Source organism: Uranotaenia lowii, chromosome 2 (genome assembly GCF_029784155.1).
Source record: "Uranotaenia lowii strain MFRU-FL chromosome 2, ASM2978415v1, whole genome shotgun sequence".
Taxonomy (NCBI): Eukaryota; Metazoa; Arthropoda; class Insecta; order Diptera; family Culicidae; genus Uranotaenia; species Uranotaenia lowii.
The window spans coordinates 159414237-159486325 of NC_073692.1; the positions used below are offsets into that span (position 1 = coordinate 159414237).

Here is a 72089-nt window from a genome sequence, read left to right on the forward strand (position 1 = left end):
TGCCGTGGTACCACGTGTCTGGAACTTGGAGTTTCGCCGGGGATACCAATACCCTGGCGTGCTGTCAGGGCTTCTTTCTCGGCCTCGGATTCCCTCAGAAGGGCCAGTCAGACGCTCTTGACTTGCGTCGACCCAGGCCTATTTCCGAGAGGGAGATGGTGGATGAAAACCGCAGTTTTCACGGTTGGTCCTTGGCCGTATGTTGACGGACGGCCGGTGTCTTCAGCCGTATGTTGACGGACGGCTGTTCGACCCTCTTGGGACGCACTATAGGCACTCGATTATTCACCGTGCCTGTTGCAATTTTCACTTGCACTTGCACCACCAAGGTCTTTACTTTTCACGACGCTTGGATGGCGGAACTGGTTGGCGGATTAAAATAAGCGCGCACAACTGTCGAACGACTTGCGGACTCGCGTTCCCAAGGGATAAAAGAGGCCGGCCCATTGGTGCGTCGGTCTTTTATCACCTCCTCCGGTAGGACCAATCGGTGACGTCGACGCTTGTGATTGGACCACGAATTCTCCACAGTGTTTCCGCATGTGGCGCGGATTGTGTCTGGCGCGGTTTGTGTCTCGGCTACATCAATTTTCTAGCAGTTGAGTCAACCTACTCTGCTGCACTGAGAAAATCTGCTACCCTCCTATTCCTATCCTAATCTCAAATGGCCAAATTAAATTAAGATTTAAAATTAAATATAATCCAAAACATTTACTGCGTGTAAATTTACATTTATCTACATTTTATCATTTTCAGGGCAAAACTGCCACCGAAATGCATAAAATGCAGGTTGTAACCGAGTAGGAGGTTACAATATCCACCTCTCCGGGAGGAAAAGGGGCATAAATTATTATGAACCCTTTTTCTGTTCATCAGTGATTACACAAGAACTCAAAAATAATTCGTTTGTTTCCAAAGCCATAGATATCTGGAATTGCGAAACGTAGTTTTTCATTTATCCTGATTTTAAAGTTTGAAGCTCATGATGTGGCTACATCTTTGCCCTCTTTTATTTACTTTTCAAATACGCTCATTACTTTTCATTGGTGTAATTATTATTTTTTTTTTATCGTTGTTGTTTTTTTTTGTTGCTCTAGAACAAACAAGAGTTAGGCAAGACTTTAGTAGTTCGGGGTCATATATGTTCATCGTCATTTCTGACTCCATATCTATTTAGAGGGTCAAAACTATGTTTGATACCTTTACTGACCATCAGCGGCACTGGGCCTCCAGTCTCCAGCGAACACGTCCGTCAAGTCAACTTCATTTGTCTAGAGCTAAAATACTCAATGTGTGAATAAGAACTAGCGGCAAATTTAAAAGAGGAAAAACAGTTATAACCAGGATATGTGTGATGTGGAAGGCGGATAGTTTACTCCCTAATAATTACTCGAGTTACCCTTAAATCTACAAAGTGATCCTTATCCTATCCTACGACTATTTGTTTTTCTTATCCTATCAGTATTTTCAAAAGAAGATGCAGTATCGAATGAATTCAGCAACAAAATTCTTAATTATTATAAAAAAATACCCAAAAAAAATCATAAAGTAAAGTAATATGTACAATTTAAAATAAAATTATAGAAAATAATGAAAAATAAATGGTAGAAAAAATTAAAAAAAATGGAAATAATATTAAAGCTTCAAATTCAATCCAGCTTTAAATAAAATAAAAAAGAAAATGGATTTATTTACAAAGATATGTACAAAATTATTTTAACTCAATTTAATTCTCTAAGCTCAACCTGGCTTGAGGTGAGCTGCTGGCCACACCCCTAAGGACTTTCCCTGAGGGTCCTCAATTTCATACGAAGAGGATCCGACTTTGGAAAGGATTTTCGCGGGAAGATACATTGCTCCGTATTTCGCATTGTAATTCTGAGCTGCATTTGACTGTCTCATATTCCGATAATAGACCGCTTGTCCTACCTGAAACGCATTTGCGTGTACGCGATGACGAAGGTTATATTGGTTTTTGCGAACTTCATGTGCTGCTTTGAGATTTTTCTGTACTAATTCAAAGATACGATCGAACATTTCTTTTTGTTCGTTTGAACGAACCTCCTGTGGATTTTCGGATTCATCTAACCCTACCTTGTGATCTGACCCCGTAACGAACATTTCGTGACCGTGCGTGACGAGAAAGGGAGTGAATTTGGTAACTGTGTGAACGGAAGTGTTAATGATGGTTTCTATCTCTGCTAATTTGGTGTCCCAGAGTCTCTGGTCGTCTTTGACATAAGTCCTAATAGCCGCATTCACCGTGCGGTTCACTCGCTCGACAGGATTTGCCTGAGAGTGGTACTTGGCATTTAACCAGTGTCGTATTTTGAAGCGATCTAATAACGATTTGAATTCTTTCGATAAAAAGCATGAGCCGTTATCTGTGATGATAACCTCGGGAGTAGAATTTCGAAAGAACCATTGATTTCGAATGATCTCACAAAGTGAGCTACTGTCGGTTCTACGCATGGGGCTTAACATTATCCACTTGCTGAAAAGATCCAACACGACCAATATATATTGGTAACCCTTTTTACTACGAGGGAGTGGTCCTATAAAATCGATTGCTATAATCTGCCACGGATGCGTAGTGATCCTTTGCTCCCCCATCAGCGGAACTACCGGTACACATGCTGCCTTGACCTCTTTACAAGTGGTGCAGCGACTGACATAGTCTTTGACTTCGATTGCTAATCGTGGCCAGAAGTAACGTTGTTTGATGCGTTCCGTAGTTTTATCTACGCCTAAGTGCATCGCTTCGTCATGATTCTGACGAATAATGTGCTCACGATCATCAGGAGAGGGAACAAGTTTCCACTCGAATCGATGATCGAAGGGTAAATTAGGGGTGGATACAAATTTGAGAAGCTGACCGGTTTCTACGCGAAAGTCCATGTAGTCATCAGGTAACTCTGCAACCTTCTGCAACATGTCCGTGTACCACTGAGAAGTCTTTCGAGTAGACACTACTGCGACGCTTCTCGACAGAGCGTCGGCCACAACGTTCTCCTTTCCCTTTCGATGGCGTATGGTAACGTCGTATTGTTGTAGCGTCAAACACCAACGACTACAACGCGACGCAGTTTTCCACTTAGTGGTCATTATGTGTGAAAGGGCTGACGAGTCAGTTATTAAGGTGAAATGACTTCCCTCTACATAGCATCTAAATGCTTCTATTGCGAGAAGAGCAGCTAACGTCTCTTTCTCGCACGCGTGGTAGTTACGTTGAGGCGTAGTCAACTTATGGGAAAAGTAAGCCACGACGCGTTCTGTACCGTCGTGCTCTTGGGTGAGTATCCCTGCAACGGCGACGTCGCTAGCGTCGGTCTGTATGCAAAATTCTCGAGAGAAATCAGGACTGACAAGGATTGGGGCGGAAATGAGTTTCTCTTTGATTAAGCTGAAAGCTTCTTCTGCGCTTTCGTTCCACGCTAGTGTTTTACTTTTTGTTTTTAGCAGATCTGTGAGGGATGAAGTAATACCACTAAAATCGTCAATAAAACGACGATAATAGTTACACATGCCAAGAAAACGGCGCAATTTGGTAAGTGTGGTCGGTCTTTCATATTCTACGATCGCTCTAACCTTTTCGGGGTTGGGACGTAGACCATGAGTCGACAATAAATAACCAAGAAAAGGCAATTCTTGCACTCCGAACTTGGATTTTTGGATGTTGATGGCTAAATTTGCTGATGATAATCTGCGCGCTACTTCCTTGAGTAGCCTCACGTGCTCGTCGAAAGTCTCACTTACGATGACTATATCATCTAAGTAGACGAACACGTGAGGTTCTAACTCGCCGTGTCCTAGAATGGTGTCCATAAGATACGATAAAACCATGGGTGAATTTACTAAACCGTAAATAAGGCGTGTAAATCTAAACATTCCAAGACCCTGAACGCAAAACGCGGTATATCGGCGAGACTCGGGGTGCAGGGGTATTTGGAGGAAAGCTTCTGAGAGGTCGATGGTACTCAGAAATTGCGCTCGCGGCAATTGCCCTAATATTCGACCGGGATGCGGTAACGGATACGCGTCGCGAACTATTCTCTCGTTCAATTTTCGCGCGTCGAGACATAGGCGGACCTTACCGCTCGGCTTGATGACGGGGACAATATTTAGAGACCAATCTGAGTGACATCTCTCAATTATTCCGATTTGAAGTAACCGATTAACTTCGTCGTGCACTTTTTGCTGAACTTTCGGCGATAGGGGGTACGGATATTGGCGGATCGCGGGTTTATCCTTCCAAATTTCCTGAATCTCGATTTTATGCTCGAGTAAGTGTGTATGCGTAATTTCGTCAGGGACTGCAATTTTAAAATGAGATTTGACCGATTCTAATTCGTTTATTTCAGTTTCCGATAATGTAGACGGCATTTCATTCAACGACGCGGAGTTGAATTCGAGAGCAGCGCATTGATTCACGGTTGGGATAATATTGAACTTTTCCCAAAAGTCCATTCCTAAAATACAATCTAAACATAAATCTTCCACCACGAGCGTGGGTAAAATTTTCATTTTTCCGTCGAACGAATACGGTATGTAAACTTTTCCTAAAATAGTTAAAGGGGTTCCACCGGCGGTCTTTAATTGAATGGGAGTACTCAAAGGTTGGAGTTTAGGGTGATTCAATTTCTCGTAGATTTTCCTATTGATCAGGGACAAATTACTCCCTGAATCAAGTAAACCTTTGACCGGAAGGTCATAGAGTTTCACGTAACCGTAGGGGCGATTATCTTCGGGTTCGGATAACGAGATTTCTGAAACGTTTTCATTTATATACATTTGATCGCGAGTGGGTTCCCAAAATTCGAATGGGGTGGTTAATATTTCGGATGAAATTACGCGCGCGTCGACGATCTGCGGTTTTAAATCGTCTGCAACCCGTTTTTCCGACAGAAGGGACAGTTTTGTGTGTCGAATCCTTTAAATCCGCAAACACGACAAATTAAACCGCGACTCGAACGACACTCTTCTAGAGAATGATTTTTGCTTCGACAATAAAGACATTCATCGGAATCTGGGGGTTTGTGTGCGGAAATAAGGTGGGCGAAAGATCGTGGTTTCTTAGAAGAACCTTCGCGCGGGTTTTCCGAACCAGGGACGGTCTTGGATTGTTTTAGATTACCAGAGGTTTCGGTTTTAGGTTTAAAAGGGTTATTTCGATTTGGGTTGTTATTTACAGGTCTATTCACAAAATTGTTGTCCTTTTGTTGCCGTGGATTCTGATTGCTATTAACAGGAATATTCAATTTAGGATTTGATGTGGGTGGACTTTCCGAAATCGCATTGGTGAATTTTTCGGAACCAAACATTTTATTGTAAAGAGAGAAATTTGAAGCATCCATTTTTCTACCTGCTTCGACTAAATCTTCAATGGTATCGATAATTTGCCATAAAATTTGCTTTTTATAATCCCCTCGCATATTGTGTTTAATTACGTTTAATTTTTCTGGTTCACTCATTTGAAAAGACATAGACCTAAAAAGTTTTTCCATATCAAAAAAATAATCTTGAAACGTTTCGTTTCGCTGTTGACGTCTTAGATACACCCTAGAACGGACAAGAGAATCCAGTTCGGGGTGGACAAATGCTCTTCGCAATTCATTCACTAAATGTGACCAATCTCTGAGCTGACCTTTTGAGCTTAATGACATGAACCAATTTAATGCTGGGCCTGAAAAGAGGTGAAAAGCAGAGTCGAATAATTCCTGCTCGGAGATCCTCTCCGCAAGCGAAAGTTGCTGAACTAGCACCAAAAACTCATTCAAGTTGCTACCCTGATCGTTCCCTGAGTACTTGTTGATCTTCCATTTAGATACTGGGAGAGATTTGTGGCTATAAACCGGCCTCGGTACCTGCGATTGCTCCTGAAAGTTATTTGGGTTCAGAGCAGCAGACGGAAAGAACGATGGATACCCGGTGGGATAAACGGTCGAGGTAGTAGGGGGTAAAGATGAGATTTGCTGGTAGACTGAGTGAGCAGGTGCAAACGAATCATTAGGGTGTAAAATGTTCTGAACAGAACTGATGGGATAGACTTGACCATATGGTAGACTATGTGCTGGTAATGTGCCTGGATTATTAAAATGAGGTATTGGATATGTCGGGTTCGAATATGTTGATGAGGGCCATGCTCCAGTTGAAGTTCGAGTACACGCACTACAACTTGCTGGATAGTTATCTGGGAGAGTGGTCTGTCGTATAGGCAAAAACACACTAGATGTGGGGATAGGCAAAATAGAACTGACAGTGGTCACCACTCGGGGAACTGACACTGAGTTCGTAACCGAGGTAGGTGGATGGAAGTTTTCGCTTGAGCTACCAAAATACGGCATGCTTGCTGATGTTGATTGGGGTATGGGAACTCTGGGAACCAATTTCTGAGGATTATTCTCGACAGAACTCTTAAATTGTCTGAGAGCGTAAAGTTCATGTTCAAGAGTTAACATGGTTTCTCGAAGTTCTTGTTTGGGATTTTCAAAATACGCGCTAGTGTCACATCCTAATCTCGACAAACACTGAGTTATATCATTATCGATTTCTTCCTCTTCTTCTACTTTAGCTTTCTCGGTGTTTACGTTCAAAGTTAAATTTTCGAGTGAAGTTGTTGGCGTAGCAAAAAGTGAAGTCAGCGTGATTTTTCCCGGTTGTAGTTTCGTGACGTCGTGATCTTTATAAAAGTACGTGTTTAGGAGATCTATTACCTCCGTAAACAATCTTTTCGCGTCGGTTCGAATATGTTCTTCGGGTACTGGAAGTAATCGCGAAAATCTGACGGCCAAGTGGAGCAATGATGTTTGGTACCGAGCGAGTTGTGCTGGTTGGCAATTTTTGGATAAACTGTCTTTTAACAAGGTAAGTTTTTCTGAACATATCTGAAAATCAATTAGTGGATCGTAGTTATATTTGATCGTTACAAGTGTGTTTTGTGATTTTTCTCGTTTCAGGGTTTCTCGTAAGATAGTTTTCTTTCGAGAGGTTTGGGCGCCTTCTTCTATTTGGATTTCCCTAACGTCAAGCTCGTAGTCGAGCTCTTCGTCGCTGAGGAAGTCAACGCGAAGATCGTAGAATCGTTGATGAAGTGATTCCATCCTGGTTATTGCCTGTGTGTTGCTAGTGGTGCTCATTGTGAGAGCGATATAAGAGTGTTTTATCAATGAAGTTTCTTTGTTAAGACGAATAAAGAATGAGAAAAGTTTACACAATGAAAATAAATGAGCGTTTCAATTATTTAATTTTTTTCGAAAATCAATCACTTCAAACAGTAAAACCAAAATAAAAGAATTTTACTTCGAATTAAGAAATCGAATAGAGATAAATATCACATCCGTTTCTTTGATCACTAATTCGCAGAACAAACTATTAGCAGTGAAAGTTAGCGAATTATTCTCAAATTCAAGGATAATCACTGTAACGGAAGGAGATCAGTGAGTCTCCCCTAGCTACGAAGAAAATGTGAAGCTAGTTCGCATTTTCTTTTTACGAGTGGGCGCCAATTGAAACTAGGCCTTCGACTAGCTCAGGACTCCAGCCAATCTCAGGGTCGGCTCGTCGTAGTTAGGGAAATACTCACTCACCTGTTCGATGTCGTTACCTCCCACCCAGTTAGAACCCGTATTTAAGGCTTTTCGGTGCACGCAATAAAGTACCAAAATCTTTAAGGGGCAATTAAAAATTACTTGTATTGAATAAAAGCAAGAAAACTTAGGAAAAGACGAATCTAATTTATTATTTAAAAAACCTTTTCTTTGACTCACTGCTTATCTGCTTCTGGACCCGTCGGTGCTGCCGGACACCTGCTGGAACTCGCTGCCGTGGTACCACGTGTCTGGAACTTGGAGTTTCGCCGGGGATACCAATACCCTGGCGTGCTGTCAGGGCTTCTTTCTCGGCCTCGGATTCCCTCAGAAGGGCCAGTCAGACGCTCTTGACTTGCGTCGACCCAGGCCTATTTCCGAGAGGGAGATGGTGGATGAAAACCGCAGTTTTCACGGTTGGTCCTTGGCCGTATGTTGACGGACGGCCGGTGTCTTCAGCCGTATGTTGACGGACGGCTGTTCGACCCTCTTGGGACGCACTATAGGCACTCGATTATTCACCGTGCCTGTTGCAATTTTCACTTGCACTTGCACCACCAAGGTCTTTACTTTTCACGACGCTTGGATGGCGGAACTGGTTGGCGGATTAAAATAAGCGCGCACAACTGTCGAACGACTTGCGGACTCGCGTTCCCAAGGGATAAAAGAGGCCGGCCCATTGGTGCGTCGGTCTTTTATCACCTCCTCCGGTAGGACCAATCGGTGACGTCGACGCTTGTGATTGGACCACGAATTCTCCACAGTGTTTCCGCATGTGGCGCGGATTGTGTCTGGCGCGGTTTGTGTCTCGGCTACATCAATTTTCTAGCAGTTGAGTCAACCTACTCTGCTGCACTGAGAAAATCTGCTACCCTCCTATTCCTATCCTAATCTCAAATGCCCAAATTAAATTAAGATTTAAAATTAAATATAATCCAAAACATTTACTGCGTGTAAATTTACATTTATCTACATTTTATCATTTTCAGGGCAAAACTGCCACCGAAATGCATAAAATGCAGGTTGTAACCGAGTAGGAGGTTACAACTCACATTCAGGTACGCCTTTAGGTATCTATATTTCATCACAGAAAAAAAAAGTCAATTTAATTATGAATAAAGGAAAATGAGTTTTAGTTTGTTTGTTTAATTATAATTATCAGTAAGCACGGACCAAATAAAAATTCTGCTTTTGTAAATCAATGGGTTTAGAAAATTGGCGAAATTCGCAATATTACAAAAAATACGATTTTTTATGATATTCCATATCACCAAAAAGACCGAAACTAGAGGCAACAGATAAAATCTGACAAAAGAATACCCAATTTCAGAACGCCAAAGCCTTCCTAATAATATTTGAAACTAAAGGCCCCAAAAATACTATTACTTGCTGTTTCTTGGTATTTTTTGAATTGATTCTTTCCTTAATTTTATAACCAAATCAAATGACTGACACCTTAAACATTAGGAAGTTTTTTATCCTCTAACATATTAAAAATTTAATGATAGAAATAAATTTGCTAAAAAGAAGTCTGGGGCTTATTAGCAATGGGTGCGTTTGCGTTATTATGCCATACAATAATATTTAAAAGACTTCTCAAGATATGCTTGAAAATGTTCTTTTTTCCGTTGTTTTTCATATTGGCATTTTGATCTCGAGAATTAGCAAGCAGTATGTTTCAACATATTTTCTAAAAAATAACAAATGTTAACTTGTTATATTTTGGTACAAAATATTACTGGTCCAATTTTTGGTCATCCGTAGCAACGTAATCAAAGGCGACTAACTTGATATATTTTTTTAAAACTATGATAATGGGGATTTTTTTTTATTATCTGACGGGTTTGCGCCGGGGGTCTTCAGATTTTTCCCAAAATTGAAATTTTGATTCGTTTTTGCGATTTAAAAACATATGTATTTTTTCAGATTTCTAACATTTTTATTTTTTGAGTTAGCTTCGGTTAGATTTTTTTGTAAATAAAAAATAACCATTTTTCAAAGCTACATAACTCTGTTGTTTCTCAACGGAAATTATAAAATAGCACATCAAAATGCATTGAAATTTTATCAGCTTTCCAAATAGAATAGTTGAAAAAAATTAAATAATGACCTTCAACATGAAAAGTTGTAAATAAACTTTAAATGGCGTCTAAAAGTACCGTCTGCACCACCGAATATTTTGCAAAAAATACCATTGTGTAGCTCGATTCATGATGCAACTTTCATCTGAAGACATTAAAGTGGGCCAATAACACCTTGAAGAGTTATGGAAGAAATAATGACAATAAATCTTTTTTTTTGCATCGAAAACAAACAATGGTCGAACAACTGCACTCACATATGGAGATAGCAAGCACTACTAACAACATGGAAACAAAAGAACTTATCAAAGCTGGTAAAAAACACTATTTTTTCGTCCTTTTGAGACTGCCTCTAGTCGCATAACAGTCCCATATGAATTTTCGTCATTTTAGGTCAACATAAGGCTTCAACATAAGAGACTAAAAAAAAGAGGTTTTGTTCTAGAAATTTCGAAAAAAAATAACAATTCGTGGCTGTCCTATATGAAATATACCTGAATAACAGTCCCATATGTGAAATACCACGGATTTGGTTACTTTTCAATGTTTCTTTCGGCGAAATAGTCTTTGGTTTATTGCTTTGAATCATTTAAACATTTTTTTTAACTCACTTGATGTCGAATGATGCACACTAGTTTTCGAAGGCAGGTCTGACTTTCTTAGGAATGACTTCCTGAGCGAAAAACTATTGGATGCAATCAAAAATCGTAAAAAGACTCAACTTACAATGTGGAATTCATGATATTTTTTTTGCAAAAGTACGTTTCTTTTTCTGACAATTGCATTTAGAAGTTCAAAAATGATCAAATTTAAGTCTTAGAAAGTAGCTTGGTGAGAAAAATATATTTTGTATGGGACTGTTATGCTAGTAGATTCGAAAAAGGTTTCAAATATGGTCGATTAACAGTCCCATAATGAATAAAAATGGTGCTCTCGACCTTACCAATAACCCAATTTCGAAAATTTCAGGCCTAACGATTTATTATGACAACCTAGAAACGATTTTCGTTTATGCTGAAAGTGGTGGTCACAATTTCAAAATATATTCCAAAACAGAAAAAGCTGATTGTCTCGCTTGCTTATTTTCGTATATGGGACTGTTATGAAAGATGGGGCGGTAGATTGTTGCAATTTAACTGACTTCATGTTATATCCACAAATCTATTAACGTATTCGTTTATACCCAGTTTTGCACCAGGTCACAACAAGTTATGCACATTTTACTGTCATTTTTAGAAGTCTAAGCGCTGAAGATTCGTGTGTGAGCGATCGCGGTAGCAAAACACTGACGACGAATTATGTTCGTTCTAGTATGGTAAACCTTAAAACTGGGCGAATGTAGAAAACGAATACGGTAAAAGTATCATATTTTCATCATTTTACAGCCTGGGCTGGCTATACTGAGCTCTTTGATTATTTCTACAACATTTGTGCCACTTTCTCATACTTTTTTGATCAATGGGAAAGGATTTTGGTGTCCAGTGCTTAGCTCCCGATATAAAAAGTATGTAAAGCACGTCTATATTTCATTTTTTTAATCACATTTTTATGATCCCAAACACAGGGACTGGACCCTCTACTATTGGCATTGATTATGCTTCACAATGATCTTTGATCGAAAAATTAATAAGTTACATAGTATATGACCAGGTTGTAAAGCAACATTCCCATTATAAGTTATATCACTTAAACAATACGATACTCAGAATTTTAGTTAAAATTTAAAGTCAGTTTTGCTGCAAACACTCTACAAAGCATGAAAAAGTAGTGTTTTTTACCTGCTTTGGTAAGTTCTTTTGTTTCCATGTTGTTAGAAGTGCTTGCTATCTCCATATGTGGGTGCAGTTGTTCCACCATTGTTTGTTTTCGATGCAAAAAAAGAGATTTATTGTCATTACTTCTTTCATAACTCTTCAAGGTGTTAATGGCCCACTTTGGTGTCTTCAGATGAAAGTTGCATCATGAATCGAGCTACACAATGGTATTTTTTGCAAAATATTCGGTGGTGCAGACGGTACTTTTAGACGCCATTTAAAGTTTATTTACAACTTTTCATGTTGAAGGTCATTATTTAATTTTTTTCAACTATTCTATTTGGAAAGCTGATAAAATTTCAATGCATTTTGATGTGCTATTTTATAATTTCCGTTGAGAAACAACAGAGTTATGTAGCTTTGAAAAATGGTTATTTTTTATTTACAAAAAAATCTAACCGAAGCTAACTCAAAAAATAAAAATGTTAGAAATTTGAAAAAATACATGTGTTTTTAAGTCGCAAAAACGAACCAAAATTTCAATTTTGGGGAAAATCTGAAGACCCCCGGCGCAAATTGTCAGATAATAAAAAAAAATCCCCTAATGTCTGTTTGCTGATTGCTGCTTCAAAAATATCATCGGAAAATGAGAAAAACTGTGAGTCTGGCCGATACGATTCTGCAATGTAGTATTTACACTCAAAAGATTTGACACTTCTTTTGAATTTATTATGAAGAATTTCAATATAATACTTGATTGAAAGAGTTAAACTATGTTCATGAAAATTTTGATCAAAACATTTTTAAAGTCTTCTTCGAAAATAGAAAGCTAGGCTCCTTAGACTGAGAACATGTATGAGTCTTCGAAGCTGGTGGTGGTCAATCAAAGGCCTCTGTAATCCTGAAAATCAAACCTCGGCTGCCCCAGAAGCCAGAAGCTTTCGTGGTTAGTTATCTTATTAGGTTTTCCTGTTCCCAGGAGAAACATTTGAGGAGGAAAGTTTTCGCCTAATGGTAAGAGAACTCGGACCAGGCGGTAAAGTCGAGCTGTATCGGACCGGCATCAGACTTGCTTGCTGTATCAAGTATCGCTGTTGGACATTCCTATTAGCTGGAAAATGCAATGCACTTCGCCATTGTTGTCGGTTGTCGGTCGTCGTTTCGTTTCGTTCCGTTTCGTTCGGTGGGTTGTTGATTGTTGAGTGCTATAGTACTAGTTACCCGAGCACTACTGGAGCAATAACTTTTCCTCCAACTAACTAGCGAGTAAGCAAGCAAGTAGTACTCTTACAACTGCTGCTGGTGCTTCAGTCTAATAGCTCTTCACAAAACTGTTTGCCCTCTCTCTGACTGTTGGGCATTCGCACTTCCAGACGATATAATTGTAAGTATATTATCGAAAGGCAGTCAGGCAAGCAAGTAAGCAAGCAAGCTAGCCAGCAAACTATAACATCCAGTAAACTGCGAATCACAGGACCTGGACCGGTGCCAGTCCGACATAATTCCGCTTCCCGTCGAGAGTGTAAAATGGCTTCACAAGTCCCGGCAAAACCGGTGACCGAGGGGTTGTTCCACACTCCGTGGTGGCTCCAGAGAGCCAATTGAACAAACTTTTCCTCGTTCATTATCCAACTTTCAATGAGTGTGCGGCTAGAGGCAAACCGGACAAGTGGCAGGTGGTGGCGCAGGAAGAAAATTCCAATCTCTTGGAGGCGAATGGCCATTACGAGTTGGAAAAAGATTGACTTTCATTGTTAGATAAGAGTTTTGTAGAATGTTGTAACAAGACCGGCCAACAACATCGGGGAGTACTTTTTGGCGCTGCAAGGGCGTTAAAAGGTTTTGTGCAGCTGAGCTTTGTACGAAGTCCGATGTGCCAGTCAAGGCATTTTTGCAAGTTTAATTATTTTCTTGATTGAAGCTTCAAAGAGCTTAGTTTTCGATGAACTCTTCGGGTGAACAAAGCTTGAAACTTGACTCCCATGTCCAGGGCATACTATCCCTATGAGAATTTTGACTCGGTTTGTGCTACAGTGTTGAATTTATCCTGACCCACTTTTTTAAGTCAGAAGTTTCGGAAGGAAACATAATACTCGACCAACTTTCTAAAACATCCTGTAACATCTTGTGACATACCCGAGTCTGTGTAATTAACATCAAACCTTCGACTTACCAAATGCTCCTCCAATTTGGAGGGAATTGTAACAAAATGCAGAAATCTCATGAGTTTATTCAGGCTCTCGAAACCGATAAATCATGTTCACTCTGATACCAGCACTTGTACCTACCTACACAGTCAACAGCCGACATCAATAAACTTAAAGCGCGACTTATTCATGAAGTCTGATTTCCGGTTCCAAGATTCTGACGACTGATGGCGGCGTCGGCTTGTCCTGCATCGAAACCCCCGGAACAGTGTTAATATCCACAAATTTTATTCTGAATTTATTGACAGCCAATCTCCATGGATTATGGCACGTGTATTTAGGAACCGCTACAAGCAACTAGCAAGTATTTTGCTACCGCATAGCTTCTACCCGAAATAAATGCCAACCATTTGCAGCCAGCCATGTTGCTGCTGATTCTGTATGAGCCAAGGTGGGAGCGCATGGGATAAAATGTTAATATATAGTAAGGGGAATGTTATTTCAATATTTTTTTTCTTCTTTTAAAGTGAAGGTAATAAATTCGATTCAAGCTTTGTAAGAAAAATCCATAGTTGATTTGAAATGGCGACCAATAGCTAGATGAAAAATGTAAGTTTTTTTTGCGTTGAAGTCATTTTTTAGTCACATACTTATGTTCACACTGCAAGCTTCACTCTTTTCTGAAGCTCTTCAACAGTGTCAATCACTATTGTAGGACTAAACATCTTAAGCTTTATATAAGCTCCAAATGTCCCTAGATGTACCGTAAAACGAGGTAACATTGATTACCGGGGTAGCTTTGATCAACATGTATCTTTCCACATAATAATCAATACCTAAGTCTAAAGTTGAAATATCTTAGAACTGACTGTTTTCACGTTTGAAATCTTATAAGTTGAGTTTCAAACTGGGAAAAACTTGATTTATTTTTGAAAATTTGAAAACCACAAAAAACATAACCAAATTTTTTAAAAGTATCTGAAAGCTAACATTTGAACAATTTTGAAATGGTACAGTTTAAAAAAAAATCGGTTCAGTAGTTTTCATTTTACCTGAGCTGCAAATATCCCTTTTTTTGGTTGAATCTGGAACACCGATTTAAAAATCTAAAATGATAAATTGTTTAGCTTCTCATTTTAGAAAAAGTAAGAAAAATTCACACATCTAGCTCCAACCGTTTTTGAGATATTGCATCAAGAAGGTACAGTTCAGGTCATACAGACCCTAACTGCAAAAGAAGGTTGAAAGCTTTTACCATTTTTTGAGAAAATGATTTTATAACTCAAGTTGCTAGTTGAAATAGACGATTTCCGAAAGCGGCTTTAGCTATGTTTCAGTTACACTTGCCATATTTTCGTTTAATTGAATTGAAATTGCTAGTAACTGATGAAACGCATACGTCAAAGCTGAAATTTTGTCGAAATTTTAGATATCACTAGTTCTTTTGCATAAAATGTAGTTGAAGATGTCATTTCATGTTAATATTTCATTCATATGAACTTTTTTATAAAATCTATGTAAAATGAAATTTTGTCTGTCTATATGTTCCCTCAAAAACTCCCCTCATGTTAGACTCAAAAACTATTGAACCGATTTACGGTCAACCTTGAACGACACGAAGTAAGCATGCTGCTTAAGCGCCACCCTATAAGGGACAGCACACCACGATTGAACTGCCCGGCTGAGACTCACTTCAGGGCGAGTCCAGTAAATATTATACGATCTGCTGAAGGATCGGAAAAGGTTGACTTACGTATAAGCAAGCCAATAAAACTCGAGAAAATCTCGGACACACTTTCAACAATTCTCAGTAGCTAGAAATATATATATTTTTATAGTTGGTAACCACAGGTGGTAAATTCCGATTTATTAGTCCCTCCAGTTTTCTACTCTGGGGCCATGGGTACAATGAAAAGACTCATGATATACTCCGTGAATACCCCCTACTCCCTAAACTCCACCTGGTGCCGCAGACCTGATCCCTACCTCGAACTGTTTAGCACACTTTACTTCAATAGTGGGCGGTCTATTCGCGCTAGTGCGCTCCAAGGCAATACTCATTAACGAGACCACTTTCAGCAAAGCCTCTCATTTTTACGACTCGACGCCTGGACTCTGCTCTACCGACTTGAGTCACGACTTGAGAACCGACATCTCCTCGCAATGACTCGAGATTCCCACACAAACCTCTCCTCTTCGCGACTTGAGGCCTGCTCTCTCCTCTAACGATTCGAGATCCGACCCCTTCTCGCATCGACTCGAGGTTTACCTCTCCTCTGCAAGACTCAAGGCCCGATCTCTCCTCTAACGACTTGAGAACTGACCTCTCTTCATAACGACTCGAGGTGACCACTTGTACCCGTCCTCTTGTTAATACAGAGCCTGGTCCCTCCTCTTACGACCAGAGACCCGACCCCTTATCATAAAGACTCGGGGTTAGCCACACAAACCTCTTCGCCTGGAGGTTCGAAGCCTGACCTCTCCTCTAACGACTCGAAGCCCGACCTCTTCCAGGTGCCACCTTGCACGTCGTGTGCCAGATCGAGAGCAGCTTATCCTAGACTTGCGCCTGTAACGGCACACTCGGATGATTCCCGACGAAGACGTCATCCTACTCTGACTCGAATGGCTCACCCGGCGTCGAGAGCCACTCTACCCGTGGGTATTCCCCGATCGTGGAATAACCCTTTCTCAACGATTTCCACTGCGAAGAAGGTCAAGTCTTATCCCCGCAGCTTCTGTCGTTGGAAACCGCCCAACTCGGATACTCTCCGAAGGTGGAGCATCCTACGCATGAACGCGGCGCACCCACGGCATCCGCTATGCAGAAGATGTTGCCTAGAAATAATCCTAAAAATATTCGGTACGATACCACCCATGCCTGACAATCTCATCATTGGACTACCAAACTCTCATCACCAATAAGCGAACGGTCGTGGAAGGGCAAAAATCTAGGAACATTCAAATTTCAAATCTTGATCACGGAACGCCTTGTGATGGAATACAGAAATAATAGAATTCAAAACTCTTTGGCGAGATTTATAATCATTTGACTATATTAACTCCAGTTCGATAATGTATTCAACAATGCATGGTTGGGTATAAATAACTTAACTCATTTCAGGTACTATTAATTATTCAGGTAGGTAATAACATTTTAGGAAAGTAATAATATTTTAAATAAGTAATTCATTAATTTGCTCCTACAATATATGTACATTTTCCCGACTACTCTCTTTTCTAGTGCGTGCGTCTTCTCTCTACATTCTACTACCACGCACCGTGCAGTGCGATTCCGAAAATTCAGCGCTTACTGTACCGAACAGCTAAAATTTGTTTATGTTACGGTTGTCATCTATAACCGAAACATTTATGTTAACGTAAACGTTTTAGTGCTGTTTTCGATTCGGTGCGGTTGAAAAACGGTCAAAAGTTTTGGTAGTATTTTTCGGTTTCGTTTTATGGGAAAAATTATTAGTTTTTAGCCACTCTAACTTGGCTTTTACTACAGTGGCTATGCAGTGACTGCCACTACCCAGTAAGCGCGTCCTCTCAAAAATCGACAGAGAATTCAGAAAATTGAGTACTGGGTATCCCGACTTAGGAAAAAATGGTTATATTTCGGCGAAACTCGCGCACGCCGAGCCCGATATTTCTTCTTATTCGACTTGGGAGCTTTTTTCTGAAGAACTTAACTGGGCCGACTGCTGCTCGTTTGATATTATTAATATTATTACCTCACCGGTATACTCGTTTTGAATAAACTGTATGCAAGCAAAGCATTGTCAGTTCCAGACGTACCCTCGTGTGGTGCGGTGTGGTTTTCTTTAAACTACGGATTAGATCAGTAAATACATATCTAATTGTTTTTCCATATGTATCTGTTTTTGTACGCTGCCGGAAAAAAAATATGAAGCATACAAAAGAACAAAATGCGGGTAACGATTTCTGAAAGGGTTAATCCATAAAGCATTAATTTGGGAAATTAAGTTTTTTATGCCCTTAATCAAATCAACACCACTGTAACGGAAATCATTCGGCAAGCGTCGGCAGATCTGAGCCGAACACACACACCACGATAGAAACACACGTGCACAATTCGGATCGTGCTCTCTTGGGGCGGGTCTAAGCATTTCTACTCAGATCTCGTAGCACTCACCCGAGACACGCATATGGTGTGTTCCTCTCTGCCGATGTGATGATGCAAAATCGCCAGAGAGATCGTTACAATCCCTCTGGCGATTTGAGTTACCTCTCTGCCGATTCATGTTTACTGGGTAACGGTGCTGTGGGATGAAAGTGCGAAATAGGCAGGGTTGAGAACGACTCACCTAGTGTTTTGTGTGTTGACCAAACCTGTGTTTCCAGCTCGATCGCCTGGCTCACCTTTGTCGGAAGCCTATGTTGTTGCTGGCGATGTTTTGGGTAGCTGCTCTCGATGAAATGAAGTTGTCGAGTGGGCGGTTGAACAGCAACGAAAAATGTTGATGGGTGTGGGCGTTACTGTTGTTTTTCCGTGTGCTTCGTCCGGACTCCAGCGGATTCGACCGGAAATTGAAGCACCAGTCTGGATACCGGCAATGACGGGGTGCCCGGCGGGTTGTAGGTGACGGAAACCCGCTGCGGCGATCTTGTAACCTCCTTCTCGGTTACAACTGGCATTTTGGGTATTTCGGTGACAGTTTTGCCTGAATACAAAATGACAGTAAATGTAAATTTACAGGCAGTAAATACTTTATATTATATTAAATAAAATTAATATTTAAATAAATTGGCAGGCTAATTTAGAAAATAGGAGATTAGCAGATTTTTCTCAGTGCAGCAGAGTAGGTTGACTCAACTGATAGAAACTGATGTAGCCGAGATACAAACCGCGCCAGACGTAATCCGCGCCACATGCGGAAACAGTAGATTACGTGGCCCAATCACAGGCGTCGACGTCACCGATTAGTACTACCGGAGGAGGTGATAAAAGACCAACGCACCAATGGGCCGGTCTCTTATCCCCTTGGGAGCCGAGTGTCGTACGGAAGTTGTGCGCGCCAACACAGTTTCCGCCAACCAAGTGTCGGTTTCTTTTTTGGACCTTGGTTCTGGCGACAAGTACAAGTAGTGCTTGGCACCGTAGCCAAAATATGTGCCCGCGTCCTAAGAAGACCACCATACGGCTAAGGACATTTCCTGACCGTACTATAATTCGCGGTTCAGGAAATATCTGAAAACTGCGGTTTTCCATATTTACTAAACCCTCCATGAGCCGTCGCGTCGGTAGGAATCCGAGGCTAAATCAAAACTACCTTGAAGGCAAGCAAGGCCCAGCGCGACGCATCGAGGCTTCCGTCATCTCGGTCGAAACCCGGCCGACCCGGTTTATCTGGCCGATCGAGTCCACGTGGTGCCACGGCAGAGAGTTCCAGCATCGAAGTGTCCGGCAGCATCAACGGGTACCCCCAGCAGCAGCAGAATAGCAGTGAGTCATTTAGGCTGATGTCATACTGAAGCAACTAGCAACGCGACCTACAACGCAACGTTCACACGACTAACCAGCTCTCATTTGATCTCCATGGAAATCGCGCAGACCTGTCATACTGGTCGCTTTGTATAGCGCGACCAATCTGATGCCAATGTGTTTTGTAGCGCGACTAGTAGGAAATCCAATAGGAATATTGTTTTTTTCTCGATTTGAAGCAGTGATTCCGGGTTTTAAGCACAATAGTACGAAGATCTGTCCGAACTTGTGATAATAAACTAAAAAATATCTTAATCGGCGAGAAAATTTTCATGAATTCTTAGTTCCGGCAAAAAAAACAAGGAATTTTGTCGGTCCAAATTTTGGCATTCTTGTAATCCGGGTCGTGATTTGATAAGTTTTTGATGGCTCCCGAAAGAAAGGAGACGATTCAAAGCATTATCAGATGTAGAGAAGTGATGATTTGTAGGGAATTTCAAAGTCACAGGTCGCGCCAGCATGACATACCAATGCGTTGCAACGCAATCTTATTGGAACGTTGCGTTGCGTTGCGTTGCTAGTTGCTTCAGCATGACATCAGCCTTAGTGTTCTTTTCCACTTTAAATAAATATAGACTTCCTTTCCATTTCACTGAATTTCACTATATCTTGAGTGATTTAATACACAGTTTGCCCCTTGTGCAGTGCCTGATTATATAATCGACTATATACACGCACGCACACGCACAATGGCGCTAGATGATTTGAGAGAGCATTTATGATTGTGTGGTACCGGTTCGATCGGCATGTTGTAAATAGACGGAAACTACTGAGTGATGCGTCACGCACACTAGTTGCTTTCAGGCTCGTTCGTTGCACATGCGTCAGTGTCTCTGTCCTCAGTAGTGTGCCAGAGTTTGGCCGAATGAGTCAGTGTCTCGAACCCTGTGCTAAGGGTGACTTCCTACCATTAATATGCGATTGCACACCCCTCAATTTTGTGAGTCAGATTTTAACTGGCGTGCACCGAAATATTCAACATAACAGGGGCTGGGGGAAGCGAATATCGAACAGGTGAGTGAGTGATTTTCTAGTTACAACGAGCCGACCCTGAGATTGGCTGGAGTCCTGAGCTAGTCGAAGGCCTAGTTTCAATCTGTGGTGATTGGCTGCGGCCTTTCGAAGTGGCTGTCGGGCGAAATAAAAGTGTGGCCTGTACGGCAACGCATTTAGCACATGCTCGGGTACGGTAAGTAAACGCACGTCTTTACCTAGCTTAATTCTTGTACGCACATAACTATTTTGGCCCTAGCTCGCAAAATCTAGCCTAAAAGACGAGGCTACATAAAAGAAGTAAGATATATTTCTTATTTCCACACTACATCACATTTCTACCTTGAAATTTAATAAAACTCAAACGATTCGCGAACTAATTCCACTTCCACACGCGATCACTTATCAGACCAAAGTGATTGGCAGTGTGTTACCTCAGTTCAAGGAAAGTGGTATCGGGCGTTGACCCCAAGCGGAAATACGTTAATCCCGAAGTCTTTAGAATTACTTTGGGGTTCTGACGATTTAAGATCGTCGCTCGTTCACATGACTGGTGATTCGGGTCATGCTTTTCTTTCAAAAGCTTATCACATAACTTACTGCATCCGCCATGAAGCAAATAAGTCTGGCATTCAACCTTCGATGCAAATATCGAGAAAGGCATCGAATCGATCAATGTCGTTTTCTACTAAAAGGTGGACCCGATTCGATGATAAACATATTTGAAAAATCAAAAAAAATCAAAGGTGCGACCGCTACAACTTAACAGGTGGAAGCTTCTGAGAATTTATTTAGGCCAATGTAGCCAAATTTGGCATCAAAGGGTATTTAGTTCAAGAAATATTTTTATCAATATTAACACGTTGACGGACAGTTGCGTCTATAGCCGTCAAGTTCAAGTTCACTATGTGACATGATGGCAATAGCCGTCCAATACGAAACGGTCGTTTTTAGACACTGAGGCTGTAGCAGCACAAATGTGCATTTACCAGCGTACAAGTAGGAGCCCAGTGTCATGTTTTCGAAAAAAAAATTAGTAGGGTAGGTGAACCCTCCTCCGTCGTATCCCTAAACGACCGTTTCGTATTGGACGGCTATTGCCGTCATGTCACATAGTGAACTTGAACTTGACGGCTATAGACGCAACTGTCCGTCAGCGTGTTAAGTACTCTCTTCCAGGCTTCGCAAAAGTCATCGTCATGAAGCGTGAAGCTGTGACTGTGAAGCCTCTTGGTCCGTCAAACTCAATTGACTGTTCCTTAACGACCAGTCACTTCGTTTGCCAGTCATTCAACCCCCAGACGTTTGAAGCTAAAAAAATTTCATAGTCAGCATTCTCCAATCGTATTCGAACGAGTCGTCGAACGAACTGAAGACGAAAAAGAAACGCATTTATTATTATTGTTACTCCAACCAGCAAGCCGAAGACGATCGAAGACGAAAAAGAAACGCATTTATTATTATTGTTGCTCCTGCCAGCAAGCTCGTTTTCAGTTTTTTATTGCTATTGTTGCTCTCTGCCAGCAAGTCGTTCAATTAGTTGTACTTGTACCTGCCGTCAGCAGCCGATCGAAGTGTGAAGAGATTTGCCAGTCACTCTCAGGAGAAATTTTGACCATGTGTAGGCAATGTTCCGAAAATCAATCAAAATAAACACTCAGGATGCGTTCTGATTGTATAATGGGATAGCGCCTCTCGCAACTGCTTCGCCTGACTGGTATGCAATCTCGATCAGCGCTCCACTCAGCAACGCCAACCGAGTCGCATTATTTAGAACCATTGGTTTTGCAAACATCGAGTATCGGAGATGAGTTAGATACAAACTGATCCATTCTGAATGTCGCTCACTCAGTATCTTCCTGGTTTATTAGAAATTGAAAACACGGCGGAAGTGAACATCTTTCCCTCACAAACACAACTACAATTTGATTGTGTTCTTACTGATATAAAAAACGCTCTACAATCAAAAAAATTTATTAATTGGCTGTGTTTAAAATCAAACAACATTTGCAAATAATCGGTTACATGTATAACTCACTCACTGACTGAACCAATCACTCCTGATCCTAGACCAACATGATTCGCCGTATGCATCGCTCATTGGTGAGATTCCAATTTGATGATGGTGCTGCACTGTTATGACAGCAAGCATCGTGCGAGGTGATCTGTATTTAAGCGATGAATAGAACGAACGATGATCGGATAAGTTCAGTAGCAATCAATAACAAAACCCGATCGCTGAACGGTCAGTTGCGAAGTGCAATCAGGAACATTCATTGAAAATGAGTGATTTTCGGAACACTGTGTGTAGGAGCTTCGCCAGTCGATGATGGAGAAATGTTGATTGTTGTCGTGCTGTATCCGTCATGCGAGCAGGGTTGTCAACTATTGTTCAGAAAAGTCTGGAAGATTTTTAAAAAAAAATCTGGAAATGTGTGGAAATGTCTGAACACCTTAGCGTTGAAGGTGGCGATCTTTTTTTTTTGTCCCCAGATCTCAATGTTGCAATACTATTTTTCTGTCACCATATCAGTCACGTTGTAGGTAATCCCCAAACCATATCAGTCACGTATTATGTCTTAATCTCAATTTGACATACATCTTCAAAGCACACTTATGAATTCATAATTCATAAATTTTAATCCTTTCCTGCCATATTACACCATGACCAAATTGAATTTTCATAGTTTCTTAGTACAATTTATATCCAAACCCAAAAGTCTGGAATTGTCTGGAAGCATTGTCAAAATTCTGGAAGTCTGGAAACCTGAAAAAATGTCTGGCAAAAGTCCAAAAAGTCTGGAAGATCCAGACAAAATCTGGAAGGTTGGCATCACTGCATGCGAGTAGTGAGGCTTCGTCAATTGAGAACAGTGCCAGTCGTTTGATGAAACAAAACTAGTCGAGTCAAGCGTGACGGGCGAAATTTACCATCACTGCTCTCTTCATCAAATGGAGAAATAGAAAGAGGAAATGGGCCTCTATCACATGAATCCGCATAACTCGATTTACCAACATAAAAAATTTCCATGATTATTTGAAACCATTCCTTTCTTGCAGTAGGAGCATTTTATTGGCAATATAGGAAGGGAAGAGGACAATTTTACAATTTTTTGCTTAACCCGCTTTTGCTTAATTTATGTAACAAATGGACATAATTTGACATGGGAAATGATTTTGGTATGGCTCTTTGATTATTTGAGACACCACACTTCTTTCAAATGAGTAGGAACATAGGAAGAGGGGAGGATGGCCCAATACAATTTTATTTGCAAAAGTTTTCAATTTATGTTTTGACGAAACAAGCAAATGGAATCAAGTATAGCATGGAAAGGTATGCCTTCTTCCTTCTTAGTTTTTTTTGCATTAATCGGGAAGATACATATCAAGCAATGGGACCATATTTTATAAGATAGGTTGTTTACGTATCAACAATTTGAAACCTTCCCTTTTTATTCAGAATCGTCTTCAATGTTTCCTTATACCGGCCATATGGTATTTCTGGGCAGTCCACAATGGATTTTCCCGAGAAAAAAACTGTGCAGAATTTTTTCCCTTCTTCCGGCTTCCATGTTGATTGTTTGCAAAGTCCAGTCGATTTGCAGAATGTCAAAAATACATACGTGGAACTGTCTAAATTATCGACACGGTGTCAACAACATCCAAATCCGTTCACCAGGAGCGCCACAATTTGAGTAATTCTAACAGAAGAAAGCTTTATAAGATTGAATAAAAAAAAGATCCAACCACCTTTACACGTTTTTAATTAGGTTTTCCTGATATCAACATTTTTTTTGTTGATCTATTATTTCTAAAAACGATAATCACTGGGTTCACTGATGGCATGAGTTTGATTTCCATCTCGGAACTGGGTGTTAAATGTTCATCTTAAGTTTTCCACGTTTATTAATTCTATAAATCCTTAATTGGTTAATACGGTGAATGCCTTTTTTTCAATATCTATATATTTTAATTTAACTATTACATGAGACGGGTTAAAGTTTAATAAAAGCTGCCCTTGTCGAATGGTCCATCCTAATAAGCTTGATCGAAAACACCGCTTTCCCAAACTTTGGATTGCTCACCGACTAATGGCAGTCCATAGCTGGCATCAGAAATTTATAACTTCCGCAGCAAAAAAAACAGCATCAACAACAAGTACATGCCAGGCAGACAGCAGGAGTGGCAACATGTTAGCTTGTAGCAATCCGCACTCCGACCACACATACACACACACTCCCACGCCCACACAAATTTCTCCCAAACACACCTATTTATCCATCGACATCATCGGGTGCCCCATCATCCAGACCTCGTGTGTATATCTCGTCGATTGGTAGCCCGTATCATAAATATTTGATGAAAATCGTTTGTACTAGACACGAGGTTTTCGAGGCTGGTGTTGTTTGTAGTTAGATACATCGACGTTTTGCGACCTCTTCCGTCCCGTATCTCAGACGGAGGGCTCAGAAATCGATGACTTTGTACCTACTCCCACTTCAAGTCGATGTTTCGAACACTCTCTCCTGCCTGATTTTTGCGGAACGATCTGCCGTTGATTGAGAAGAGGCAGAGGCCAACAAGTGGGGAACAATTTTTCCGACCATTTTACCCTTTCCCGCACCAGAATTCAATTCCTCCTCTAGGGATGTTTTGCCTATCTTAGGAAAGCAAAGCAAGAAACCAACGATGAAAAATCTACATACGTGCCTTTCGTTGAAACAAGAAACCATGACGAAGGTGGAGCGTTCTTTATTTGGCAATTTCGGCTCGGCATTACACTCATAGAGCATTTTTCGTGTGTCCTGCCTGTGAATTGAGGATGAAATTGAAAGGACCGGAAGCGTCCATTAATCAATCTGAGAAATGGCTATAGGGAACGATTGAGGCCTTTTTGGGAAGGCTGTGCCATAACCGAAGTTATCGGTATGATGGAATGTTTTCTGCTTGTTTAAGCAAGTGGAAAAAATCTCAATGGTATCAAGGAATTTCACGAGGAAGTGAAATATTGTCATAAAAAAGTTTTGGTAAAATTTTCATAGAATCTATGTAAACTGAGATACTTAAGTTAGTTTGAAGAAGCTTAATCTTCGTATCAGGCCCGTGCGATGGAACCGTTCATGGGGGAGGTTTTCAAAATTCAAATTTAGCCAAAATAAATAAAAATTTTAAATATACATACATATATCTAGGAAATTGAAATCAAAACAATTGTCTTACTTCTGATTATCACACAAACTTAAAAATAAATAAAATTTATCTACTGATAAAAGATATCAAAATTTTCAAAACAAATCAGGATGAATGTTTCAAATCAATGCCATTTTCGGTAAGTCATTTATTTATCAAAATGATGTTCCTCATTCTGAACTAGAAATTTGATTGAAAATGAGTTCATAACAGTCAAATTTGCACATGCGAAATCAATATTTCTGAAACACAAGAAAAAGAATAAAAAATGAAAATTTCGAATAAAGCTTCAGGCACAAGAATTAATGCACAGAAAAAAAAATACATAAAATTTAACAGCAGATTTCAAACAAAAATCTGATTTCTCAAATAAATGTCAGTTCAGGTAAAAAATTAACCATGATGTAAAATTGGAAAAGGAAGAATAAAAAAAATCGCTGTAGTGTCTTGAATTTGAAAAAAATCACGATTTAAAATGTGAATTCTTCAAAACAAAATCCACTTTGACTTAGGAGAATTTGTTCAATAGTTGATAATTGAATTTTATTTGAAAAAAAAGAAAATATTCTATTTTATTTCAAGACTGCCAGCTATCAAAATCAAAGATAAAACTCTTTTCTGTAGTACAATTCTACTAGTTATTAAAATGAAAACTAGTAAAAGTTCTTAAGCTCAAAATAATAACTTGCAATATTTATAATTCAACTTGTTCAAATAAACTGACAAATTTCACAAGCACAAAGTTCATACAAATTTAGTTATCATTGTGCATTGAAATTTAACTTTAAAGTTGCTGCTTCAAATAATTTTTGAATTTAAAGAAAATAAATTCAAAATCATGATCGATTAAAAAAAATGATTTAATATAATGAAAATCAAAGAATACAATTTATAAATTTATAAATTAATAAGTTTATAAATTTTAAATCAAAGGTTTTAAACTTTAAAATTTCAAGCTCTGAATATTTTGTCAGTTTCAAATGGAATTTTGAGTCCTGGAAAGGACCACCTTCAATATTTTTCTTGTTTAAATTAAGTTTCACAGGCTTACAAGAAAATAATGTTTTAAACACAAAAAATTAAAATTTGAAATACAAAAACCAACTTATTAGAAATATTTCATATATGTACTTTAAATAGTTTAACTTTAAAATTCGGTAAATTTATTTGAAAATTGAAACAAAAAATATTACAGAAAATGATAAGATTTGAAACATTTTAGAAGTTTTTTTTATTAAACTCGCCAAACCTTTTTTTAAAACTTATGAATTGATAACTGTTTTGGTGGATATGGATATGGAGATTATGAGCTTTAAAATGTATTCAGTTTATCCCTATAGACTCGGAAACTACTGAACCCATCATCGTCAAAATTGGCATCTGAGAGTTTTTGGGACCAGAGATGGTTTCTATATAAGTTAAAAACCCCATCCGACTTAAGGGAGGAGGGGCTCCCATACAAAATTATGTAAAAATTTACACAATTCGAACAATTCTTAGGAGCTACTGAACCGGTCAACGTGAAACTTGGTGTGTAGCCGTTGTTAAGACTGAGAATGTTTTTCCAAGTGCTATCAAACCCATCCGAATACAAAAAGGGGGGCTCCTATACAAAATTAACAAAAGTTTTACATAATTTGGACAATTTTCCTAAACTACTGAACCTATCAACGTCAAATTTGATGTGTAGGCATTTTCAAGACCGGGGATAGTTTCTATGACACTTTAAAACCCCTCCAAATCCAAAGAAGGTGGGCTTCTTTTCAAAATTAACAATAATTTGACACAATTTGACCAATTATCGGAAACAACTAAACCAATCAACGTGAAATTTAGTGTGTAGCCATTTTCGAGGCTGGAAATGGTCTTTTAAACACTTTCAAACCCCTCCAAATCCAAAAAAATGTGGCTCCCATACAAAATTACCAGAAATTAAACACAAATCGAATAATTTTCGGAAACTTCTGAACCGATCTACGTGAAATTTTGTGTTTAGCCGTTTTCGAGACCAATAATGGTTTTAACAATCGTTTCAAAACCGTCCAGATCCAAAAAAGGGAAGCTCTAATACAAAATTAATTAAGAAAAATTGACAAAATTTTTAAAATTTTCCAAGGACTATTGTTAAAAATTGATAAACATAACTGTTTTGACTTATCGAGACAATCTTTTGAATTGACAAACAAGTTTTAACCAAATTGGATGATATATTGTATTGATAGACGCTTCCCATTTTAATGAAAGAAGACTGTTGTATTTAATAAATGTAAATGTATTTTTATCAAAAAATACTATGGCTTAGTGTATTAGTGTCTTAGAATTACAGTAAGGTTTTTTTTTACACTGATATACGTACCGCGTAAAAAAAACCGTGTAAAAAAAAACCGTGTTAATTCCCGAAAACCGTGTAAAAAAAAACCGTGCTAATTCCCGAAAACCGTGTAAAAAAAAACCGTGCTAATTCCCGAAAACCGTGTAAAAAAAGACCATTCGAATTTTGCAGCTTTGAAGTTCTGACACTTAAGACCTGAGACCTGAGACTTGAGACATAAGAACTGGACTTGAAAATGTAGACTTGAGACATGAGACCTGAGACTTTAGACATGACACCTGAGACCTAAGTCCAGGGACCTGAGATCTGAGACATGAAACCTGAGACTTGAAGAATGAGACCAAAGACATGGGACATTAGACCTGAGACCTGAGACTAGAAACCTAAGACATAAAACACGAGGACCTGAGACCTGAGACATGGGACATGAGACCTGAGACATGAGACTTGAGACTTAAGACATGACACCTGAGACCTGAGACCTGAGACATGAGACATGAGACAAGAGGCATGAGACATGAGATATGAGACCTGAGACCTGAGACATGAGACATGAGACATAAGACATGAGGTATGAGACAAGAGCCATGAAAGATTAGACCTGAGACATGAGACTTTAGACCTGAGACAAGCTACTAGTGTTATAACCGCGAAAAATTATAGCTTCGATTACAACTTGCGACCCCTCTAGTGAAAGGGTTTGACATGTAGGTGACGAAAAGCAGTGTCGCGAAATCGCTAGTCCAAGCTACTAGTGTTAGTACCGCGAAAAATTAGTTTAGCTCCGATTTCAACTTTTGACCAGTCAAGTGAAAGGGTTTGACTTGTAGTTGACGAAAAATAGTGTCGCGTCTGCGCTAGTACAAGCTACTAGTGTTAGTACCGCGAGAAATTAGTTAAGCTCCGATTTAGACTTGCGATCCCTCTAGTAAAAGGGTTTGACTTGTAGGTGACGAAAAACAGTGTCGCGAAATTGCTAGTACAAGCTACTAGTGTTAGTACCGCGAAAAATCAGTTTAGCTCCGATTTCAACTTTCGACCGGTCAAGTGAAAGGGTTTGACTTGTAGTTGACGAAAAATAGTGTCGCGACTTCGCTAGTACAAGCTACTAGTGTTAGTACCGCGAGAAATTAGTTAAGCTCCGATTTAGACTTGCGATCCCTCTAGTAAAAGGGTTTGGCTTGTAGGTGACGAAAAACAGTGTCGCGAAATCGCTAGTACAAGCTACTAGTGTTAGTACCGCGAGAAATTAGTTTAGCTCCGATTTCAACTTTCGACCAGTCAAGTGAAAGGGTTTGACTTGTAGGTAACGAAAAATAGTGTCGCGAGTTAGCTAGTACAAGCTACTAGGATTAGTACCGCGAGAAATTAGTTAAGCTCCGATTTAGACTTGCGACCCCTCTAGTGAAAGGGTTTGACTTGTAGATGATGAAAAATAGAGTTGCGAGTTCGCTAGTACAAGCTACTAGTGTTAGTACCGCGAGAAATTAGTTAAGCTTCGATTTCAACTTTCGACCCGTCAAGTGAAAGGGATTGACTTCTTGGTGATATTGATTACAGGGGGTAATCTTGAGAATCCGGGGAATTGAATAGTATTTAAAGTGTATTTTTTATATTTTGTATCACGTTTTGTTTTAATAACTGGCAAAATAAATCAAAACGCGCAAGCAGAAGCTGCAGCACCCAGCTGAAAATTGAGTAAAATCATCATTCTAGAGAGCTCTGAGATCTCTGAGCCCTTGCGTTTTTTGATTGTTTGAAAACTTGAACAAGATGCTACAAATTTTCGAAAATTTTTATCAAACATCGCATTCTTTGAAAAATTTGCAGTTAATGAAAATATAACTTCAAAATTTGTATCCATCCAATCATGAATTTATATGATTTCAGCTAGTAGAATTTGTTACAGTGTTTTTCACCCCTAAATGTTTGTTGAACCCTCATGCTTTTTCTATAAAAACATTTATGGTTCAAAAAATATAAAATTTAATTCAAACAAAGCCAAAAACTACTGCAATTGGTGCTTCATGCATTACGACATTACAAATACATCACAACTGGTGGAACCAATAATTATTCAGGCTACCTCAATTTTATGTACAATCAACTTTAAAACTTTTTTGTACAAACGGTATGATTATCTGCGAAAATAATGTTTTTAAAGGCCATTGAAGTTGAAAACTGCTGCATGATGCACCAGATGTACCAGACGGTATCTCTGTTTAAAAGACATACGTCGTCTACGCCGATTTAGGCTTTGTAGACTGAATTAATTAGGTTGAAATTTTAAGATTAACATTTAACTCCAATACCGAGATGGGAATCGAACCCATGCCATCAGTGGACCAGCGATTACCGTCTTACCACGCTAACCACTCGACCAGCGAGACGTATCTCACAACTAACCTTGAGTTCTGTTTGCTTCAAACACTTTAACTTGATTGGTCGCAGATTGAAATCGGAAATGAAACTTCTTTCTACCGGTAATATCACTAGTAGCTTGTACTAGCGAACTCGCGACACTATTTTTCATCACCTAAATGTCATACCCTTTCATTTGACCGGTCGAAAGTTGAAATCGGAGCTAAACTAATTTCTCGTGGTACTAACACTAGTAGCTTGTACTAGCGAAGTCACGACACTATTTTTTGTCATTTACAAGTCAAACCCTTTTACTAGAGGGGTCGCAAGTTGAAATCGGAGCTTAACTAATTTCTCGCGGTTCTAATCCTAGTAGCTTGTACTAGCGAAGTCGCGACACTATTTTTCGTCAACTTCAAGTCAAACCCTTTCATTTGACCGGTCGAAAGTTGAAATCGGAGCTTAACTAATTTCTCGCGGTACTAACACTAGTAGCTTGTACTAGCGAAGTCGCGACACTATTTTTCGTCACCTACAAGTCAAACCATTTCACTAGAGGGGTCGAAAGTTGAAATCGGAGCTAAACTAATTTTTCGCGGTACTAACACTAGTAGCTTGTACTAGCGAAGTCGCGACACTATTTTTCATCACCTACGAGTCAAACCCTTCTACTAGAGGGGTCGCAAGTTGAAATCGGAGCTTAACTAATTTCTCGCGGTACTAATCCTAGTAGCTTGTACTAGCGAAGTCACGACACTATTTTTCGTCAACTTCAAGTCAAACCCTTTCATTTGACCGGTCGAAAGTTGAAATCGGAGCTAAACTAATTTCTCGCGGTACTAACACTAGTAGCTTGTACTAGCGAAGTCGCGGCATTGTTTTTCGTCATCTACAAGTCAAAACCTTTCATTAGAGGGGTCGCAAGTCTAAATCGGAGCTTAACTAATTTCTCGCGGTACTAATCCTAGTAGCTTGTACTAGCAAAGTCGCGACACTATTTTTCGTCATCTACAAGTCAAAACCTTTCATTAGAGGGGTCGCATGTAGAAATCGGAGCTAAACTTGTTTCTCGCGGTACTAATTCTAGTAGCTTGTCTCTGGTCTCAGGTCCAAAGTCTCATGTCTCAGGTCTCAGGTCTCATGTTTCATGGCCCTTGTCTCTTGCCTCAGGTCTCATGTCTTATGTCTCATGCCTCATGTCTCATGTCCCATGTCTCAGGTCTAAAGTCTCATGTTTCATGGCTCTTGTCTCATGCCTCAGGTCTCAGGTCTCAGGTCTCATGTCTCATGCTGAGGTCTCAAGTCTAATATCCCTTGTTTCAGCTTCCAGGTCTCAGGTCTCATGTCTAATTTCTAATGTTTCATGTCTCAGGTCTCATGTCTCATGTCTCATGTCTCAGGTCTCAGGTCTCAGGTCTCAGGTCTCAGGTCTCAGGTCTCAAGTCTCAGGTTTCAGGTCTCAGGTCCCAGGTCTTTGGTCTCATGTATCATGTTCTTAGTCTAAGAGATAAGATTTTCTCAACTTCAAAAAGATTCTAAGTGTTTTCCTTTGAAAAGGACTTAGAATATTTTCTCTCAAAAACCGTGTTAATTCGCGAAAACCGTGTAAAAAAAAACCGTGTTAATTCCCGAAAACCGTGTAAAAAAAGCCGTGTAAAAAAAAACCGCGTAAAAAAAAACCGTGTAAAAAAAACCTAGGTGTATTATGTTGTAGATCCCTCCGAATTTTTCTTAAGGATGAATCCTTTAACCTTCAAACTAATAAATTATGTTCAGACTCAAAACAATCTAGAAGTTCAGACGCCATGATGAATTTTATTGAAATGGAAGCATAACTAAATTATTATAACTTTAACCCACCTAAATTTACCACGAGGGGAAATTGAATTCATTCAATAAAACTTGTTCAAACCTGCAAAACGATAAGTTTTTTGCTTTAAAAGTACAGTACCGTTCCTAATTGTATAGAAATTGGAAGCACGCGCATTGTCACTTCGACTTTTAACTTTCATAACTTTTTACTCTGATGAGAGTTTTTAATCAAATTTTTTTGCGTTAGATAAAACAACTATCACACTATTATATCACAAAATTTGAGCTTTCTGGAGTTTGTGTAGCTTGAGAAACAGTAATTCTAAGAAAATCGGACTTTTTAAACTTTTTTCATTCAAACTGCAATATCTCAAAAACTACGCTACATTTTTTATAGAAATTCTGCAGAGTGACTGTTGAAACATAAAGCAAGCATTTCTGAAGTTTTCGAAAAATTCTATCGATGAGACCAAAAGTTACGCGAGGTGAATATTTCAGGCATGAACCTAGAAATGTGATTTCTATAGAATTTTGGACAAATGTTTCCATAGGAAAATCATATTCTCTGTTTAACAACCAGTAAATCTATTTCAACCAAAAAATCAAAACAAAATCGTGAGATTCTGATTTCAAAACACAAATGGATCATTTATTCCATTTTTACTTTTCTTCATTGCTGTTGCCAGACATTTTATGTCTGATTGTTGGATGCAAACAATATTGATCTCATGAATCGTCCAAAATTCTATAGAAATCGCATTTCTAGGTTCATGCCTGAAATATTGCACCTCTCGTAACTTTTGATCTCATTGATAGAACTTTTCGAAAACTTCAGACAAGCTAGCTTTATATTTCAACAATCACTCTGCAAAATTTCACTCTGCAAAATATCATCAGAGTAAAAAAGTATGGAAGTTCAAAGTCAAAGTGACAGTTTGCGTGCTTCCAATTTCTATACAATTATGAACGGTACTGTATCTAAAACAAAATTGAATCTAAAACTTCGTTCATCGCTTTTGAATGTGTTGTTGAACACTTAGAAGAAAAAGAAACAAAAAATAAAATTTAAACTGAAATTGGTTTCTTGAAGAAAATTTTATATCAACACGATGTTTTGGAAATCAAAATTTTATTAATTAAGTAGAGGATACTAGGTTAAAGATTTTGTTTTGCTGATTGTCATGCTGACTATCATGGCTCCCAACATGTTAATGTATAAAATTAGTATTCGATGGATTAATTTTTATGTTTAAATGGTTGGTTTTAAACTCTGAATTTGTTCCGTTACACTTCTTAATGAAACCCTTTTTTAATGACGAGGTAGTTTTTTTTGAATGTCAAGTTTAGAGTTTGAATGCAAAATGATGATGTAATGTTGATTGAATTGTAAATCGAAATTTACAATTGAAAATTTGTTTAAAATCGCGAACGGCATATATATAATTTCGTGAAATGAAATGTCTCAAGTCCAGAGTGAATAAAGAAAAATTTCTGACTTTCTTGTTAACATTTATTTAACACCTTTTAAGATCAAGTAATTTCCTTTTGCATTGAAAATTTAACTTGGAAAAAATCTCCTCAGGAGGGGAGGGGGGTTAACCCCTACACCCCCTCCGCTTCCCCCGTGCGCATGAACTTGCTTCGTATTAAAATCTCCCAGAAAACGCTGATTGACCCTTATCAACCTATTCGAAAATAAGAAACATAACCAATATCGAAAACTGCTGGAATTTCCCGTGTATAGAAAGACACTTATTGAAATGTAAGTTTAAAAGAATTTTGCTAAAAATATTTTTGTCAAATTAAATAAAAATCTATGTTTTAGCTTTGAAGCAGCTTGCTTTCAAAATAAGCGTTACCGTAAAATGGGGAAACCTTGATCACCGGGGTAAGTTTGATCAACATGAAATTTTTGCAGATAATCATCTTTAACTAAGTCTGAAGTCAAAATATCTGAAAACTGTTTTCTACGTTTGAAAGCTAATAAATTGAATTTCAAATAGGCTAAATTTGGTTTGTAGTTGCAAATTTTTTATATAACCTAAAATCTAATTTAAAAGTTAGTTAACGACCATTTAGATCACCGCTGGATGTAATTTTTTGGAGTTTGTTTTGAAGATTTAGTTTGGTGATGTTTTTTTTTAAATTCGCTAGTTTTACGTTTCAGTCTACTTTTATCAAATCATCCTCAGGAAAAAAAGCATTTTTTTCGCCTGTTAGGGCCGTCTCTCGTTAGACCCAAAAAACAAACCCCAAAAAATTTTCAAGTTTAAAAAAAACTCACAAACAAATGCCTCTCCTGATAAAATGATAGCATTTAGAAGCAAATGGGTTGTTTTATATGAAAGTTTAATTTTTTTACTTTGTATAGGTTGTACCGTCTCGATTTTCTTCTCACACCTCAATGTAAACAAACTGCACAGAAACGAAACTCTGCCACTTTGGGCAGCAAAGTTAGACCTTTCATTTGACATAAAGATGACACCAAAAAGATGCAACGTGTAGGCTACAGGCGACCCCAAAAAAAGTGTGACCGGACTTTTTTGTCACCCTGTAAAATTCAACTTACCGGTAAAATCGCCCTTACACTTGCACACAAGCTACCACCAGAGAACATCCCGGACTGAAGTTGGCTGCCGGAACGATGAGCCATTCCGTTCACTATCGAGATCGTCGTAGATTGGAATCCCTAGTTGCGCGGCGTGTACTACTCGGTACGACAGATAAAATTTTTGAAGACAGTATAAACACCGCTCAATGAAAGGACGTCTTCCCAACTACCAGATGGCTAAGCGACCCGTTTTCTTGTTTTTGGTTCCTAGAAAACTCCATTTTCCAACTTCATAAAGGAAAGTCTCCATTGGTAACTCATGATGTTTGTCAGAATAACGGTAAGTTATTCTGTATTCCTTATGGGTGGAATTTCTATTTTACCGAAAATTTTCACTTCAGCACCCAGTGATCCATTCTCGGTAAGACTGACATGATACATGTTCTTATTATGGTTTGAAAATACTACGGATATTACCACTTTTCCTACTACGGCACGTTACAAGGTATAGTATTAGAGTTATTTTTATGGTCATTCTTCGACAATTCTTGGATATTTGATTATAACGTTTAATATTAAGATTTTTCTTGACTATCAAAATTCCTTAGATGGGTATTGTAAGTTTCAGTTAAGATTTCGTCTTGGGATCAGAAACTAACGAAAACACACTTTCTTTGTTGTACACATAAGTATATAATAAGATTTTATAATGTTAGCAAGTATATTTACATATTTATATTAGGTTGGATTTTTCTCCAAAAACTGAACATTTTTTAGAAAAATATTCCGGCATTTTTCCTCAACCATCCCACAATCGAAACTATGATTCAACGCAATGGAATTCAAGCAAACATTCCTCTCCTGTGAGGTAGCGGAAGAATTTTCCCTTACCCTGTAGGATTTATTTCACTGTTCCGGTTGATTCCGAAGTTTGCGGTGATGGAAAACGTTTCAGCGGTAAATTGAGCGGAATTCATTTATCGGTTAGCCTCGAGAGCCGAAATTGATGAAGATGATGATGATCGACTGTTTGCTTGCTGCTGTTGATGGAGTTCTAGGTTCGTGTGCTTTTGGTATGATATGTATGAACCTGGAGTGGATGTTAGCATACATTGTGTTGCGTCAAGTAGTAGTGCTCAACATTCCACGTTTCTACATATGAGCTGATAGTGATGTTTCGCATGCCAGGCTAACGTTTGGAGGGATGTTTCCACTCTCATTGAATGGTTCTTTTCCGATTGGCTCTGGTAGTGGAAGATAAATTTGAAAGTTTATTACGAATAATCAGTAGCTTCAGAGAGTTATTGTATGAACCGTGTTTACAGCTGAAGGATACATAATTTTGGAGGTTATTTATTAACTCACAGCAGTTGATGGAGTACCATTTTATGAACTGTATACATCAATCATCACAACAAAAATGTGTAGTTCCTACAGCAAATAGATAGAGCAAGGTACAAAATAGCTTTTGGGATGAATTAAACTCAGCTCACAGATAATTTACTCCTTCTTAATCATACAGCTGTGTTTATACATTGCGAGCCAAAATCGAGATCTCGTTTTATCGATTGACATGAGTGCGTTTCACTGAGAAGCAAAACTCAAATGTTATACATGCTATAAAGGAACTTTTCTACATAGGGTAAATGAGCCTAATTTCACTATAGTTTGTCAGAGGTTTTTAGATTTGATATTATTGTGCCGAATCTTTAATACTTAGATATACAATTTTTTGGTAACTAAGTTCCAATTTTTTTTCTGAACTCTGTTTTGGTTTGAAATAATCATTTCAAGCCTTAATTTACGAAAAATATCATGTTTTATAACGTATGTCGGTGTTCCTAATTTGGCACTAATTGTTCCTAATGTTAACAAATGGGTGTTCCTTATGTTAACATATGAGGAAAAATGTATCAGCGTACCCAATATTACACTGTTTTTTTCCTGATTTTGCATATGGGTCTGTTTTTTTAATACTTTAATGAAAATAATCTCAAAACCCACCTTTTTTATAAATTTTACAACGTTTTTGGAATATGAATGGGGAAATAAGGACTATTTAAATCCTACACAATAACTCTTTACACTAGTTTTGAAGAAAGTTGTGGACGTTGAGCTTATTAAAAATCAAACTTTTACTTTTTCAATGGATGAATTTATTATATTTCACAAATAGAAAATTCATTGTAATGGATACAAATAAGTACATTCAAACAGAGCATCATTCAACAGCATGGTTCGATGTAACATTTGTGTACCACAACACTTATTTAACTTTTATTTTAATACTAGCTGACCCGGTGTGCTTTGCTACACCTTTCAAAATCGAAAGATATTTTCAGAATTTATTCAAATTTTTATTGTTTTATTAGCATTATTTTAAATCAAAATATAACATAATTCATAAGCAACCGCTATAAAATGAGAGCTGCAGGTGGAGTTTCGAATGCTACACAGAAATAACTTAAACTAATATTCTCAATCTTGATTTGTGTTAAAGATCTGTTAATTTTAATCTGTTGCTTTAAGCTCCGCCCTAAAAAAGGAGGGTTCCAAAAAAATCGTACGCAAACAATCCAACTAATAGAATATGGTTGTTTTTGCTTAATATGTTCTGAATTTATGCTAAAAAACTGATAAGAGAGACCACCCTCCCCCCCTGTCTTTCCCTTCCCCCTGCTGAATGGAGATCGTGATTTTTAATAATCATACCCATTTTTTTCGTTCCCAAAAACCTTCTTGTATCAAATATTGTTCCATTGGTTGATAATTTTTTAAGCTTTGCAACAAAATTTATATGGAACCTCCTCCTTTCTTCTCCTCTTACTTTTTTATGCCATATTTGTTTCCATTTGTTGGCTTCGTTAGCATAAACTGAGAACTTATGCTTAAAAAATTGTATTGGGTTCAACCCCCTCCTCCTATTTTCCCCTCCCTTTACATGTTAAGTTTTGTCCGTTTCTCGGATTTTGTGAAAAATCCACAGCAAGAAAGGAATTGTTTGACATTAAAAAAATTCTCGTATGGAAATACCATCCCTTGCTAAATTTGGTTTTATTTGCGATTTAAATTCTTGAGTTATGCATTAACATGAAAGGAAGTACCAACCCCCTTCCATTCGCCCCATTGAATGGAGGGGTGAGAATTTAGTATTCATAAAAGTATTTTTTGTACTCACAAAATTTTTGATACCAAGTTTAATTTCATTTGCTCTATTAATTCTCAAGTTATGCAAAAAAAAAGTATGGTAGCCCCCCCTTTCCCCTTTATAATAGAAACATTTCTCGTATCCAAATACCCTCACATACCAAATATGGTTCAAATTTACTCGATCAGATCTCCAGTTAAACTGAAAATTGTAAGGGAGACCTCTTCTCCCCCTTTTCATCCACCTTTTTGAAGGATTGAGGGATACCAAATATTCAAAGAAGCATTTCTCGTACAAAATATCGTTCCATGCCAAATTTGGTTCCATTTGCTGTTGTAGTTCTTGAACTATGCAATAGAAATTGTATGGAACTTCCCTCCCTCTTTCCTTTCTTCCCGCTGGAAGAAGGAAGGGGTCTCAAACAATTAGAATATGTCATGTTCCCAAATATCCGCCCATGCCAAATTTGGTCCCATTTGCTTGATTTCTATTTGAGTTATGTAAAAATTAAAAAGAGGGGCCCTCCCCCCTTTATATCTCCCTACTGGAAAGAGGGTGGGGTTTCAAATAATCATAGAAATATTTTTCGTATCCAAATACCTTCCCATGACAAATTTGGTTCCATTTGCTTTATAAGTTTTTTGAGTTATGTAAAAAAATATGAAAGAAGCCCCTCCCTCTTTCATCTGCAAAAAGGGAGAGGTCTCAAATAATCATTGAAATATTTTTCGTATCCCAATACCATCCCGTGCCAAATTTGGTTCCAATATCTTGAATAGTTTTCGAGTTATATGAAAAATTGTAATGTAGCCCCCCTCCCCCCTTTCTATCACCCCACTGCGAGGAGGGAGGGGTACTTAATATTCATAGAAATATTCTCCGTTCCCAAATACCACCCCATGCCAAATTTGATACCATTTGCTTGATGGGTTTTCGAGTTATGCGAAAAATTGTCTTTTGTTTGGGAGGCCCCTCCCTCCCTTCATGAGAGAGGGAGGGGTCTCAAACCATCATAGGAACCTTCCCCAGCCTCCAATACCCCCACCTACCAAGTTTCACGCAAATCGGTTCAGTAGTTTCCGAGTCTATAGGGAACAGACAGACAGACAGACAGACAGACAGACAGACAGACAGACAGAAATTCATTTTTATATATATAGATAATTTAATAAAATCATTTAATTGACATTATCATTTAAAGATAACAAAACGATGATACCATAGTTTCCCACATAGTGAGAGTGTTTTATGAAGTTATTAATTCTCATAGAAAATTCGAAAAATCGAAATTTTGACATTTTTGGTGTCGTAAAAAACTTTACACGATGTGACGGATTGACTTAGGCCGGAACAAATTTCAAATCCTTCTTTTGTCACTCGGAGTTGGAACATCGCGAGGGGGGGGGGGACAATAAAAAATAATGCGAAAAACAAATAAATTGGAATAAATTTCACGAATGCTTGTATGCAACAAAATTGCATACTATATCATTGCACAAAACCTATAAATAAAGAAATTTTTCAACGAAAAATTCAATAAAATCAAGAATCCAAAAAGGTGAAATAACTTCCAACTTCTAAACTTTGTATTTTCGTCTTGTTATCTTTCGGATACTTGAATTTTTTGTCGAAATTTACATAAAATACTTCAAACTTTATTTATTTCCCCTTTCGGATTTTTGGAAATTTCGAAGGGGGGGGGTGACAAAAGAAGAAATTGATATTTGTTCCAGCCTTAGTAATATTACCTACAAACTTTATATGGAACTTATTATTCTACATCAACACTGTTGGTGTATGAATATTTTTCGGGCAATCATTTATTTTTTTTAAAATAAATATTTTTAAAATTCCATTACCAGTCTGTTTCAATCTTGTTTCCATATGCTGGAATATGACTTTTAATTTTATTGTAGTATTTTTTACCCCTAAATGTATACAGCACCTTTATGCTTTCTCTTTAAAAAAATCATTAACAAAAAAAAAATATAAATTTTAATTCTGTTCACGTCTCACATATCATAGCTGTTATACTAAAATAGTAGATTTGAACATCCCTTCGTTTTATAGTAGATAGGTACAAACTCTCTCACTCATAGCAACTACCTAGAGATAAGTGATAGCACAAAAAAGATCAGAAACCTATTCAAATAAAACCGGCAGGTCAGTGCCCTCCGAACTAGCATCGATATCAGTTCTTCAGAATAAATTGTTTTTGTTTACTAGAAGAATAAAGTTTATCTTGTTTGTGACTTCAAAGTACCTACTGTTTCAATAAAGTTATTAAGTAAAACCTCTAGACTAAGTGTGATCAATTTACAAACCGTGAAACAGTTTGATCGTTTATATGAAGAACATCGTCAGTTGCATGCATAAATACAAAAAATATCGTGGTTATCCAATATCATAAAAGGGAAAATTAGTCGCTGGAAGACAGAAGTGCATGAACCAATATTGGCCGTGATCATAATTGCATGCGGATAATTCGGAACGGATTTAGGACCGATCTAGAACCAGTCGGCGAACCCGGTAAGAACATTGGTGCCGTGACCAGGATTCGCGGCTGGCTTGGTGGACCATTGTTTGCTCGAACAATTGAGGCAAGTTTGCATCTGGCGCCAGAATTCCTCATTTTGCTGGCAGTTGAAATATCCCGCCAAAGCGTTTGATTGGCGGTTGATTGGAAGTTGTTGCGCTACATTTTGAGTGATCATCGTAGTCATCGTAGAAAGTTTACAAGGCCTAAAAAGCACAGGCCACAGGTGAGTGGCTTTCCAATCTGTTAATATTCTCTCTGTGGTGCTTCTTGTGTTTTTTTTTAACTTTCATGCTACGAGACATCGACATTGTTCTGGAACAATTCGTCGGCTCAACATAACTGCTCGAATTGCTTGAACAACTGCCTAACACATAGCGATCGATCGCTTGCTGCAACTGAGTCAAAGGAACAGTGACTGTGGATCCAATTCTCGCATATTTTACTCACGCTACAAATTTATGCTCTGATTGGATCGAAGATACAACGGTTTGAAGGTTTGGGTGTGAATCGAATTTCCTCAAACTTTTGGAAGTGGATGAAACGATAAAATAAGACACAAGGCCTTGAAAGTACAGGCCACAGGTGAGTGGCCTTCCAATTTTTTACAATTTTCTCTGTGGTGCTTCTTGTGTCTTTTTATCTTTCATGTCACGAGTCTTGTCGTCGATCTGAAGAAATTATTGTTGCTCAACATAACTGCTCGAATTTCTTGAGCAACGGTCGAACATACATCGAATGCAGCTGTGTCAATCGGAGGTGGATTCTAGACGCATGGTTTGCATCGTTTGATGCCCTTAGACCAAGCCCACCGCAAGTTGCTATCGGTATTTTAGATGTTTTGGTTGGTTGCGTTTTTATCTACTTACTTATTTTCGCACCCATTGTTGCGATCCAGGTTGCTATTTGTGTTTGTTTATTTTCTGATAGCCACTACCGGCTGCGTTGCTACCGGGTTGCTACATAAACGCATCCTGTAACAACCTACTGCTCGAATGCTATTTCTCGAATCAAGTTAGCAACTATTGATGCGATGATGGGTTGATAAATATGTTGCTGAATGTACTCGATTCAAGTTTTAGCAACCATTGGTGGGCCTGGTCTTAGGCCGAATATTGGATCTGTTTGGTCGAAAAATCTTCGATCTTATTTGTTGGTGTATTGCTATTTGGATGGACTTTAAACGAAGCAGATTTCTTCGAATTATTGAAGGTGGTTTCAGCGATAGAAAAATATTACAAGGCCTTTGAAAAAGAGGCCACAGGTGAGTGGCTCTCCAATCGCTTTTATCCGTATTATTGGTGCTCCTCGATTTTCTTTCTTTATTTCTTGCACGTACCATATCTGCTCGAACTGCGATTCGAGTCGTCATCGAAAAGCATTACCATTGGAAGTATTTGGGGAACAGTAAGCTGGAATCTCGATTTATGGAACGGAACCGAACATAACTGATCGAATTGGTGGAGTAAGAATTGGAACCGAGCACTTAGTGAAATCTCTGGGGGTCCCGAGTCACATCAGTTACTTTGCATGCTACAAATTAACGCGCTGGAATTGGAAGTCACTAAAATCGATATTTTGGAATAAAATACAAGGCCTTGTAGTAACAGGCCTCAGGTGAGTGCCTGTCCAACGAATTATAACATCTGGTGGTGCTGCAAAAGATTTTTTTTCGTGCTCTTTTCATTTGTCTGAGGTAAATACAACGTTGGTGAGGCGTGTTGCGTGCTTTGGCTTGGTGCGTAGTCAACACCAGACGAAGGTTCAACGACATTCGGCGAGCGTATAGGCTTATACTGGTGGCCCATCGGAGGAACGCATCAACGGTGCAAATTATCAAACGATTTGAGTGAGCAACTCAAGAACGAAAAACGATACTGAGACTGCATGCTCCACTAAGTGGGTCGAGACGCTATTGCATGTTGTTCGGTTGCGTACGAAGCTTGGATTGAAGGTCGACAATCCAGATTGCGTCCTACTACGGAGGCCGGAAGGAGTAAATATATTATTTGAAATACAAGGCCTATTGTGAACAGGCCTCAGGTGAGTGCCTGTCCAAATAAATATTTCAGCTTGAGAGGTACTTCCTGGTCTCTTTTGATCTCTTTTTCGGCTCATCCCTGGTTTCATCATACGCTTGGGCTGGTACGCTTGGGCTGGTACGCTTGGGCTGGTAGTGGTTGTGGAACATGCCTGGGGAAAAACTGAACGAGTTTTTGCGGAAGAGGGAGTATCTGTTTGCGTCTTTGACGAGGTTGGGGCATTTTCTGGTAAATTTCGATCCATTAAATCATGGCGGGCAAATACAATCTCGATTGGAAAAATTGGATGCGATGTGGAATGAATTTTTGGCACTTCAAATCGAAATACAAATACTGGACAAAAATAACGATTTGGCTAGGGATAGTTTTGAAACATCGGAGAGGTTTGAGAATCAATATTTTGAATTTCGGGCTGCGCTTCTGGCAAATCTTCCAGTCCCACCTCGACATGTTTCGAATGCGGATCACACTTTGGCACGGAATAACACGACTTTGGGAATGCATAGTGGGGTGCGACTGCCACAGATTTCGATCCCGAGTTTTGATGGAGATTACCGGAACTGGTTGGCTTTCAAGGCTACGTTTGAGTCACTCATTCATGAGGTGGATGATTTGAGTGAGGTTCAAAAATTCCACTATCTTAAATCGGCGTTGAAGGGTGAGGCGGCAAAACTTACTGAATCTCTGACCGTCACTAACGAGAACTATCTGATTGCATGGGAAACTATTTCGAAAAGGTACTCGAACGAGAAGTTACTGAAGAAGCGTCATCTACAGGCGTTGATGGAATATCCGCGGATCGACAAACCAACCGCTTCAGCAATTCACGGCTTGGTTGATGAATTCGAGCAGAGGTTAAAAATTCTGAAGCAGCTAGGCGAAAAGGTGGACGATTGGGGGGCGATGATAGTTTTCTGGATGTGCAACAAGTTGGATGTGAGTACGCTGCAATTGTGGGAGGATCACTCTGCCCTGTTGGAGAACCCTTCGTTCAAGGATTTGGTCAATTTTCTAGAGAGAAGAACACGTGTGCTAGAAGCAGTATCATCCAACTCTTCTGATTTTTCTTCAGTTCAGCATCGATCGAGTTTTAAGAGAAATCCGGTTGGCGTCCATGTTGGTGCAGAAGATGCTAAGCATCAGTTGACATGTGTTTGCTGCGGACAATCGCATTACATGTCACAATGCGAAAGATTTATCAAAATGTCGTTGAAGGAGAAGCTAGATTTCGTCAACACTAAGCGGCTTTGTAGTAGTTGCCTCAAAAGTGGACATTGGGCACGGAATTGCAATTCAAAGTTTCGATGCAGGACTTGCAATCAAAAGCATCACACTTTTATTCACCCTGGTTTTGCAAATGTCGAGGAAAGGTCAACGGTAAACAGTGTAATGGCTCCTTGTCCCAGTCCCTCCCTTGAGAATGATCAGCAAAATGCGGAGAATCCAGTTGAAGCGGAAGAACAGGTTGGTTCATTCAGCGTCGGGGTGAAAGCAGGATCTTCTTGTATATTTTTATCAACGGTTATGCTAACGGTGAAAGATTACAGCGGAGCCAAGCATATGGTTAAAGCGTTATTGGATAACGGTTCTCAAGCGAACATTATTAGTGAAAGGTTATGTCAAATTTTGAAACTGAAACGAAGGGCGATAAATGTTCCGATTTGTGGAGTTGGGCAGGCTGAAACGAGGGCTCGGCATTCGGTTAGAGCAACGATTGGATCTCGTGTTAAAGATTTCTCGATAAGCATGGATTTCTTGGTTCTTCAGCGGGTGACTACAAATTTGCCTTCACGTACGGTATCAGTTGATCATTGGAAAATACCAGAGAGATACAATCTCGCAGATCCAGAATTTAATGTCAGTCATCGAATCGATTTGCTGGTTGGTGCAGAGAACTTTTACGAATTTTTATACCAGAACGAATTGAAGCGAGTTCCTCTGGGCCCAGGTTTGCCTTTCTTGGTGGATACGGTGTTCGGATGGGTGGTGTCAGGAAAGGCAATGGTTACATCCGAAACGCCGGTTGTTTGCAACGTAGTTATGGCTTCCGATTGTTTGGAACGTCAGCTCGAGCGATTTTGGATGGTGGAAAGCAACGATGAAAAACCCGTGTGGACTTTGGAGGAAATAAACACCGAGGAAAATTTCGTAAAACACCACTCTCGAGATCAAACTGGAAGATACATTGTAAGATTACCCAAGCAGTTTAATTTCGAACGTATGCTTGGAAGGTCAGAGGTTTCGGCGTTGGATAGATTTCGTAAATTGGAAAGACGCTTAGAACGTGATCTGGAATTGAAACGACAATATCACGATTTCATGAAGGAGTATTTAGAATTGAATCATATGCGAAAAATTTCGGAAGATGAGTTGGCGACTATTAGCAGTGGAAATAATAAACGGAAGGTTTACTACTTACCACACCACCCGGTCGTCAAGGAATCCAGTACAACAACGAAAGTGCGTGTAGTTTTTGATGGCTCTGCGCGCACTGATAGCGGTTATTCACTAAATGATTGCTTGATGAAGGGCCCAGCTATTCAAGATGATCTTCTCAGCCTTTTACTCCGATTTCGGAAACACGAAATCGCGCTCGTAGGAGATGTGGAGAAGATGTACAGGCAGGTGCTTCTTCACAGTGATGATACTCCGCTACAACGCATCTTCTGGAGATTTTCGGAAACTGAACCCATCGACGTCTACGAATTACTCACCGTTACCTATGGGTTAACATCGTCGTCCTTTTTGGCTACAAGATGCCTTACTCAGCTGGCTGCAGATGAAGGATCCCGCTACACGAGGGCTCAGAAAGCTCTTGTAAACGATTTTTACGTAGATGATTGCATCTCTGGAGCCACTACAATCGATGAGGCAATTTTACTTCGCGACGAATTGATAGCAGTAATGAATCAAGGGGGATTTTCTCTTCGAAAAATCTGCTCAAATCGACCCGAGGTTATGGCTGGTCTACCCGAAGATCAACTAGGAACCAACCTGACGATCACATTTGATTTTAGCCCCGGAGAGGAAATTAAAACATTAGGAATCACTTGGGATCCTAATGCTGATGATTTACGTTTTGTCTATAATATTTCCCCTGAACACACCACGTGGACCAGAAGGCAGATTCTTTCGGCGATCGCAAAACTATTTGACCCTCTCGGTCTGATTGCTCCAGTAGTTGTTTCGGCCAAAATTATCATGCAAGAATTGGCTTTATTGCAGACAAAATGGGACGAGCCTGTTTCCAAAACCATTGATCAAAAATGGAAAATTTATTACGATCAGATCCCTAAACTTTCTGAATTTAGAATCAGCAGATTTGCATTCACTCCCGCATATACAGACGTTCAACTCCACTGTTTCGCCGATGCGTCAGAACGAGCATACGGCGCATGTATTTACGTACGATCTACCGACGCCCATGGTGTTGTGCGCGTAGAAATACTCTCAGCTAAGTCACGTGTCGCCCCTCTAAAGCGCTTAACATTGCCGAGGCTAGAACTTTGTGCTGCTAAGGAAGCCGCGAATCTTTACTCTCGGGTTGTTAAAAGCCTATCTCTCGACACTGTCAAAGCTCACTTTTGGTCAGACTCTACGGTGGTGCTGCACTGGTTGAAGGCGCAACCCAACACTTGGAACACGTTTGTGGCAAACCGTGTTTCATCCATCCAAACTCGAACCTACGGACATCAATGGCATCACATCGCCGGCAAGGAAAATCCAGCCGATTTGGTTTCCCGCGGACTTTCCGTGGCAGATTTTCTCGAAAGCGAAATGTGGAGAATGGGACCAAAATGGTTACAGGAAGCAGAAGATGTTTGGCCAACGGCAACGGAAGAAATTACAATCGATGACGAGGACCTAGAAATGCGGAAAACGGTTTGTTCTGTTTCTACAGCACCAGAACCCCATCGCCTCTTTTCGCTGAGTTCATCGTTCACAACTACGATAAGAATCGTTGCATTTTGCTTTAGATTTGTTCACTACTTGAAGCACCGCAATCAACCACATCCCACTGCTTTACTGACGGTAGAAGAGTTTCGCAAAGCTAAAATAGCTTTGACCAGGTTAGCTCAATCGGAATTTTACTCTGACGAGATGAAACAACTTCGCAAAAATCACCAGGTGTCCAGCACCTCACCGCTTAAGTTATTGAACCCATTTTTGGATCAAGAAGGAGTCATTCGAGTAGGTGGTCGTTTACGCAACTCCATTGAGCAGTACGATGTCAAGCACCCAGCTGTAATTCCCCCCTCACATCCATTCACAAACATGGCCATCGATTATTTTCACCAGAAGACGATTCACGGTAGTCATAAGTTGACTCTTTCTGCCTTACGTCAGGAATTTTGGCCAGTACACGGAAAACGAGCCATTAAACAAGTTCTACGCAAATGCCACTTCTGTTTTCGTGTGAATCCCAAACCATATCATCAACCAATGGGTCAACTACCCTCCACCAGAGTCCGCCCTAGTAGACCATTTCACATTACCGGTGTGGATTATTGCGGCCCGTTCTATTTGAAACCGCCACACAGGCGGGCGTCGCCCCAGAAATGTTTTATTGCTGTGTTTATTTGCTTCTCTACGAAAGCACTTCACCTCGAGCTCGTCGGAGTCCTCACCACCAGTAGCTTCATCTCCGCTTTGAGAAGATTCGTTGGACATCACGGTGTGCCAGCCGAAATTCATTCGGACAATGCCAAAAATTTCGTTGGGGCAAAGCACGAGCTTAGAAAGCTTTACGACATCCTCCATCAGCGCCAAAGTCACGAAGCAATCACCAATGAACTTTCGCAGCAGAGAATTGAATGGCGTTTTATTCCCCCCAGAGCTCCCAATTTCGGTGGCCTATGGGAGGCCGCAGTACGCAATGTAAAAACATCGTTAAAAAGATCCATCGGTTTGAACCAGCTATCACATGAAGATTTCCATACTCTATTGGTCCAAATTACCTCAGCCCTCAATTCTCGACCATTATCCCCCCTTACTGATGACCCGTCAGACGTAGATGCTCTTACCCCCTCTCATTTTTTAATTGGATGCCCCATGACCGACCTGCCAGACAAAGATTTTCGAAGCGTTCCCACAAACCGCCTGACCCACTACCAGCAGCGTCAACAACTGTTCCAGCGCTATTGGCATCGATGGAGTCGCGAATACCTCACCGAGCTTCAAACGTCCAACGCGTCGTGTCATCGGAGCGCTATTCGTGTCGGGAGCATCGTCGTGCTACGAGAGGATAACGTCCCGCCACTTTGCTGGCCCTTGGCCCGGATCATCGCAGTGCACCCAGGCCAGGACAACATCGTTCGAGTAGTAACTATAAAGACTTCAACTGGAATCTACAAACGGTCGGTTTATCGACTGTGTCCCCTGCCGTCCGAAGAAGATGATACGAATGATAAAATGTTAGATATAAATGCAGCTTGAAATTATAATGTTAAGATTAGTAAATTAGTTAGGAATTCTATATTGAAACAAGTTCAAGGAGGCCGGAAATGTTCACGTCTCACATATCATAGCTGTTATACTAAAATAGTAGATTTGAACATCCCTTCGTTTTATGGTAGATAGGTACAAACTCTCTCACTCATAGCAACTACCTAGAGATAAGTGATAGCACAAAAAAGATCAGAAACCTATTCAAATAAAACCGGCAGGTCAGTGCCCTCCGAACTAGCATCGATATCAGTTCTTCAGAATAAATTGTTTTTGTTTACTAGAAGAATAAAGTTTATCTTGGTATAATGGAATCGTGGTGAGTTTGATAGATGAAAAAAGAATACCTAGCCAGAAAAAAAAGAAATTGAGCACATCATGACATTGATGCGGTGTGAAAAAAACCTGTTGGCCCGGAAGCAGGTGTACTTACAGCTAAGTTAATTTGTTGAATGAGCGGCTAAATAGTTTTTTAAATAACGCTGTGGTGGTTTTATAAATCATAAATTGTGATGCACTGAAAATCGAAAATACCCAAACTTGAGAACTGCCAACCGCCAAACCTAAGTTCAAGATTGACAACTTAAGTTTGTGAAAAAATCACAGCTTGCCAATACGCCAAACTTGTCCTTCAAGCGGAGAACTGTTTTTTTGGGGGGTTTTTGTTGTAAGCGCATCTTATTCTGTTACCTCCATCGGGGCAGATTTAGGTTTGGGGGGTAAGTTCAAAGCGAAGAACTGTTTTTTTTGGGGGATAACTTTTATTCCCGCTTCATTCGCAGAAAGTTTCGCATATACGATGATGTAGCTGCCTCTCTCAACAACTCTTCGGTGGTCGTGCGGTTAGCATCCTGAGATGGTAATCGCAGAGCCATTGCAGGTATGGGTGTGATTCCCGTACCTGCAGTATTTTTTTTTATTTTGATTTCCATTTTATTGCGGTATCAGATTTTGGGGGATGAGTTCTCCTTTAAAGCTTAACTTTGGTTTATGCCACCAATAGCCAAACCTGTAGGGAGGGAGTTTCATTCGGGTTGGCGGGGAAAGTTCTCAAGTTTGGGTATTTTTGAGGTTCAGTGTGTGACTCGGTTAGGGTTGGGCGCGCGTATCACGGTCGCTGTACGATTTAAACTAGGAACGGATTGGAAGACTTCTGCTTAGTATCGGCGGGGAGGTGTTGTAGTTTGCAACAAAGGCGATGGCTTTTAAAATTGTGTTAACGTTGTGGGGTTCTTTGATCAGATTCGTACACGGGGTTGAAGTTCAACTGTATGCTTCCTAGCTGGTAATAAATTCAGTGGAAGAAAACTTAATGGTGGGAAGCAATCAATGCGTGTGCGTGTGCGTTTACTTTCAATCGCACAACAGAATGGGAACGTAAATCTTTATCTTGAATCGAAACATATGAGGTGATACGTAAGTATGAGTGTTTGAAAGTAGAGTCTGCTGAAGGTGGTGAATGTGGCGAATGTCATTCCTGACAGCTTTGCACAATGAATACGTTTGACAAAAATGACTTTAAATTTTTAATTGTTTAATTTTTGATCACTACACATAGCCTAAATAATTTCAGTTTTTTTCGTTTATGTCATATAATGTCAAACTTTAATGAAGACAAGTATCTATTGCAGTTTTCGGTGAATCAGCTCTATAAAAAAACATCTTGAGTTCGTTACCCAACTTTTTTTTATATTAATCATAATTTCTTTTCAGGATCTCATTGATCATCATTATTCAAATTTTCTTTCTTTTTTATTGTATCAAAATATATCTTTCAATATGATATAGTAAAATTTAAATTTCAGGAGCTTTTGTAAGAAATTTGGCAGATTTTGTGAAAGATCGAAGTAACAGTGTAAGTCCAATGTCCAACAGTTAGAAGCTGAAACCGGTTTCGCTTTTCTGGTTGCGGCTTTCCTTTCTAAACAAGAGTCCCGAGTAGTTGTTCCGGTAGGCGTTATTCATAATCTGTAGCATAATTAACGGTACGTTTTCATGTTACTAAAGTTTTTAACGTTAATTGATTTTTTAGACAATTTCAACTTATACGATCTAAGCAAGAGGTACAGCGTGGTAGAAAGTATCGATAAAACCGATCCTTGGGAATGTTTTCAATATTCTGTTTTTTTTTTCCTTCTCTTTTATACGTGAATACATTATCGGTTGGACTAAATGATCGTTGAGTATAATTTTTTTTCCTAAAAATTGGAATCTACATATCACTATAAGATCACTCGGGAAAAACATTTTTAATATGGAATTGTTATGCTTTATGAGTGTTTTTATTAGATAATGATCGACGTTGAAATTTTGTTCTCTGATTTAGATTTGAAAAATCGGTTCTAGTTTTCCATTTTTTTTTTCTATTAAATTTACATATTTAAAATAAGCTAGCATAATATGATCCAATTTTATTATAATCTCATCCTCTTTCAGATAAGCATTCTTCATACAGAGTTTGATAATTAAAATTCATTTCTCTAAGTTTAATTTAATCCTCATATTTCATTTTCAGCCAATTATGAATCACCGAAATTACATAAAATTTTTTATCAAATCACTGTGCATTTTACTAATACAGTTTATTTTCAGCACCATTGATAGATTCCAGTTAATCTGTTTGTTAAACAAGTTACATATGTTGTTGTAGGTTTCAATATAAAACATTAAAGTTACAAAATGTATCATTACAAATATTCAAATGATACATTTTGTAATTTAAATATTTTGTGTTTGAACAAGGTTTGATAGAAAGCATCCTCCTATACAAAAATGTGCAGAATACCACGGTAAACACTTCAAACTATTTTTTTATCGTAATAGTCTTATAACTTTTCAGAATAAGCAGACTCAATAACGGGAAATATATCATCGCGCACATTTTCCTCTTCTTTTAATTCTTATTTTAATTTTAGCCGTATATTTATATTTATCGATACACCAAATAACTTGTATTATGGATTTGTATTATTTTAAATCATATTAAACCATTATAGTGTACTATATATTATACCATATCATACCATTATACTGTATTATATTATATTATAAAACATCATATTATATCATATTACATTATATTACATTACATGATATTACATTACATTATATAAAATTTTATGTAACAACATATAGGGTGGGGGCATCTGGGTATCCTCGTTTTGCAAAGAGAGCGGGTTACCGTGTATGCTAGTACCGTTTCAGATACTGGACGTTCCTCAATTTATGTCAAGGGAATTTGGCATGGTTGATGAAAAGATAGTGTTTGCTTACTTTTTGTAAAATAAGGACGCATCCTCTTTTCGGAAGCCTTGAGGGCGGGATTATAATTTGCATGCTATCTTGGTTAGTCAACAATATGGTTATAGCTGCTCGGGACTTTGTCCCTTTAAACCCTGGATACCGTAAGTGCCTCTGCTTACGATTCTGCTCCCTTGAAAGTCTCATTGAGTTGTTATGACTGTATTGCGTGGTAACCGAGATAGACGCGCGGGTTATTTTCTTTGCCACAACCGCGGCGCTGCCGTAAACTCAAGGTGGATACATACATACATACATACATACTAGAAGAATAAAGTTTATCTTGTTTGTGACTTCAAAGTACCTACTGTTTCAATAAAGTTATTAAGTAAAACCTCTAGACTAAGTGTGATCAATTTACAAACCGTGAAACAGTTTGATCGTTTATATGAAGAACATCGTCAGTTGCATGCATAAATACAAAAAATATCGTGGTTATCCAATATCATAAAAGGGAAAATTAGTCGCTGGAAGACAGAAGTGCATGAACCAATATTGGCCGTGATCATAATTGCATGCGGATAGTTCGGAACGGATTTAGGACCGATCTAGAACCAGTCGGCGAACCCGGTAAGAACAAATTCAAACAAAATCAAAAATAGCTGAAGATCATGCTTTATGCGTAACAAAATCACAAATATATCAAAAACTATATCTTTTCAAACTTTTTCATTTGATTTTTCATTAAAAACAAAGGTTGTTGCAATAAACCCCATTTTCTAAGTAGGGTGAAAATCGCATAGTTTGTAAATTTAAAATTAACTGGTGAAACCAATTATTTTTCTGACTACGTTAAAGTCCCATTAAACTTAAAACTTTTGATGTACAAACGGTAGGATTGGACATCTTTGGACATTAGGTTTTTGGAAGCCATTGAAGTTGAAAAGTGTTGCATGATGCCCCAAAAGACGGTATACAACGTATTTTATTGAGTTTTTTTTTAAATTTTCCTCTCGATTTTGTTCTCGTTAAGAAGCTCTCTGTAACTTGATGGTTTCCTTCTCTGTCGCGAAGGGTGCGTTCCTTACAACCTGGCGAAAATAATTTTTAAACATTTTTAGCTTTGAGATATACTGATGTAGAAAAAAACCATGTTTTATTAGCTCAAAACAGTTTATTTTAACAGATCGTTGAAAATTATGTTAAAACACAATTCTATCAATAAAATTTATTTCAAATACATTCTATGACTTTGATATAGTTTGGAAAACATTGATTATGTCCATAATTAGGAACACATTGAAAATAGTGTTCCTAATTGTGGACATATGCTTTTTTCAGTTTTTACACGAAAAAAACATGGTTCTAACATACTTATTACCTAAATCGTGATAAAATACAATCCGACAAAAAATTTCAAAAAAATCGGATGAAAAATTCAGCTTTAAACTTCTATTTCTGAAAAGGTGTTTTTTAAGAAATTTGCTAACAATTCCATTCAATTTGGACATACTTTGAAACAATCCAGATTTTACGAAAAATCCTGTGAGTTAGAAAACTAATTTGTTTGTAAAATGAAAGTTCACATGATCCTTTACATTATCAATTTTTTGATAATTGTGATAAGTGAAAAATAACGTCAAAAACAGGCAAAATCGGACAGTATGTTAACATTAGGTACACATGCCACATTAGGAACACTTACCCTAACTATGTTTTCGTTGTTTTGTTTGTTTGCTTTGATTCAGTAGAATTATTTAACCAAGTAGGCTCACAACACATATTAGAGCTAGGTTTATAGAATTCTGTTACAGTTTTTCATATTTTTTTTAACTTGTTGATAGAAATTCATTTCTGAATAATAAATTTTGAATGAGATGAAATAGAATTCCGAGGTTCTTGTTTCATACAATCATTATCCAAAAAGAATTTCTGTTTTCATATTACGGATTCTGCAGGCGCAGGCGCGATCCTAGGGGAAGGGGTGATCGGTTGATCACCCCTCCTCCCTCTAAAGCGGAAAAAACCCGTTAAAAATATACGACAATGCTCGAACTTCATAAAAATTTATAGCTTTTCCTAGTGGGAGCGTTACTCAAACAAATTGCAGTCAAATTTTTCATTGGGGTAATCAATTTTCCAATAGGCACTTCAGAAACGTACACAGCAAAAAAATTGAGACGATGGACGATGTAATTTCTGGGGATTTTGGATTTCTATTGCAATAATTACATCTAAATAAGTATTCACAACGTGAATACGTCGTGAAGTGTAATATCACAACCTTCTATGTAATATTGCATCAAGTAGTCAATGTTTTTCTCAGTTGACGTTCAAATTGGATTTCATTTCAAAAATTAAGAAATGGATTACGGACCTCAACTGTACTTGTTTGGCTTGTAAGTACTACAAAAATAAATTAAAAATATAAGCAACCCACAGCTTCAAAAACAAAATTTCATTATATTTCCTTTTTTAAGAAATTTGGCCTGATACATATGTCAGCGGTACGAAACATATTCTTTGTCTCCGAACAGCCGGGTACATCAAGACAATGTAAAATAAGGTACCTTTTCCGACTCAAGTTATGTGCAGGTATTTGATGTAATATCGCAATACTTTTTTTTGTTGTGTAGGACTTCTACTGGCAGCCTTACTTTCATATCTTTCTTTGAACATTGTAACTATTATTTAATGTTAAAAATCTTAACCTAAATTTGTTTCGCAGAAAAAATCTAAAAAGTTTAGTTATTTAGTTATGATTACGTACAACTTTAGATCTACGAATAACTTTATTGTTTAGGAAGAAAAATTACATTTACTCCAAAAATTACACTTGATGACGTAATTTCAGTATCTACTTTTTTGGATGCAACCATTTAACATAGTTGTTGATTTAATGTCGTTTTTTTATTCGAACCTCGCCTTAAGACGTGTATTATATTTCTCTTTTTCAAGGTCCATTTCCAGTTTTCTCATGTTAAGGGCGTCTTAGATGTAGCTTTTGGCAACTGCTAGATTAACACATTTTGAATAATTCTGCGCAAAAGGTAAATTAAAATTAGTAGGGGAGAGTGGGGATACTTGATTACCTTTTCTTATTTTCACCATATATTTTTGGAAAATTTAGCAACTTTAGTAACTTCAAGTTTCTATGCTCTAAAAATTAGAACGATACTTGAACCCGTTGATGAACTAGAAGCATTTTCGTGGGAGTAAAAAAATTGCGATTTTTCTGAAGTTAGGGGAGACTTGATCCCCTATTGAAGGAGACTTGATCTTTTATTCAGGAAGCCCTAATCCTTGTATAAAAATCAAATAAAACCCCAAGATAGAATGTTAATTTACTATTTTGGTCATGTTTGTTCTCATTTCACAATTTATAGCAGACATAAGAAGAAAATTCTATAACTTTGTCTCAACGCTTACAACATTGCATACTTAAAGGCGCTATTTTTTATAATTAAGTGAAAATTAAATATTTTTGGTCTTTTCTTCAGACAATTGTTTGATAAATATTAGTTTTTGGATAAATATTAGTAATTTCGTGATCAGCAATCATAACGATCAATTCAGAAGAAGAATCTGCCGTTTGGAAGGGGGATCAATTGTACCCAACTCTAGGGGATCAATTATACCCATAATCAACATTTTAGAAAACTTTTTTCTGAAAAAAGTTGAGAATTTTCCATTGCTTTGAAAATATGGCATTATGAAGTTCATTCTACGCTCGAACGATTGATTTATACCGATATTTTTTTCATAATTTTCCCATGTAAGGAACATTTCAAAGTGATGATAAAAGATCTTCAAGTTACATTTTGTGAAATTTTTCAAACAAAGTTCAATTACTCAAACAATTATTTTGTTAAAAAATTTTAAACTACAAGCATTGTTATTTTGCTCATTTTGGCACATTTTTCTAGAACATTTGATCTTTGTAAGACATTCCAGTTTCGAGATATAGCTAAGGAATCAAGTATCCCCAGGGATCAAGTATCCTCATTGTCCCCTATAGGCTTGGCTTTAATGACGATTGTAGTAAACTCCGTGTACAAGTGGGTTTAGAGGGTTGTTAAAATTCAATTTTAGATATTTTTTCATTAAGTTACAATTCGAAAACAGACATGTAATCCATAGAAAGGCAACAATTTCTTATGCTATTATTTTACCGTTGGCTGCGAAACATGTTATAAATAAAAAAATAAAAACTTTGAAATAAAGTGTATCAATTTGTTTTTTTTCTTCTTTGATTACCTTTTAATAAATTTCTTCAAAATCATTGAAAAACACTTTTAACACACAAGAAGTTTCAATATGTCCACGACACAAAAGTCTCAGCTCACATTTTACACTAACTCTTCGATTGCTTTCCTCCTTCCATTTACATCTATATCTAAGACCCATTCCACGGTTACGTTTAGGTGAAATTTGTTTGAGCACACGCTCATGTTTTTAGAACCATTTATGATTCTTAAATAACCATTTTACTGATTTTGCTTCAAAACCGCCAATTAGGTTATTTTTCAATTATATTTCTAGAAAGAATTTTAACCATTTCGGCAGTTCTCGAGCGTTAACCACAAAATGGTTGATAAAATTGGTATTTCTTCATCGCCATTTTGGAAATTATTGGCTTTTTGCATCAGGGTGTGGATAATCTGATGTGAAAATGGAATTATACGGCAAACATTCTCTGCTGAAGGTAAGTATTCAATAAATATAATATGCTAGATACTGGAAATTGAATTTGTGAATTGTTTCTTCCCCAATAGGATGCTGAAATTGAGGGTCCTACGATCATCCGGAATTTAAAGAAGTTGGTATGGCCATTTTCCTTCCGGAAAACTGAATCGGAACGAACTGTCGTTAAAACACCGGCCGTTGAGGAACCAGTGGATTCGTTCGTTTGCTGTCGGTAGGTAAAAAAAGCTGTCTTTGAATATCGGCGGGGCCCGCACTAACAACACAACCAATCTCCAAACCAACAGCAGCAGCAGCAACAAAGTCCCGGATGATGCGACGGCAGCCTGCAGCTGGTGGTTGCTTTAAAAATGTTCAACCAGATGCTAGCGAGTCGCAGGGAATGCGGGACGCGAATATTCAAATGATGGGTCAATTATTGCCACAGGGCCATCAGCAGAATAAGATGATCAGATCGCATCAAGACCAGCAGCAGCAGAAGCCCTATTCCAGGGGGGATTGTAACACAGGAGACGATGGGGGATCGAGGATGAAGTGGCCCGAATCGGGGAGGAGGAGGTGGTTTAGCTAATCATCGGAGGAATGACTGTCGTGGCCAGAGATACATGGGACTTCTACAAAATGTGCCATAAAAATTAATTTTAAACATTTTCACACTTATAAAACACAATCTGGTTAAAAATATAAATTACTGGATGTTAAAAAACCATGATTTTTCAATTTCAGATGCAACTGAATCGAAAAATAACTATTTTGGTAAAAATTCGAATTTAGTTTGAAAAATAACCATTTTTCAACTTCTCTGCTCTTGTTTCTTACGTTTAAAAAATAACCATATTCCTACTTCTCCCCGAAAAGTCATTTTATGGGTTCTCATGGAGAACTCATAAAATGGCATTTCCCGGGAAAAGGTCAAAAATGGTTATTTTTGAATAATAAATGGTTTAATTGTTTCTAGCGTGCAATGTTCCAGTAAAACGTGTCTAAAAGATAATCTAAATAGCGTATAAATCTTAATGGTATATCAATTGATTCAGAATTTAAAGCATTTGTTTGAGTGTAAACTAGGGTTACCATACGTACTCTTTTAAGAGTACATGTACTCTTTTTCGATCGAAAAATGAGCGTACTCTTCTTTTTGTAAAATTTTACGAAATGTACTCTTTTTTTATAAAAGGAATTAAATAAAAAAATTCTCATATGAACTAACTTATTTCTTCCGATACATGAAGCTTGTATTCTTATGAATACAAGAGATTCAACTTTTTATGCATTCGTTGCACAACACTTCAGTTTTGCTTCTTTTGTTGAATGTTTCAAAGGATGGTTACCAATAAAGGAATCACGAGTACAGTCACGATCTCAAACGGGATTTTTCGTTTAAAATTGGCGCCTTTGAGTATGCCATGAACTCCCGGACAGTAGACAATATGCATAACTACAATTTTCTTAAAAGCATAGTGCACAAATCGAAAGCGCACGAATCAGCAATAATGTTTAACGAATAAAAAAAGCCTCTATAAAAAACTATCAAAAATGCAGGTTTTTTTTATCAAACTTTGAGTAAACCAATTCGAAATACTGTGCATTAGACCGCTGCAAGCTTTGTATGAAAATTTCAAATTCTTAAATTTTTACACCTCCCATAACTTTTTTTGGTTGTTTTTGCTGCCAGAAATAGCAATGAAATTTTTGGAAGCGATCCATCCAGTCCTGAATTAGCGCAACGAGTTTCAATTTTGTATGGAAATTTGTATGGGAAAACAAAATTTTTCATTCAAAAATCGCCAGAGATGTTCTGAAAGTTCCAAAAAATAAAACTCTGGATGAAAAATGTTCCTTGATTCTTGCAGTACATTTCATGTGAACAAAGCACAAACCTAAATTGTACCCCAGGAAAGATATTCAATGTTTTATAAAATTTTTTTTTTCAAAATTCATTTTTTTAATTATATCGTTTTCACTGCATGTTTGAAAGCTGTATAACAGTATGACGGAAATAAAAAATCTCAAAAAACTGCTTTGCATTGCCAGAGAATTTATTGACATATAAAGCCTTTGCAAAATCATTTCATGCAATTATTAACAGCTCTAGCAAGCAAAGTCTGCCATTTTTGAATACTTTTCAATGAATTCAGATTTTTTATTTTGAAATGGTTATAACTTTTTTCATGAAATTCTTAGCTGCTTGTCATGTAAGCAAAAAATGAAGCTTAAGAATAGTCAAAACTAAAAATTAAAGACCGACTTCATTTCAAGCTTATTTGAATTTTCTGGATGATTTAATGTGCAAAAATTTCTTCTTCCATACAAATTTCCATACAAAATTGAATCACGTTGCGCTAACTCAGGAATCAACCAAATCATCTTAAATTTTACACTGATGCTTGGTGACCCAAAAGGCATCGAAAAAACATATGGGAGCAAAAAGTCATTTTTTGCAGCGGTCTACTGTGCATTTGTCATGTAGGTCACATATCTTGCAACAAATTGGCGGAATTTGAATGATCTAAAACATCATGGTTTTTGAATAAATGGTGTTAGTCTTTATAATTTTGAATGTTTTCTAAATGTTCTCTTTTTGGCGTAGCAGCATATGGTAACCCTAGTGTAAACTCGCCGCTCAGTTGTGGTAGTAAGAGAGAGAGCTGACACTAACCGACGGGAATTCAGACTCACCCGAAACAGACCTAAAAGAGCTTTCGGGAGAAATAAGCTCTGTTCAGTATAGGGAAAATACACTCAGAGTAACAGCACTGTAAAAGTTATGCTAATTTCCTCTCCGTATAAATTACCACTACCAAGAATTGCTTTACAAGTGTAGAATAAAAAGGAAGGTTTTTTTTTATACTTGATTTGCAGCTGTTAGCTAGGTCCAAACCAATCCGTCGCCTTTTATACACCGCAAAATAAACCGCTAATCAAACGTTCGGAAATAAAGTTGTTTCGTGTTGAGTAAAACTTAAACTAGTTTTCCGGGTTTCTTATCGCGTCCGAAAGTGTTCCGGTGCCTAAACAGCATTAAATTTTGATATTGTAAGTTTATTTCTCGATAAAATTGTAAATGAAGTCATTACGCGTACACCACAACTTGCCCATTTTTGATTTTCTGAATTTTCACATTCCCTATTTATGATTGAAAGTTATGCTTGCAAAAATTACTTTTAAAAGAGTGAATTTTGTAGAATATTCTGAAAAATAAGAACTACCGAGATGCTGAGTGGTCACCTGGAATGGGTTTTAACAAGAACTATTCGATCTTTAGGGAAAAATCGACCTCCAAAATTGATTCAGATGGGCAGTCGTAGGATCGATTCACCTTAAAATCGAAGCTTGAGGATCGATCTCTAATAGATCGATCTTATCCACTTTGAACAACAAAGAGAACATTTTGTTAAAATAAGGATAAAAAAGAACACGAAGTTTCAAAGATGCGTTAAACTTCTATTTTTGGTTGAAATAAATGCATAAAAACGCATTAATTTAAGTACCGTAAAACGGGGTAACATTGATCACCTGGGTAAATTTGACCAACAATAAACTTTTCCACGTTATCATCAATAACTCAGTCGATAGTTTGAATTTTTGAAATCTGTTTTCTACGTTTGAAAGCCTATGAATTTAGTATCAAATAGGCATAATTTGGTATGTATTTGAATTTTTTTTTCTGTTAGTAAAATATCTAATTTCAAAATTTTAAAATATCTATTTTTCCAAGGCTCGCAAACAAACAGGTCTCCTGATGATCCAAAAATGCATTTAGAAGCAAACGGGTGGTTTGATGTGAAAGAACAACTTTTCTTCTTTGTATATGAACAGTAAGAGTGCTATTTTTATGATCATTTAATAATAAATTTTTGATATTTAAAAAGTAAGGACATTTCCAAGAGTAAGCCCGTATTGGACAAATGGATAGGAACCCTATCAAATCGTTAACTTTGAAGAAAAAATTAAAATGGAAATAGTGGGAGGGCCTAGGGGAATGTGTGAAGGTAAAATTTCGTTAGTATTTTGAAGCTCAAACTATTTAGCAATTATAATTATTTTTGCCCCTAAATGTAGGCAGCATCGTAGTTCTTTTTTCGATTTTGAATATTTTTAAAATAAAACGTTAAAATTAAAGGTTAAATTGATAAACTAGCATTTTTAAATTTTATTAAGGTGTTTTGTATCCTTTATGTTCAAGAAAACTCGTTAAAACCGGCAAAATAGAGACTAATCAATGTCACCCCAAAACATCATATTCTGAACAGAGACGAAAACGATTTTTAAATCAAATTAAAAGAGGTCTAATAAATTTCTGCATCCGTGTTTTACGTTCAGAGGAGTCCAGTACTGGTTTTAAAAATAAAGAACATGCCACCTTTCCCTTAACAGAAAAAATAATCGAAATACATTGAAAAAAGTGATCAATATTACCCCGGATTACGGTAGCCAATATGTTGATAAATTCCTAACGATTACTCTGGTATACACAAATTTGAGGCCAGTAAAATTAAACAATAAAAAAAATTATCATTGTTGTTCATTTTTATCAAACGTTGCCTATTAGGTTTTTTTTAGTTCTAAATATTTTCAAGATCGAAGAAAAATCATTATTCCAAAATGAAAATGAAAATATTGTAACAAAATTTTGATTTCAGAAGCGAGTATATGAATTTGAAAAAAAATAGAATTCTGATTTAAGTATCATACCTCGGATTTTGAATTCAGAAACTCAACTCAAAAATGATTAATGTCATAAATTTATATGTGTGTATTCGTTTATAATTCAAATTTCATAATGCCATCTAATAAACCAAAATTAAACAGTCATATTTTGAATTTTGTTTCCGAACTCGGCTGAATTTTGAGATCCATACCAATCATCAATCCAAATCATTCACACAATGATAATTCAAATTGAAAGTTATAATGCAGTTTCAGATTTGACAAAAAAAAGTTTAATTATTGGAAAAATGAACAGATATTTCAGTGCATATGTTTCAATAACTGTTTTGAAAGGTTTTGGCATCATGAAATATTCCGTCAGATTTTGTCAATCACCTCTAGTTTTGGTTCTATGGCTCGTAGAATTCTAAAACTTAGCAGTTTTTACTCAGTTGCCGCTCAATCGAATAAAAAACCTACATAAAAACTAGAAACCGATTAAAAATATTTTTAGTATCCTAAATTTTATGAAGGATCAAGACTTTGCCTAGATTTTTGAATTTCAGAGATACATACAATGCTTTAGTAAGAAGAAATAAAATAATTTGACAATTTTAAGAAAATTCAATTGAAAATAATTTAATTATTTCATTTCTGGCATCACATATGGGCGTTTTAAATTGTTTAAAATAAATGTTTTTTTTTTATTTACTTAACATCTATGTAGAAGACTGTTAAACCTATTTTTTTTTTCAATAAAATCTGCGATTCATTTTGGGTTAAAATTTCTTTGAGTTTTGATCAATTTTTTTATGATTATTTCTAAAACATCGAAAAAAAAAGGAAAATTAAAAAAAAGTAAAAAAAAAATTATTTACCCTCTTTGTTGGAAAATGGTTACTATTCCAAACAAATGATTCAAATTTCAATTCATTCTATTCAGATTTAAGGAAGTTCTAAAATAAAGATAGAATAGAATAAAATTTAGCTTTAGACATGAAATTCTTGAACTATAATTCACAGTGAGAAATAAATTTAAGAATTGATTATAAACAACATGATATTTTCGAATCATCATTCTGAAAAAATATAACAGGATAAACAAGTGTTTTTAAATTCGGTTTAAGTTTATTACAATTATAATCCAAATATAATCTCAAATATTTGTTTCTTGAACGTTTAGTTGCGAAATTAAAATCATTCAAATTTCTTTTTGATTAACTTTCATTGATATGAAGAAGCTCATGGAAAACAAATAATTGAAAAGTTTCTTAAAAATTGTAAAATGGCATTTATGACAAGAGATTTCTTCACGTTTATTTACGAGATATTAAAGTTTTTTTTTTATTGGTCGATTTTTGAAAGTTTGAAAAATGATGTCAAATGATTTGTTTTTATTTTAGAAAATTGAACTCATTGAAAAATTTCATAAAAAATATTAATGCAATTTATTTGAACATAACGAACTTAAGATGCTTTTTTCTCGAAATCAGCTTTTATGCACTTATTTCACATTCAGAAACCGTATTGATATTCGGAAACAGATATTAAATTAAATTTTATATTTAAAATTTTTAAACCAAAGCCAGAAAGCTTATATGTAAAAACCTAAATGTTAGTTTTAAAAAACGAGTTTCGAAGTTGTCAATTTGCTCGATTTTTCATATCCTTTTTTTAAGTATAAGAGGAATATATTTAATTAAAAAAATCATCTACAGGATTTCAATTGATCGATTGATTGATTTATTTAATTTGGGACACTCGGATTTCAATTATTTGTATTGATTTCTATTGAAACACATTTGCTGATAAAGAAACATATTATCTCCAAATAAAAATCATAAAAAATCACAAGAGGGATGGAGCATGTTTCGGGATGAAAATTCCGATTAAAAATGGGAATCACATATTTTTGTTATTTTTTTTAACATAACTGAAATAGCAGTTTTTTAAGAGCTAAATTACAAACTTTAATTTAAATTAAGAGTGAGTTTGCAAAAATAAGATTTGATTAACTTTCAGGCGTTGTAACAATCTTGAATTTTCTTAAGAATTTGCTTATTTGATTTAAACATAGAATAAGTATTTAATTATTTGAAGCTTTTTAAAAAAAAATTGTAATTCTATGTTCAAATTAAATAAACTCGATACACTTTATTTTCGGCGAATTCGAAAATTTCAACCATTGATAAGAGCAAGTTTCCTATTTTGCTGCTAAAGAAGGACTTTTACAAATCTAGCTTAAAAATTTTAAGGTTATTCAAAAGTTTCTAACGACCTTGACCTGGCTGACGATATTGTTTTGCTCGCCCTAACACAACCGGACATGCAGAGCAAACTCGACGACCCCACCGAAAGTTCCAAGGCAGCAGGTCTCAAAGTCAATGTCGGAAAGACCAAGTCGATGGAGATCAACACAGCAAATCCCTCCAGTTTCATGGTAGCTGGGCAACAAGTTGAGAAAGTGGAGTGCTTCCAGTATCTGGGTAGGCAGATAACGCCTGATGGTGGTACCAGAAAAGACATCGAAACCCGGATCAGAAAGGCCCGTTTTGCATTTGCGAGTCTCCGAAACATCTGGCGGTCACGCCAGATCTCTCTACGAACGAAAATCCGAATCTTCAACTCAAACGTCAAATCCGTATTGCTGTACGGGTGCGAAACTTGGTGCACATATGCGGTGACGACGCGAAAACTGCAAGTATTTGTAAACCGCTGCCTGCGGAATATCATCCGCGCTTGGTGGCCTGGCAACTGGATCTCGAATGAGGAACTACATCGCCGGTGTCATCAAAAGGCGCTAGAAATCGAGATTCGGGAATGTTAGTGGAGATGGATTGGGCACACGCTGCGAAGGAATGATAACGAGATTGGCAGAGAGGCGCTAGAATGGAATCCAGAAGGACATCGAAGAAGAGGCAGACCCAGAAACTCGTGGCGGCGAAGCCTAGCCGCTGAAATCCGAACTGTTGACGAGAGTCTTGACTGGGACCAGATGAAGACGCTGGCTCCGGATCGTCAACTGTGGAGGTCTTTTACCACGGCCCTATGCACCAAAGGATCGGCGCGGGACCATTAAGAAAGTAAGTAAAAGTTTCTATTCTAAACGAAACACCATTATTGTAAATGAACTTAAAAATTAATAAGCAAAAAGCATTAAAATTTGTTTTATGCATTTTTATTTTATGCATTGATTGAGCAAAAATATCATACAAAAAATTAAGTCACCAAACCAAAAAAAGTCAACCTTAATAAGATGTTTTTTGATAGGTTTAAAGATAAAAATACTAGTTTCTTGATTTTAAATTTTATGATGCCTGAAAAATGGACTTCTGTCTTTGAGAATACTAATATACTAATAGGCAAGACAAAGTTTCAATTTCAATTGCAAATTTCTGAATTACATTCAAAAAGATTAAATATTCAAGGATCGCTTCTGGGAAATTTCCGTTTGACCTAGATAAATTAAAAGCTCAAGAGCCCTCGAGAAGACTGAAGTGTGCATGAGCAATTTACCTATTACCGGCAATTAGGTGGCCGGCGGAGAAAATCAGTATCATAACGCACAGCACGGGCTAATCACTCTATCAATATGCTGTTTGGTTTATCATTACGACCCCATGATCCGGAGCGGAAATGGAACCGATTTCCGGTTCGGCGATGCCACGGTGTGTTGATGATGATGGCTCAATAATGCTAATGAGTGATGGTAATTAATGTCATCATTTGTTCGGACTGGAGAGCACTCATCCACTTGGCTGGCTCGTGGTGACTAATGTATGGAAATGAGCCCCCCAGCCAGCCAGCCGTAGATTTATGCAAGCCGTTATACTTACCCATCTTCAGTTGTATTTGGCGACCGTCAAAAGAGGAAAGGGGCGAGGGGTGTGGGGGATGAAGGGAATTCGGTAGATGTTGTTCTACTGCATGCTATTCGATTGGAAACAGATTCACAAGACCGACACTGAATAATTGGCTGGATCTGGTCGGCTAAGCGGAAGATATTCGCCCCAGTTCACTGGTTTTTGCATCCGATTTGAAGCTGTATGTATCCTCCATTGTGATTTCAGCTAGCTCTCTCTTCGAAAGTTGACCTTCCGTTCCGATTAGTACCAGATAGAATAAGCTACATAGATATTTACCGAAATGTATTACAATACGGAAGAAACCACCCGAATGGTGATGTCTCCATCTACATGCATAGGAACGGGATAAATGCAATGGGTGACCCGTAAAAGCTAATCTGTTTCCATTTGTATGCAAAAAAGGTTGCAGCTATTTAGTTTATACGGTTATACATACATATATTCCGACAATCGCATCTCAACTCAAATATGATACAAGGAGCTGACGCAGCTCAAGAATCTCCGGGGGTCCAGATGCAATTGTTCGGTTCACGTCTTGCATTTCTACCGGCAAGAGCTTCACGAATATGATCTTCCGGCAGAGACGTACCGGAAATGCTCAAAAGTATAAAAATTTAAGAAGGTGTACCTTGAACTAGATGGTATTTGGTAAAAAAAATCAGGAAAAAAATGAATGAAAATATCGCACATGAATCTGAGTTTTGATCACTCTCTGGAGCCACTGCTTTTAAGAAAATTTATTTACTACTAGAGCTACACCATTGATATATAAATTAACAAAGCATGATTTTTATACCAAATATCCACTTTCGTTTGTAAATTTATAATCTTTCTACCGGTTTCGATGCAAAGGAAATTCCTATAATATACAAGGGAAATGTTTTGGCATATGTAATTTTGTTGAATAAAACGAAGCTTCATCGCCCATATGTTAAAGGGTGACAAACACAATTTGTGAGTTCTCTATATGTAGTGTTCTTTTAGAGTGAATCAATTAGAAATCAGATTCCAGTCAATCGTAGACCAGTGATCTAATTTTTGATCGAAGACTGCTGACTGATTTGCGATAATTTTGTTCACTTTTTGCAGTCTTTTGCAAAGTTTCCGATAGAATCTTGGTACACTCTGGGCTTTATTAGTTTTGTACCAAGACATCGTGTCTTTTGAGTAGTAAACTTATGCCAAATCCAACCAAAACAGTACTGGGTGATCATGCTTGTGGATCATGAACAGCAGGCAACGGTTCAGCCGCTCTCGTACTTAATCAGCTGTATTTATTGATTGATTCATTGATCATATAATTTACGAGCTCTTGGTTTGACGGAAGGAGCTCGTTTTTAAATCGCCTTCGACTTCTTTCGCTTCTTATATGTCTTTAGACACAATCTTAGCTTGGAACGATGGACAGGGCTGAGAGAGGTTCCACGGTTCGGTTACATCCTGAACTGAGGCTGGTTTCTTACTGGTGTAAGCACGCATGACTTTCCGGTCCTATGTTTTGTCCACCAGACCCAGTTTCCACACAGATTGGTTTTTATTCACGACTTTTTTGTTTTGATTGATTTGGCAAATAAAGTAAATAAATCCGGGTAACATCCGGGCTTTTTTCAATTTTACTCTTTACTAGATTTTGAGATTTCCATTTAGTGCAGAGTGCCGCATTGCCACCAAGAGAATCGATATCGACTTCAAAGATAGCATGTATGACCTTTATGATCTTGTAAACCATGGGTGGTAAAGATTTTCATCAAAATCGTCTTATTTTGAACCTAGAGGACACCAGAAAATGTGCTTTTTATGGAAGCAATGTACGCTGTTTGTGTACTTTGAAAGAAAAAAAATGTTAGCATACATTTAGGAGTAAGGACACGAACGACATGAAAATGTTCAAGTGTCTCTATTTAAGCCAAAAAAAATTAGGAGTCGTTAACAGTCGAAACACCAGGAGTATACAAACATTTTTCTCTTTCTATGCATGCCCACAGGCGGATCCATGGATGATGCCTGATTTCCATCAAGGAATACATTTTTTGTGTCCACTAGTTCTAAATAATGCGATTTTGGTACAAATCTAGGCCACGATTTTGGTACAAATCTAGACTTTGAAGGAATACCCAAACATTTATCGAATGATTGAACTATTATAATCATTCAAGATTCAATAGTTAGTTCATACCAGAGGTATCAGGTGGTTTTGTAAAAAATCAGGACACCTGGATGCAAAAAACTGAGGATTTTTAGCATATCACTAGATTGATGGAAATAACTAAGAACTTGAAAAAATAAAGGCGAAATACAAATACTGGAGTCGTCTTAATTTATGCAACTGAAGCGAGAAGAATCTTAGATGACCTGCAGTTTATATCGGAAAACACCATTAAAATATCATCTGAACCGAAGAAAATCACCGGTTAAATTGAGTAAGATATTTTATTACAGATTTAATTGATGTTCTTATCGTTCATTATTATAATTTAGATGTTTTTTTTTCTCGAAATGAGGACAAGTCCAGTTTTAAAAAATCAGGACAATTCAAGCGTTTTAGGAAAATAAGTATGGTATTTTAAATTTAGCACAAATCATGAAAAATCAGGCCAACCGAAACCTCTGATGTATATCCAAGAGGGTCATAATCTTTAATAAAAAGTGGCTTAAGGAGATATACAAATATTTATTCTGACGTATAGATCTTGAACCAAGGTGACCAGAATTTTCTCCGCTTGACTCCGGGCCGTGCATTTGTGAAATCATTGAAGTGTATTTTGAAGAATCTTGCATGCGAAATTTCGTTTTTGGACGCAACATTTAAAAGAATACCTAAATATTTCAATTTGAAGTTATTGTTTGGTTTTGTAAACAAAATCCTGCAAAATACGGGCTTTTTTCAACAAAATTCGGACAACCAGACAGGACCAAACCCTTTTAAAATTTTGTATCACATCCGGGCATTTTCGGATGAAACCGAGAAATCTGGCATGCTCATCATAAATGCTTAACAAAAGTCATGACTAATAAAACATTCTGATTTAAAGTTTAATCTCTTTAGACTAAAGTTTCTGTAATTCAACAACAAACGAACAAAAACATTCTGATGTTAAATTTAAATTAATAAACTTTTAATGGACCTCATAAGTTTGATAAAAAATCATTTCTTATTAGTTGGAAAAGATCTAGTACAAATTTCGCATAAATTCAAATAGACAAGCTTTTCTGTCGTTTTTTGCTTTTAACTTCATCATAAAGTTCTCCTTAGGCAGCACCCCTTTTTAACACAATTTGAAAGATTGATCTCGAAGAGCTCTATCCTTTGGATTCGGTTTATTAGATGGATCGATTCTTCAACCATTCAGCTGAATCGATCATTGGAATCGATCTTTTCCAGAAGATCGAACAATCCTAACCCAAGCAACCAAAAGTCCCATAAAACAAGTAAAAAAACGCTTACTCAGCCCTATCATTGATCTGAAGTACGTTCTGTGCAGCTCAAAATTTAAGTTCTTATTGATACTTTGGACTCCAAAACTAGTCTTAATGATTTTCTATTCAGCTTTCAGCGGCCTCTTAATTCAGCTTCCAAAAATCACAAAATGAGCAAAAAAAAAAATCCCTCTCTATCTCAACTGAACCGTTGGCTTCGGTTCATATCACCTTCTCTTAATTATTTACTGTGTTCTGTACCGATGCCACCATGATGCCTCGCGCCGGATTTCAAACTCAACAAATTGCTCAATTGCTTCTTTCCTACATTTCCTACATATATCGCATAAGAATGGTCACTCAATTACTAAACTACTTATTGAAAAATAACTTGCCCAGCTTGGGGATCGAACCCCTACCTTTGTGGTGGGAATCGAATACGCTACCACAAGACCATGCCTAGATGTTGTTCTAATTGAAACTAAAACTCGAAGAGGTGATTTGATTTTGAAAGCACATCAATGCACTTTTTGTGACTTATCCAATCCCGTTTTGAGCACTTTTGTGCCCCTTATGTGACTTACCAAATCTCGTATTGAGCACTTGTGTGCCCTTTTTGTGACTTTAGTCCAGTATAACGTACGTATAGATCACTTTTGCAACTTTCAAGTTCGTTAATGAGTACATATAGTTCATTAACGGGAATTCGGCAAAACAAGTCACATACGACGTACATATTAATCATTTTTGCAACTTTCAAGTTTATTAATGAGTACATAAAATTCACTAAAGGAAATTGGGCTGTTGATTCTCTATGTCAGTCAATATGTAACTTTCAATGCCTTCATTTAAGTAAAAATGTGACTTTTGGTTGCTTGGGAAGTCTATACCTACTAGCAGGGTTGGTCGGCTCTTCTCAAACAACAAAGAGCCGGGAGAAAACAACACAGTTTTCAGTTCGGCTTCCGAGTGTAATCCTCTTTCGCTGATCGTGCTCCACTCGTTACCCGAGTTTACACGAGCTGTAAGTGACTCGGACGGCAAGTGTGAGAGCGTTTGCATCTGAGTGGGAGAAAGAGAATTCTTAACAAAGAGCGCTCTGTGTTTCAGTCATACACCTCAGAGTAAATGAAGAAAAAATGTAGTAGATCCCCGAACGTACTTTATCACCCTGCTGATAACTCCATTTGTTTACATTTGGCGCATTCGCCATATTCAAAATTCACTACCGATATGGACTCCCACCACACAACGTAGAAAAATTTCTGCCCACTGCTGTTAGCTGTTTTGGATTCTTTTTTCTTGCAAAAGGTAGCGTTCGAAGAAGAGGTGCCAGGTGGTTTAGTCAAAAAATCAGGACACCGCGAAGAACAAAACCAGGATTTTTCAGGACATCAGTAGATTGGTGGAAATACAATGCAGCTCTTCCTAGATTGCATAAATTAAGGCGAAATAGCGGTGCAGTATACGCCTTAATTTATGCAACAGAAGAGATGAGAAATTAGGTGGCTTGTAGTTTATACCGAAAAACACCGTTCAAAATATCATCTGAACCGAAGATTACCATTGGTTTAAGAGGTTAAACTGTTTTTATTACAAAATCAATTGGAATTAAGATCAGGACGGGCTCTAGAAAATCAGGATACCTCTGGGACCTTTGATTCGGAGAGCAGCATCTTTTCTCGTGAACGTACCAAGAATAAACTGAGATTTCTCCTCAACACAATGCGCTACAGATTTTTCCGGAGAAGAGAATTCTCTTCATCAGCGGATGTGAATGCTCTCGCTCACTCTTATGTGTTAACAATCTCACTCTTGATTTCAGTGCGATTTATTTCTCCCCGCAGAGATTGGGGGAGCAGACGAAAAAAAATGCACTCTCTTTCACTGGACAAGTCGATCTGAGGAGTTTTGCCACCCATGCCTACTAGAATAACCATAGTCAAAATTACATCCAACAACTTTAATGTTCATTAAAATCATTGAACGGACAGTCCTTTGGAATATATTTTTTAAATGATTTACATCACGAAAAATATCATTTCTCGTGAGCTTATACTTCCATTAAATTGTCCCTTATAGGCATGTTATTTCTTTTGAACCACTTTAGAATTTGATTTATTTTCATTGTACCTATTTAAGTTCTGAACATCGTTTACTCTCTGGAGCCACTCAAGGGAACTTAATTACCAACAGGTCTGAATGTCACGAATCGTTGAGATATATCAAGTGGCCAAAAAAAATGCAATCAGTTTAAGTTCGTCTAAACAATCTCGCCACGCAAGATTTTAGAAAGTTGAAGATAAATAAAAAGTTTAAGAAATGTAAAAAATCGAGCAAAAAATGTACAAATTTACAAATTTATCAATGCCGTAAAAAACTTTAGCCTGTATGATGGATTGGCTTAATGAAATCTCCTACAAACTTCGTATTGCTTTCATCATTCTAGTCCAACACTGTTGCTGTAAAAATATTTTTTGCTATAAGATTTTAATCGCCGTAAAGTTTTGATTCGAAATTTTAGATGGCATGTTCGGCGGGATAAAATTCTAGAGAGAAATTTTATTTCTATAGAATATGAAAGAAAGGTGGCATTAGTGCGCCAATAGAAGAAAGCTTGATAGGTGTTGAAATTTTAAGGCTAAAGGGCATGTTGATGAAAAGCTTCCATGAATTGTAACGCCTTTGCTCTACATTAGCTAAAAATGCATGAGAAATTGAGAAACAGAATTCTAATGTATAGCGAAACTGTACACCTTTCTTCCATATACTATAAAATTTCTCTCAAGAATTCTTTTCTCGCCGAACACGCCATCTTAAATTTCGAAACAAAAATATTTTTCGAACAATACCTAATTAAAAAAAATTAAATATATATTTTTATAATTCAGTTTGGGCTAAAATTCAGAAAAATGCAAATCAAGATTCACCTTTTAAATCTCGATTCCATAAACCGGATTATGATTGTTTTGCAACACGCGTTTGTCAATTTCAAGACTTCATCCATCCAAACATTTACTTTTATGATTTTAGTTAGTAGAATTTTTTGTTATATTTTTTACCCCTAAACGTATGCAGCGCTCTAATACTTTTTCATTAATTACATTTTTGACAGAAAAAAAATCAATTTGAACAACACCAATAAATTACTGCAATTGGTTCTTTATGCATTATGCCATCACAAATATATCAAAAACTATAAATTTTCATACGTTTTCATTTGAAACAAAGTTTGTTACAACTTACCCCATTTTTTAGCAGAGTGAAAATCACACGTATTTGTTATTTTAAAAGTAACTGGTGAAACCTATAATTTTTTGACTACGTAAATTTGATGTCACATCAACTTGAAACTTTTTATGTACAAGCGATATGATTATTTGTGGACATTAATGTTTTAGAAGCCGTTGAAGTTGAAAAGTTTTGCATGATGCCCCAGTTGACGGTACTAAGACTGACTCAAAGCTATATTTTCATATAAAAATTATTACAATTGTTCTAAAAATAACTGAAATTACAGAATAGAATCCAACTATTTAAGTTTAAATTTCAAGAAAAAGATAAGATAAAAATTCTCGCCCAATAGGACTTGAACCCACATCTTGCGCTTCTCCGGGGCCCATGTATTAACATTCTACTGTAGCAGATAACCTGGCCTATGCAAGTTAAGCTGGTCGAGTGTCGAAATCTAGCAAAATGTAGGGAATAGCTCTCCCATGTTATCAGCACATGGGAATTTTTTTGCATGTTTTTCAACATCAATTTTCATCTCATCTATTCCCTGAAATTTCAACTTAAACTGCTGGATTCATTTCTTTACGATAAAAGGATTCGCTGGCTGAATGTTCGAGTCAAGACCCCTCACTGGGTTACAGTTAAAAAATAGCTGAAATATTTAAACTTAAAGGCACGACAAAAGTAAATATCGTACATATTTGTAGATTTGTGTCCGGTTTTTGCCCATCTCAACTATAGACGGGACTAACATTTCATCTCTTCTACCTGAATTAGGATCCTTTTTTGTTCTCAAAACATCACTCCATCAAGAACTTCTCATGCTGCCAAAATGATAGTTTTTCAAAAATAGGGCCAATTCAGCCAAACAGTTGTCATTAATATGATTGTTTGATCAGCATGTTTTAAAACATTCTGTGCAAAAAAAGATCCAATAATTATCGGTTTTGATTTTTTGCCGATTTGAGTAAACCCCATCTTAAGGCAGGGAAGGGTTTTAGGGGGCTAATGGCACAAATGAGATTCGCATTGCAGCATGAGAAAATCGTTTCAAAAGAATATATTCGAAAAATAAAAGGGGATATTTGAACCTGTCGAAAGATGTTCAATTTTCATGGCTACTATCTGGAGCCACTTTTACAAACAAAATCTGAAATTGAACAATTCGTCTTTGTGTGTGAAGCTAATATGAGTACAGTAGATTTTCGATTTTATCACGGTCCGAAAAATTTCACCGTGAAAATGGCGAAACCGTGAATTTGACGAGCCTAAAAATTAAAGTAAAAAAAGTATTATTTTTATTGTCTTAAATCAATAATTTATAATGTTTTCAGTAGTGGAAACGTTTTTAATAAATAAATTTTGATCATAAGATGTAATTATCAAAGATTACTAAACAAAAAGATTTCAGTTCAAATCATTCTTCTCTATAGCAATTTTAAGATTATAGTCTACATCTAATCATACTAAATTATATAGTTATTATGGAGA

The 72089-nt window shown here is 37.4% G+C and overlaps 1 protein-coding gene across 1 annotated transcript; it reads left to right on the plus strand.

Moving 5' to 3' along the window:
• The first annotated feature begins 18555 nt into the window (after positions 1–18555).
• LOC129742028 (uncharacterized) lies at positions 18556–47478 on the plus strand. Its single transcript, XM_055733872.1, has 3 exons — positions 18556–18639; positions 18873–19038; positions 42479–47478. Exons 1-3 carry the CDS (start codon positions 18556–18558, stop codon positions 47476–47478), a joined length of 5250 nt encoding a protein of 1749 aa, XP_055589847.1.
• Positions 47479–72089: the final 24611 nt, after the last annotated feature.

What these genes read in the sequence shown, in the direction of transcription:
- LOC129742028 (XM_055733872.1), top strand. Translation starts at nt 18,556, where the DNA reads ATGGGCCGGTCTCTTATCCCCTTGGGAGCCGAGTGTCGTACGGAAGTT. An exon ending in TTTCCGCCAACCAAGTGTCG is followed by an intron (nt 18,640 to 18,872) that starts GTTTCTTTTTTG and finishes ACTACCTTGAAG; the next exon opens with GCAAGCAAGGCCCAGCGCGA. An exon ending in CCAGCAGCAGCAGAATAGCA is followed by an intron (nt 19,039 to 42,478) that starts GTGAGTCATTTA and finishes CAAATCTTCCAG; the next exon opens with TCCCACCTCGACATGTTTCG.